Below are 61,452 nucleotides of genomic sequence, written 5' to 3'. Positions count from 1 at the left end.
CACTTCTACACTGTTGGTGGGAGTGTAAACTAGTATAGCCTCTGTGGAAAACAGTGTGATTTCTAAATGTTCTAAAAATCGACATTCCATACAACTCTGCAATCTCCCTAGTGGGAATATACTGGGTCTGGAAGGAACTCAAATCACTCTACAAAAATGATACCCGCACATGTATATTTATTGCAACATTGTTCACAATAACAAGAACATGAAACTAACTGTGCTGCCAGTTGAAAGAGGACTGGATAAAAGAATGTGTCACATATATACAATGGGATATCACACAGCCATAAAGACCGACAAAATCATGAACTTCACAGCAACCAAGATGAACTTAGAATCTATAATACTGGGTGATCTTTCACAGAAACAAAGAACTGAGTATCACATGTTCTCACTCAAGATTGGGCCTTGCATGATTTTCGTAATACCATAAGAGAAAGATTGGCTGTAGCGGGAAACTGACAGGAGGTTGGGGGAGGGGAATGAGGGATTGGCAGTAGTGGGAATCTGCTGGGGGAGGGGGGCACACCTCATCAACAAGGATATCTGCATAATGAACATTTGTATACCTAAGCCTGAATTGTACCCCACATCTTTAAAATAAAAAAATTAAAAGAAAAAAACAAGTGCTGGGATTATGGGCATGAACCAACATGCCCAGCTCCTGGTTAGATATTTCTAGGCCATCTGATGATTGAAAAGGAGAAACCATACCAGAGCCTGTCAGGATGGATAGAACAAACTCTGTGACACTGCTTCGGCTACAGGACCCAGAAGGGTTCCTGCTCCTGGGAGAATCTAATGTAATAGCTGATCTGGCAGCAGATGGAGCTCAGGCAGTAATGTGAGGCATCGGGAGTGGCTGTCAATACAGAACCTTTGCTCACTCGCCCACCATTCACCTCCTACTGTGTGGCCTGGTTCCTACTGTCCAGTACTGGTCCATGGTCTGGGTTGGGAACTTCTGTGGTAGAGCATTTGTAAGACATGCCTGGAAATAGGACTTGTAAAATGGAGCCCATGGAAGAAATCCAGTTCCCAATGTGCTTTGTTTGGCTGGCATAGGGTTAAAAAAAGTCTGGATGTGAATGCTTTTAGGTGAGGGTGTGCAATCTTTAGTTTGCTCCAGTCCCCACTATTCACATTGTCTTGTCCCCAGGCATTTCGCTTTTTTCATTGCTTATGACTGACGTGCACTCATGTTATCCTGCACACGGGCACATGGGATGTGCTGCCTTCAGAATAACTTCATGTCACATACAGAACATCAGTCTTCTCATGCTGTAGCCATGCTATGGTCACTTTTAAAAATGACAACCTCTATTTAAAACTTAAGTTGGAAGATTTGGGCAAAAATGACAATGTGTGTGAGTGTGCTAATAGTTTGGTTGGCATGCGATGCTGGGGGCTTGTCCCTTTAGCTCTCCCACAGGATGGACGTAGGCAGCATCACATTCATATGCTAACTGCCAAAGGTCCTCACTGCCAGCAAATCTCAACAAGACAATTCCGGGATGTTGAGCAAGCAGTTCCTCAGTAAAAATTATCTGAGAGGGGAAAATGGAACAACTGAATTTCCTTGTCTTCACAGTTTGTATTCTATCTAGTACAGTGACATAATATTAAATTCCATTTGCACCCTTCCTTAGGGAAGAACTTTGTTTATCTACTTTCTTAGTGTGGAATGTTGCAGAGGATGTGTCAAAATACTGGAATAAACCTATGAGTTTATTAATAATGATTTTTTTCATTTTAGAATGATATTCCTTAAAATTTTTTAAATGATATAACGTAAAAATAAATAAATATATAAAATGACAACCTCAAAGTGCACAGAATTTAGCCTTTGACCTGAAATTCACATTTAGAATCTTTGGACCATTGAATTTGAGAGAGAGACTGCAGACTCAGCAAGTGGTCTCTCCACGTGTAACAGAGGAAACGCTTCTTATCTATGCATTCTTTCTGGGAGAAGGATGAATCCTCCAGGGTTGGAGCTCCAATTGCTTGGTTCCACCCAAGTTACCATGGAGACTGTATACCACTAAGAACCCAGGGCTGGGCCACTGTTGAACCCAGTGCTGTTCAACAAAAATATAATGTGAGCCACAAATGTAAGTCATATATGTAATTTTGGGTTTTCTATTGGTCACATTAAAAAAGTTTTAAGTGGTAGCTCACACCTATAATCCCAGCACTTTGGGAGGCCAACAAGGGAGGATTGCTTGAGCCCAGGAGTTCAAGAGCAGCCTGGGCAACATAGTGAGATCTCATCTTTAAAAGAAAAAATTTTTTTTAAATTTAAAAACTAAAGTTTTTAAAAGGTGAAATTAATTTTAACAATATATGTTATTTAACTCAATACATCCAAACTATTGTCATTTCAAAATTTAATCAACATACAAGTGACTGAGATGTTTAACTTTCTTGGGATCTTAAGTGAAATCCAGTGTGAATTTTACACATAGAAGCCATCTCACCTTGGACTGGCTGCATGGAGAGTGCCACCTGTGGCTGGTGGCTACCCTGTTCCATAGTTGCAGATCTGGTCTCTCATTGAGAGACCGACTTGGAGGGTGTCAGGATGAAGAAAGGTCTCCTTGTGGGGTTGTCCAGCCCACTGCCTGCCTGCATGTACTTTTGCTGCCCCCAGATGCACTTGCACTTGGACCACTGACTCACGTCCTCGTTGCCATTGTTTCCCATGGTCCGAGGGATCAATTTTAGCCAGGTTTCCTGGCGCTGGACCAGCTTTCCTCTGTGCTTCATATCTCCCCCTCTGGTCCTTGCATGCCATCGCGCCGTAATTCAAAACTTTGTTGGGCTGGGATCCAGCAAACCCAACCCAAACAGGAAACTGGCTTCCTCGTTGTTTATTTGAAACCATGAACCAGAAAATGTTGGATACTTGTTTTCAGTACTTCATTGAGCTGTAGCTGATTGGAAACTCAACTCTTTCCAATGGGGCTTCTGACATGGAATGATTTAGAGGCTTCAACCGCGAGATGAAGAGAATGAATTAGGACATGAACTGATCCTAATTTCCCAACCTGGTCATGATCACGTCTCATCCTTTGCTTAGAATCCTGTTGGTCAGAGGCTACACAACCTTAAATGAGGCTGGGGTATCTTAAAGACTCCAGGAAGAGCTTGGTAAGCATTCCACTAAGCATTTCTGTGTAAAAGGTCTTGGCACTGTGTCTCTGTTCCAGACCCCTTTGTGAGTTCCACAATAGTCAGTCTTGTCTACCACTCCTGGCTCTCTCCACTGTGGGCACATAACTACTATATACTACATGGTGATACTATATACCACCATGGCAGACATGGCTGCCTGTCCAGTGGCCATTCCTCTTGCTTTGCTCTGATTCGGCAGAGTTCACCCGTACAATAGAAGCTGACAGTACCAGTGCATGCTTTCCCAGACTCCCTTGCATTCAGCAATGGCTGAATGACCCACGTCTACCAAAAAGACACAAATGAAAGTATTCTGGGGGGGGCTTTTGAGAAAGATTTATTGAAAGAAAGAAACAAGAGGGTGTGGCATGGTAACTCATGCCTGTAATCCCAGAGCTTTGGGAAGTTGACTGTGAGGGTCTCTTGTGGCCAGGAGTTTGAGACAAGTTTGGGCAACATAGATGACCTCTCTCTTCCACACACACACACACACACACAAAAATTAGCTGAGTGTGGTGGCAGGCACTTGTAGTCCTAGCTACTCAGGAGACTGAGGCGACAGGATCACTTGAGTCCAGGGGTTTGAGGCTGCAATGAACTGTGATCATGCCACTGCATTTCAGCTTGAGTGACAGACCAAGACCCGTCTCTAGAAACAAACAAAACCAAACAAAACAAAGAAATATGACAGAATGACTCTCTTGCAACTCTGGTTCTTCTTGACGTGGTTGTGATGTTTGCAACCCATTTTGTGACTCTGAGGCAACAGGCCTTGGGATGGAAGTGGAGCCTTCTGAGGATGTGGAGAATGATGAGGAGGATGGGAAGAAACTGCACCCTTGATGTCATCTTTGAGAAGCAGTGCCACACCTGGAGCTTCCTACTTTTAGGAATGAAATTCCTGCCGTTTTAACTACTTTTAGTCATGTATTCTGTTACTGGCAGCCCAAAGCATCCACACTGGTATGGACACCAGGAATTTAATGATAAATTCTTGTCTCTGTTTCTTAGAAGGAAGAGGTCCCTGGAAGACCCTTCCCTCATTCTCATCATCACTCCATTAAATCACTCACTGACTTGTCAGCTTACTTCCTAAGTTCTCATGAGGGCAGAGACCATGACTGGTTCCCAGCTGTAGTCCCAGCTCCTGCTAGGGAGTCAATAGTTATTCAATACATCATTTGTCAATTAATGAATGATGGGGTGGGATCTTCGGACGCTGACTATTTCCCAGAGGTGAGAGAATGACGCCGAGGATGGCATCCTGCTTCTGGCTTGTCTGTTTGGGTACCACCTTTCCCCATGGGTTTACACGGCGGGGGGAGAGCAGGACAGCTGAGGAGCTGAGTCTTGCTCTGGAGGAGCTGAATTTGAGGAGGTGCTTTAGAAGAGTCTCAGATGGCAGTTGAACATAAGGGCTGAATTGAAGCATGAGAGGGATGGGATTGGTCAGGTAGAGGAGAAGACGCTCTTCTGCGCTCCCTCAGTGGTGCCACCATTCCCCCTGTGGCCCGCACTGGAGATCAGGACGTCTTCCTGACATCTCCCCGTCCCTCAGGCCTGCATCTACCCTGGTCCTGATGGCTCCACTTCCTGGCCCTCACGTTCATCTCTGCCGGAGTCCAAGCCATCACCGCCTGTCTCCTACAGGCCTGCAGTGGCCTCCTGACAGGTCCCCGAGTTCATGCCAATGCCTTTTCACTCACCGTATCCAGCCGCATCCTGGAAGTGCCACCCTCCTTCCGGTCTCGAGGTCTTAACTCTCAAGTTTCCCTTCCCAAGAGTCCCACTCTGGTGGCTCACACCTGTAACCCCGGCACTTCTGGGAGCAGAGGCAAGAGGATTGCCTGAGCCCAGGGGTTCAAGACCAGCCTGGGCAACTTGGAGAGACCTTGTCTCTATAATAAATCAAAAAATTAGCCAGGCGTGGCGGTGCGCGCTTGTGGTTCCGGCTACCTGGAAGGCTGAGGTGGAAGGACCGCCTGAGCCCAGCAGGTCAAGGCTGCGGTGGCTGTGAGCACGGCACTGTCCTCCAACCTTGGCAAAAGCCTGAGTATAAAGAGTCCTGCCTCGTCATACTCCGTCTTCCTTCCCCTTTCCACCTCCCGCCTAGTCTTTAGATCTCCGCCTGAATGGCACTTCCTCCAGGAGGCCTTCCCTGACCACACCCCCCATCCATCTTTGGGGACTCAGAAATTTAACTTTGTTGGAGCACCAGGGAGGGTGTTTGGCTTTTGGTGACCTATATGGGTAAATACAACTTTTAAAATGTATGCATAAAAATGAGAATTATTAATCAGAACAAATGAATGTAATACTCAAGGATCAAAAACACATGTGTGTGGACAAATGTGCTTTTTTTCCTAAAAGGCAAGTTAATACAGGAAGCCAAAGGGCTCATGAGTACAGATCAGACAGGGCCTTGGTTGCTGATCTCAAGGGTTTGTTTTACTAAACCACGGCAGGTCCCAGCGCCATTTCCACCACAGAGATGGCCCTTGACACCTGTTTCTGCCCCCTGTCCTGTGCTAAATACCCCTGCCTACATTTGCCTTGGTCTCCTGAGATCAGGCGTTGACCCGTTACCCATCAGGGGACACAAGCTTGCTTTGGATATTTCCGCACCTACCAGGTTAGCACTAGAAAGCTCAGGGTGGGTCTGGAAGCAAATTTTATCTTTCAGGTGACTGCGCATGTCTATTCTGAGCCACTGTTATCTAAGTTATAGTTTAATTAAGAGTGATGAGAAACAGCCTATGCTTATTTTCAATTTTTGGGGGCCAGTCTCACTCTGTCGCCCAAACTAAAGAGCAGCGGCACACTCAAGGCTACAGCAGCCTTGACCTGCTGGGCTCAGGCCATCCTCCCACCTCAGCTTTCCAAGGTGTGTGAGCTAATTTTAAAAAATTTATTGTAGAGATGAGAACTTGCCAAGTTTCCCAGGCTGGTCTCAAACTCCTGAGCTCAGGTAATCTCCTTGCCTCGGTGTAGTATGCTATGATTACAGGTGTGAGCCACTGCACCTGGCCTCCTTTCTTTAAAATACTGTTATTTACTATATTCATTTATTAAACCTTAGATGCCTTTAGGATCTGCAAAGCTGATTGTTTTAGTTCATGGTACTCTGCAGTCTTAAGCTATGAGCCCTTCTGATGGTCTTGGGGGTTGTCAATGCAGTTCAAGAAGATGAAATTCTAAAGATTAAAGCTTTTTCCCCCTTTTGAGTTAGGGTCTCACTCTGTTGCCCAGGCTGCAGTGGAATGGCACGATCATGGTTCACTGCAGCCTCAACCTCCTGGGTTCAAGCGATCCTCCCTCCTCAGCCTCCCGAGTACTTGGGACTACAGGCATTCACCATCATGCCTGGCTAATATTTTTATTTTTTTGTAGAGACGAGGTCTTGCTCTGTTGCCCAGATTAAAGCCTATCCAAACTTGTTAGATAAAGGGGAAGGCTGCATTGTCATGCATAAAATCTTGTCTTATGTTTACTAACCACAATATTCTTGCAGGTTTGTTTGTAAGAAGACTCCTTGGAAATTCCTGATCTCCTGTAAAACTTAACATTCATTTGGACATAGTCCATGATAATCTGTATCATAGGTAACAGACAAATTGGCCCCCATAGCTCCTAAATGTATATACCGGGAGTGCCAAAACAATGTATACACATTGTAAGAGTTGTTATCTATGTATTACTTTTAGTTTACCATAATTATAAAGTGCCTAGATGCTGACGGTAACCACTTTGAGCACCTCTTGTAATTGTAGAAGTCAAATATGACTTGTATTCATCTTTTGTTATTGATATACAGTGAGGGTTACAATTTTAATATAGTTTTTCCTTTCTTAAAATGTATACTTTTTTTTTGGTAGCCCCATGGTGTCTGGAGTCTTTCGCATAGCAGCCTCAAAACCCTCTGTCTTTTCTCCTTCAGGCAAAAGAAGTTGTGTAGTGACCAGATCACTCTGGCAAATGTGTTACGTTGAAGTCATATGTAGGAGAGGTTTCGTAATGAAAGAGAGAACTTCTGGGGGCACTGCATTATGGCTCTTTTGAGATCCTGTTTGAACTGCTTTGAACCTTATCATTGAAACTTGTTGAAGTAAATTTCCATTCTTACCCTGTTTTTTTTCAGATGTGTTAGCTATGGTAAAGGGAGGTGGCAAAGGTAAGTGTGCATGGCCATGACTTTGTCCTCGGGAGATAGCATTCTGGCAAGTAGCTTGTCCTAGAGAGCTGACCCCTGGAACATGCCCAGGTCAGCCCCGATGCAGGTGCCCAGGACCTGCCTGGGGATGCATGGAAGTGGCTCCCAGGATATTGATCTCAACGCGCTCGGAGCATGTCCTGAACAGCTGTCATTGTCCTCAGTAAGCTAGGCCTGTCATTCTGAAATTGAATGGGGTTTGTTCAATTGCACATTTGGTGCTATTACCAAGCACAAGAGGGAACTCTGGGCTCTGGCACATTGCAACATAAGCAATACATATGTACACACGTGACTATCCATATGCATGGTGGTTATAGATAGCACATTGCACAAAACTGGGCTGTGAGGGTCATTTATTCATATACTTGCGTAGAAATTGGTTATGCAGACAACAGGGAAAAAATACAAGTGTTCCCTGTGAATACTCAATTTTAGGATAAAACAGTAACAAAAATAGCTTGAGAGTTAATACCATTTCAAATTAGACAAACACAAGACTTTCAAATGTTGCTGTTTACAAGTCTGTGTGAGCACAAGAAGAAGTTGCTGTCAAGAGTACATTTGAGCCCATTCTGAAGGTCGACTTGAGTCCATTCAGAGGCCCAGGTCCCTGATTCCTTCGGCCATAGCCTAGACTCTTCTCTGTTGTCAGTCTCTGGTCATGTTTGCCTTCTTTGTTTTCCTCAACTCTTATTTCACACATTGCCTACTGACAATGTAGCTTTTCCACAGGAATGTCCATCAACATACGGTAGTTGCAAATTCATAGTTTTGAAAGGTTTGAAGCAAAGGATTTCTTTTTTTTTTTTAATAAGGGAACAATGTTTGCTTGTTTGGTTTCCTGAGAAAAGGAAGAAATGAACTTCTCCCTAAGATATTTGTAGGTTCTCTATTTCCGTTTGGGTATTCAGCTGGTTGTATGTTGTACACTGAGCACTGCATACTCGCAGAGGGAAAAGTTTTCAGGACTTCAAGATTTCACTTGTCCAACCTCCAAAATACCACACCGGTGCACCCTGGATGGGCAGGTGCATGAGGTTCTATTGCTGTTTTCAGCACATTGGTCATGGAGCTTTCACAGAGCTGGGAACTTTCAAATAACAAGGAGAAACACAGGAGAACTCCTTATCTCTGTTTCTTTTGACTGGTTCAAATGCCATCAGCTTCTGAGAAAGAATATTATGAGTGTGTAGAGAGTAATGAGCTTTTTTTTTTTAAAATAGGAAATTCAACAACTTCTAAAAATAACACCCATGAGCAATTTGACCTTTACCTTTGGTCTTTATAAGACATCCTCATTCTGAATTTAAAATGTAACTTTAAGGGGTCCTTGGAGGTTGATGATGATTCTATGCATTTGTCACATTTACAAAATCAATTTAGGGATTAAGGTAAAAATAGCTAAGCTGAGTATTTCATAAATGCAGTCTGTTACTTCTCCTTAATGTCTAGGAAATGAGTAAGCCAGGAACTTCTATTATTTTATCTTTTTGAAAACAAATTCTTTTTCATAAGAAAAAAATACTCTCTATCTAAAAAAATCCTTAGCAATCTCCAAGAAAAGTGGCCACACAGAATAATTTTGACTGACAAAAATCCCTTTCTCCCTCCCACAGCTTGGCCAGTCTGAAAAACCACAACCACCATCTCCACACACACCAGGGACAGCATAGAGGTCGTTCTGTGAAGGAAGTGGGGACCTGGTCCAGCTGTCTGCCTGCACCTCTGCAATGCTGACCCCTGCTGCAATGTGTAACTTGCATTGATTTCAAACAGCCAAACTTCTTATCTGAAAATCCTGGGTGAACTTAGTTGGTTTGTGGAGTTTAATTTTTAATACCGTTCACATCCTCTAGCCAGCCAAATACCAAGAATATCAATAAATGTCAATAATTAGCTCTGATCTCATGTCCTCTTTTTGCTGGAGCATTTTGGCTTTGTATACAAGATCAGGCCTCCCACTGAGGTTTACATTCCAACCCGGAGCACACCCCCTGGACGTACACCTGAGCATATTCCTGGAGTTGAAAAGAAAAATACACAATGAGCCTCAGAGAGCTTGCTGATGACATAGTGAAAAAGCCGTTACTCATGAGGCCCTGGGAGTCCGCTGGAGCAGCCAGTCAGAAATGACTGTGGCCATGGTCGTGAGGGCACTGCCCTCACAAGGGGCTCTCGTCCATTCTTTTCTTGGCTTGCAGGTAGAAGATGCGGTTTTCTTCAGGATAAGTGACTTTGCTGGAGGGCATTCGGTAGATGTTGGGGTTTTTGGTGGTCAGCAAGAGGAACAGCAGTGTGGCCAAACAGAAGGGCCAGGTGCAAACTGGCAGGCCAACCTGGAGGGAGAGAGACCACATGCTCCTTTGAGACCCCATCTGAGATCACAAAGCACCCCCTTTACCCAGCTCAGTGTTGGGGTGCCAAGGGGGGGCACTGTCCTAAATTCCCTTCTGCTCATGGGGACCGAGTCTAATAGCTCCGGGCACATGGCCATGGGAATGTCTTCTTCATTCTATCTAAGGTGGCCCGTGATATCTTTAGCTCATGTTTTTCCTTCCATCTCCTACAGGCAGACTTCCTACACCAGTTGTGTGGAGACAATACTTGGCACACAGAGGTGGCACTTGCAAAGCGCCCATGGCCTCTAACCACTCCTCATGTCCACAAGGCCTGCTCCAATTAGTCCAGCCCATGGGACCTCCTTGACCTTGACTTCCACCCAGTGTAGCTTGCGTTGATTCTTTCCATTCTGTCTCCCAAGAGATTCCGAGTTGCCGGTGGGCAGGTCTGTGGCAACTCACATGGTTCTGAGCATAGCCCACTGGTTAGCTCTGGCCCTGCTGCATGAACTCCCTGGGTTGTGAAGGAGTGTGAGGGTACCCTGACCTGGCTGCACATCAGCACCATTGGAGGAGTCCGAAGACACACAAATGCTCTAGCATCAGAGAAGACCTTCTCCATCCAAAATGCCAAGGGGTGGGGCCCGAGGATCTGGTGTTTTCTAGTCTCCTAGCTGACTCTGGTGTGCAGTTTGCCCATTGTGCATGGATGGACCTGGGAGGCAGACATGAGGGGGCCACCATGCTCTGAGGCACTCCCCACCATGCCTGTAGTGGGATTTTGGCTTTCCATGAGAAAGACATTGTGTCTCCATAAGGACTCTCCCAGGTCAACTCTCTGTGTTGCTGTTGAGAGGGCTCAATACTGCTTTGACCCTTTGGTAGCTACAACCACGTCAACACAGACTGAGCTATCAGAGGCTGGCCAGGCATCACCTGCAATGGTGGTGAGGAAGATAAAAGACTCAGGCATTGGGAGGTGGGGATCCTGGCACAGTTAGGCACTTCTAGGCTTCTCAGGGGAGGGGAGGTCAAAGAGCAAGAGGACTGAGCTGAAAGAGAGGTAGATGGCACTTAATGGGTAGTGATTTTGCCTATTAAAAAATTCAGCCAGGATTTGGGTCTGAATAAGTCTTGTTGATGACTGAGAATTTTATTTTATTATTAGTCAATTAATTAATTAATTAATTTTAGCAACAAGGTCTCATTATGTTGCCCAGGCATGTCTTGAACTCCTAGCCTTAAGTGATCCTCCCCTCTTGGCCTCCCAAAGTGCTAGGATTAAAGGCATGAGCTCTACTTGGAAAGCTGAGGCAGAAGGGTCACCTAAGCCCAGCAGGTCGAGGTGGCAGTGGCCATAAGCATGCCACTGCACTCCAGCCTGGGTGACAAGAGAGAGACTATATCTCAAAAACAAAAAACAAAAAACAAAAAAGCATGAGCCACCACACCCAGCCTTGACTAAGGATTTTTTTTTAAAAGACAAGAGCTATGGAAAACTATTAACTAGATTTAAAACAACAACAACCACAACAACACCTGGGTCTTTACCCAGTCACCCTTTCCCTTCCTTTCCTGCTTTCTCAAGTACTGTAGAGTCCTGGCTTTCTGTTTAAGCAAACATATTCTAAAGTCAACTTCTTATCACTCAGAGTTAGACTATAAACTAGATAGTTTATTCTTCCTTAAACAAAGCAACCTGATACCTGTGACACGCCAGGTGATTGTAGTTTGGACTAAAGTTTGCTGTGATGCTGGAAGAGAGGTCAGAGAACCCCAGCAGAAGGGAGACGCGTGTCTCTCACAGCCATGGGTCCTGCTGCTGGAAAACTCCCGGGCAGACTTCAGGCGTGTTTTCTATGTCATTGAAAGCTGGCCACTTGTGCTAGTGATACAGTGAAATAAAAACAAACTCACCTTGGCCATCAGGTGTGCCATGCCGACTCCGAGGTAAGCAGTGAACAGGGCTGCGAAAAAGAAGGAAGCACAGAGCTTGGTAGATGCACTTTTAACCACGGGGAAGTGGCCTTGTAATGGAAGTTCCTTGGCCACGGCCACATTTTACCGGTTCGCCCAGCACCCTGGCTGCAAGCATGAGACTGGAGTTGGCAGCTCTGGGCTCAAATCCTATCCCTGCCACTTAGGCAGTGGACTCCATTCCCAGTCTCCATTTTCTCACCTGTACAGTGGAAGTCATAGGGATGTTGCTCTCATGGGGTTGGTGTGAGCATGCAAGGAAATGTTTGTGCTTAGTACACAGTGAGTGCTCAGTAATGGTAGTTGTTTTGTAGTTATTATTTTGTTGTTATCACTAATGCTCAAGGGAAAGGCCTTCCACGGCAAATAAACTTCCCTGTTATTTGATTCACATGCAGTTGAATTAAAGTAAAACTTATGAATGTTTCTGGAGAGAGCCTGGCATCTATATCACCTCACTGCCTTTAGGCTTCTTATGTCAATGGTTGAAATTCACAGCTACAAAAAAATTGGTATGTGGCTTGCATCAACAGTACACATCCTAAAAAACCCCCACAAAACCATGATGTACAAAAACAGAAAGGCAACAACTCAGAAGCAGCAGAAACTGAAGTGAAACTCAAGCATCCTCCTCACAATAACATTTTCCCTAATACCCTTCAGGTCAATGAATAAACATCTTACGTTTTTATTTACTTGGAGCAAAAAGAAGTTGTAGAGTGGGCAATTGAATGTATTTGTGACTTTTAATATAGAACAACAAAAAAAAGATCTCAACCAGCTAATTATCAATTCCTATTCTGACTGAAGAGGAGATTCCAGGAGGCTCAAGGAAGCCCTGAGGTCACACAGGGACAGCCTGAAGAATGACCTTCGTGTGACAGCCACCCAGCTCACTGCTAGACTTGCTCGCCATCTAGTCTTCGTGTTTGGAGAGGAGTTTCATCAGCTATCTCGGGGTGTGGGACATGGGGAGGACTCTGTGGTCCTCACCCACTTTAATTAAGACTTCTGTCCTTTCATCCATATTTTACCTTCTTACCCTAGTGTCTCTTGTTCAATAGTCATATCTGAGTTGTCTCATGCTAGTGGGAAGGGCTGGTGTTGGGAGACAGTCCTGGAATCCCAGCTCCACCATCTTACTTGCTGTATAACAAATTACTGAGTTTATTGGAATCCAGTATCATCACTATAAAAAGCTAACTTGAAGATCTACTTTGCAGGGAGGTGATACATCCCAAGTGAGAGCACACTGCCACAGAGGCAGCTGAACCTCACTCAGCCCTTTACTTGAAGGACTGAGATGCTGTTCTCAACAGAGGGGTGTGCATGGCTTGGGTTAGAAGGGTTCTCTCCTTGGTTGCATCCATTTCATTCATTTTGAACATGTAATCAATCAATTAACTCAACGACAATTCGCTGGTCCTCTGTGGAGATCAGAGACACCCTGTCCCTGCTCTCTTGAGTACCAAGTCTGGCACAACACTTTCCCTGAGCACATAAGACCTTATTGCCATCTCTCTTTTAAACACCTGTTATATTTCTGAGGCTTTCTTTTGGCAGGTTTTTGCCTCGTACTGTTATGCTGTTTTGAAGTGAGCTCCAGTTCTAAGTCACTTTTCTCTCCATAGCAAAAGTGGCAGACTATTTAATGGCAGGAAACCGTCGATGAACACTTGCTGAGGTAGGACAGGGAAAGTTTTGTATTAAAGGGGAAATTTTAAGTTAATGGTCTATTTGTAGATAATGACCCTGACAGTATTCTTGGTATCCAATAGAAAGAAAAGGCCCTTGAATACTGAAGGGGAGACTGGATTTCAGCTTTTCATAGACAGTGTCCCTTCCAGTAGGCTGCCAAATGTGAGTCCTGCCATGATGACCCAGCCGTTGAACAGAGATACAAAATGTGTTTACCACTTCTCCTGATAAAATAGCAACACCAAGACATTCCCTGGCCATGTGGTTTCTGGTTTAGAGACCAGGAAGGCGGCAGTGCCAAGTTCTGTCAGAGTTTCCCTAGTCCATTTCCTGATAATGACATTTGGAACTGATATAAAAGAACAGTTCTGCAATAAATATCTGTTATTTATTTACCTTGGCTGAAAGGTTGCCCTTTTGTTGGCAGTATCAGGATGATGTGTACAAGCTGAAACTTGCTGTGGCATGCCACAGGTGACATTTGCTTTACAAGAGGGGTTGGAGGGCTGTCTCAAAAATTCACACGCAGGGATGAAAAAGTCTGACAGTACCTGTGGGGCCCAGGAGCATGCTCACATGCTGCTGGCAGCAGTGGAAATGAATGCGGCCCTCTTGGGGATGGATTTGGCCTCCATTGAAATTAAAATTGGCATTCCCTTTGACCCATTGATTGGCTTCTAGAAATACATCCTTTGGTACATGGTCATTTGTTACAAAGATAATCTTTGTAGCACTGCGTGTGATGGTTCCAAACTAGATGCCTCCGGACTCCCCCAGTAAGGGGCACTTGTCATATAAAGTGTCTACACAGTGGCCACCTCCACTGTCTTGCACAGTGGGGGTGCTAGACCCTGGGACAGAGCCCCCTCTCCTTCCTCCTTAGACGCACCTGATGCCTCTTAGCTCTGGACGCCCACTCCCACCCGGAGGTTCACTCAAACTGCTGGTACCCCTAGGAGAAATAAGCTCTTGGGACAAAGAGTGGGGACCCTGGGAGAGAAAACACTGTGAAAGGAGGATGATACATTGAGCAACCTACAGTTCACAGAGCTGAGTTAATGAACCAGGAATGAGGACCTTGAGGGATGATGTGGTCAGCACAGCAGAGGGAGTAGGGTGGAGTATTTCTACTTTCTGTTCCATACCTTTCTATTCTTACTGAATATTTGGTGTTTTTTTTCTACACTAACCTGTACTGCTTCTATAAAGAAAAAAATAGTAAAGACATTACTACTTTGGGAAACACATCTACAGATATCTTTGGCTTCATCTCTCCCCACGTTCTGTCAAAACCTCACCACCATCTCTAGTGCCCAGAATTGTTGCTGCTTGATTTCGAAGGATGTGCTCAGGCTGTCCCCATGCTGGCCTGTTCTACCCTTTCCACCAAACATTATGGCTCACGTCCATAATCCCAGCGCTTTGAGAGGCCGAGGCAGGAGGATCACTGGAGGCCAGGAGTTCGAGGGTAGCCTGGGCAACTTAGGGAGACCTCATCTCTACAAAAAAAAAATTAAAAAATTAGCTTGGCCTAGTGGTACACGCCTGTAGTCCCAGTTACTTGAGAGGCTGAGGTGAGAGGACTGCTTTAGCCCAGGAATTTGAGACTGCAGTGAGCGATGATTATGCCACTGCACTCCAGCCTGGGTGACAGACACTGTCTTCAAAAAAAAAAAATTATTATTGTCATTTTTTAGGATTTATGGAAAAGCCACCTTCACCAGGGGTCCCTCTTGGTGATCTGGACTGGAATGTTCCCCCCTGACAATCCCATACTGTATATTTCTCCTTGTTCCGCTAGCTGCGTGGCTTCCCTTGGGCTCCCTCCTTTACCTGGCTACTACCTCCACTGTAATGCTCTGCATGTGGGAGTCGCACAGGACTTAAAGCTTCTAAAACCCTCACTTTTCTTATTTCCACTGTCTCCACTGTATCATGAGTGTTGAATGGGTGTCTGCTGCTACTGCCTACAGAAAAAATATAGGCGTGTGCCCCAAATAAAGGTTTGAAATCCCATGCCCATCTCAGAATAAAGCCAGGAGGTTGTAGAAGATTCTATCCCAGCTGAGCTCAGGTGGCTGCAGCATCTCCCCACAGCCCTCTCCTCTGCCCCAAACTTCTGGATGAATATGGAGAATCAGCAGTGGGGCCATCAAAACTCACTGCAGCTTCCACCTCCTGAGCTCAAGGGATCATCCTGCCTCAGCCTCTTGAGTAACTGGAACCACAGGCATGTGCCACCACACTCAGCTAATTGTTATTACGATTATTTTTTGTAGAGCTGGGGTCTCACTACATTGCCTGGACTGGTCTTGATCTCCTGGGTTCAAGCGACCCTCCCACCTTGACCTTCCAAAGTGCTGGAATTTCAGGCAGGAGTTACCATGCCTGGCTGAGCAAAAAGTTTTAACAGAACTATTAGGGGAAATCACTGAGTAACTATAAAGAAATTGACAAAATGACATCAAAATGGCAATGCCACAGCAGCCTGAGCTTTGTTAACCTACGACTTCAAATCAAAACTGAGTGAGGTCTTGGAAACCCTTGGTCCCACCCTATTTCCTGCCAGTGCAGGAATCCATTCTAAATCCCGTCTGTCACCTGCTCCACCATCTTCATTGTTGCTTAGACACCTTGGTTTGATTAATCTGGTGATAAACTGTCTCTAGACACGTATTTCCACTAAATCAGGAGCAATTTCTCCACATTCCACTGTCCTTCCACCCTCTGATCATCACCAAGGGAATGCCATCGCCCCATTCTAGAACATCCCCTTAAGTGCTTTCACTTGTGCTGTGTTCGGGATGCTGGAGTCTGGGAATGAATACACTTCCCCTTAGAATCAGCTTGGGACATCAGGCTGGCTAACTTTTTTATTTTTTGTAGAGACCAGGTCTTGCCATGTTGCCCAGGCTGATCTCAAACTCCTGGACTCAAGCAATCCTCCTGTTTCCACCTCCCGAAGTGTTGGAATCACTAGCTTTTCAGATCCAGAGCACACAAGGTCTGTTTCAACTCGTGGGCCTGAACACTACAAAAAGGATAGCAGAGTCATGCAGTGGGAGCAGCCCTGGAGGTTGTGGGCCAGTGTGGACTGCCCAGGTGCCGTTTGGCACACTCCCATCCTCTCTGGCCTCAGGACCTGACAGCAAAACGAAAGATGAAGTGAATGTCTCCAGATTGCCTTCTAGTGCTGATAGGTTGAGTCTGGCTAGAACACGGGGTTGGAGAGGATTCATACAGCAGCTGTTTGTGTGTGGACCCCGGGCATCATCAGCACTGTCCAGGAACCTGTCAGAAAGGCAGATTCTCCCCCACCTTGATTGCTGAATCAGACACAGAGGAGGGGATTCAGCAATTTGTTTTTAGTTGTTGTTGTTGGTGGTGGTGTCTCATTCTATTGTCCAGGCTGGAGTGCAGTGGCATGATCATGGCTCACCGCAGCTTCAACCTCCTAGGTTCAGGTGATCCTTCCAGCTCAGCCTCCTGAGTAGCTGGGACTACAGCTGTGTGCCATCACGCTAGGCTAACTTTTTGATTTTATGTAGTTAGAGCATCTTGCTATGTTGCCCAGGCTGATCTTGAACTCCTGGGCTCAAGAGATCCTCCTGCCTCAGCCTCACCAAGTGCTGAGATCACACTGTGCCTGGACTCCAATTTGTGTTTTAATATGCCTTTCAGGTGATTCTGATCTGATTCTGATTCTGAGATTTCCCAGGGCCATGTGTAATTCTCTGATTCCCCAGGGCATGCGACTCTGTATTTAGCTTATTTCCTATTAATTTCTTGGGTCAGACAGTTAGTATGAAGAATACAGAAGTCAAGTTTCCAGCCCTCCAAAGCATCCATACTTTAGTGTTCATACAACTCAACAGGCTCCTGTCTTTGCCATCACCAGAAAGGTAGGCGGAGGCGACTTTGATCCTCTCAGAGATGAGATATCACTTTTCCTGGTCACACCCTTAGCCAGCAAGTGGACCCACACTAGAACCCCAGCCCTGATTTCTCACACAGTCCTTTCCTACTGCTTGCCCTTGACTTTGATACTGTAGTCATGGGCAGCGCTCCCCACAGACATGCGGGGTACTCACCGCAGCTAAGAGCCAGGATGTGGGTTTGCCAGGTGAGTGCCATGAACATTCCTCCCATTGCAATGCAGGCCAGGGAGCTGTTGAAACCCCAGAGTCCAAAGTAGATGTCCTCAAATGGGGCTGAAAGACTGAGTCCTGTTGGGCAGGACAAGAAGAGTCAGGACTAAGGGCAGGAGGCTCTGGAAAAAGTTCAGGGGTGGGACCAGGGGGCAGTGGGAAGCAGCTCGAGCACTCCTGCTGGTTTCTAGGAGGCAGAGGCCCAAGAGAGATTTGGGATCCAGAGGGTGCCCTGAACAGCACGTGGGTGGGAGCACATGCTCACATCTCTCTGCTTACCTGCTGCTATGCCCAGTAGGGACCCAATGACAGCGTGCAGGCACATGAGTGGGGAGGAGAGTAGGATGGCGCCCACGAAAATGCCCCCTGTCCATGGGTTGTCACAGCCATATATCTGCCCAACCCCCACTGGCACGGACTTCAGCAACTGCAGAAGAAACATGAAAGGTAAAACCACTAACACAAGTGAACAGAAGCCCACAAACTCAGTCGATGGGATTTGAGATCTGACACTCATCTTTCCAGGTCAGTGCTACCACCTTTTAGAATTCTCTCTCTGTATGATGATAGGAAAATTCCAGCCATTCTTTAGCTTTCGAGAGAGAGAGAGAGAGAGAGAGAGAGAGAGAGAGAGAAAGAGAGAGAGAGAGAGAGACAACCCTTCTCTGGTGCACCCTGAGCATGCCTTCTCAAAACTCCTGGTGCTCACAGGCTCTCCGGCCTGCGGGACACTCAACTGGTAAGATCCCAGTGTGATGCCACTGGCTGTGTGGGCCTGTACGCCTCTCATGGAGGTGGTAGGGACCACAGCAGACACTTTTGCTTTCAATCGTCCCTCTATGCTGAGGACAATCTATCCACACATCCCAGTGTTCACAGAAACAGGAAACAGAAGCACGCAACTTGACTGCTTGCGCTGAGGCCTGCGATCCAAACTTGGGTTATCTTATCCACAATTTAGAAACAATTCTTGCTGAGTTTGTGGATTTACCCTCTTGTTGTTAAGTGGAACATGTATTCATTTAAACCAAGATATCTTGAGCTTATTCCGGTTATCATCAACTGTCAACCGGGCCTCAAAACACAAAGATACAGGCAAATTCCATGATTCTACTTTCTGGCTGAGGCCCAAATTTAGCTCATGTGTTCACAGAATGGAGGTTCTCGGGAGTGTTCTGGGTCTGACTCAAGCTCGCAAGTGATCATGGTTGTGAGGAATCTTCTGGTAGGGACAAGACAGGCATAACTACCCACTACAGTTCCCTTCTGGGCAAGGCTCTGCCCCAAAAGACAGCTTCCTTAGCTTTCCAGCCTACCCCCTCACCGTCCCTAGGTCATATGTACCTCTTGGCAGGGTCCTCCTGGAGGCAGTGACTGATAGAGGGCATCCCAGCTGTGGCATGAGACAAGTGGCCTCTTTCCTCTTGTATTCTGTCTAATGTTGGCCAAGTGCACCTGCTATTGTGAGAGTTTGACTCCATCCTAAGTTGGTCTCCGAATTCTTCCAGCCCATGCTGGGGCCTCACGTCTGAACAAGATCATTGTCTGTTTCTAGACCAGGGAACTTGGCAAAGACAGCATAGGCCTTAAGCTCAGAACTCAATGGCAGAACTGCTCCTCAGGGAGCCGTGGGATAGCTTTGAGCGAGATGGCAAGTGAGTGTGCTGGTGATGAGCTGGTTCCATCAGGAGAGGGACAAGCCACCTTTGCCCCAGGTCAGACTGTCCAGCAGGACTTTCCGAGATGATGGTCTAGTCTATACAGCAGGGACTGGTCACAGGTGGCTACCGGGCACTTGAAATGTAGCTGGTGAGGCTGAGGAACTTAATGTTTAACTATTTTACATCTAAATGTGTACATTTAAATAGCTACACAGGGATAATGTGATAGACAGTACAGTTCTAGATAGATTAATGCTACTTTATAATATTATTTTTCACAGGTCATTCTAATGAATCTTTGATTTTCCTTCTGAGTTATTTCCAGATGCTTCCATTCACTTTCTGGGCAAGAAGCTCAAGAAAGGGTGACTTGAGCTTCTCTCATGTCTAAAAAAAATTTTTTTTAGAGACCATGGTCTTGCTTTGTCACCCAGGCTGGAGTGCAGTGGTGCCCCCATAACTCAGCACAGCCTCGAATTCCTGGGCTCAAGCAATCCTCCTGCCTCAGCCTCCTGAGTACTGGGGACTACAGACACATGTCACCATGCCCAGCTGCTTCATGTGTTTTGATCACTGAGCAAAGAAGACAGCAAAGGGTGTTTTATAACTTGGTAGTGGGAGAACCAGTCTTTTGCACATTAAAAAAGGTAAAGTTTATTTGGTTTTCTTCTAATATCAAATGTCCTCTTGTTCTTTTTTATATTAGAAAATATAGTTTATTTAGAAAATAAATTAGAGAGTAAGAAAGAGAGAGAGAGAGAGAGAGAAAGAGAGAGAGAGAGAGAGAGAGAGAGAGAGAGAGAGAGAGAGAGAGAGAGAGAGAGATATTATTCACCTTCCCAGGGGAGGGGAGGGGGCCAAAGCCAAGAAACAGTGACCAAAGCTCAAAGAGGACATGGCCACACCACAGCTTAGCAAGGCAATGGCTTCTCTTGTTATTAATAATCAAGAAACTTTAAGCAGGTTTATTAAATGAAGAGATGGAATTTGATTTGGGTTAAACAGGTTTTAAAAAATAGGTGATCTCTCTCTGCCCATCTGTAAAGAGAGATATAGTATGCATTCTGTGAGACAGTGGTTCTCAAATTCTAACCTACATCACATTTTGGACAGTTGTTAAAACAGCTCCCACCCCAGAGATGATGATTTGGAGAGTCTGAGATGAAGTCTGTTTTGGTATTTAAAAAACTCCCCAGGTGATCCTGCTGCCCACCAAAGCTCGCAACCCCTACATTCTTATATGTGTTCTGTGAGATGTACCATAAGAAAAACCAAAATGGAGAAGTTCTCTAATGAGCCCTGAGAGTAAGCATCTGCTTTTTGATTGGAGGAAGCAGATCATGGAAGATTTAAAACCAGGTGGAAGGCTGCCTGCCTCAGGGGTTGGCTGCATCACACCCACCCAAACAAAGGTCAAGCTTGCAAAAGAGCATCTGACACCCAGTGGAGTCATACTCTACAGAAAAAGAGGGGAAATTTGCTTTGACCAAAGAGTCATTTAAGACATTCCTTAGATCCTAACGCTCTGGAGCGGAACAAATGCATTAGATGGCAAGCCGATGGCAGAAAGGCCACCATCGTGCTGAGCATCTAGGAGACTCCGGTACTCAGAGACAATAACAAGGAGGCCATCGGGTATCTCACAGAGGCAGGGGTAAATGAGAAGACAACCTATCTTACCTCCAGGGCATTGAGGTCAGACCAGGAGATATTCGGAACCGAGGTTACAGGTGTGACCAATTTGCCTGGAAAGAACGGATTGTAATGTCCTGTGGCTGAAAGGTACATTGACAACGCCATGTTGAAAGGGAGGGTGAAGACAGGGAGGTCCCATTTGCTGAACACGGAATTCAACGCGCTTGTGAAAACTGGGCTAAAAGAATAGCAGAGAAGATGCATGTGACAAACCAGGCTGACAAACTGAGTCTCTGTCCCACTGACAGGCTTGTTTCACCTGCCAATATGTCCCAAAAGTGTCATGTTGGCAGATCGTCCACAGAGAGAAAACCTGTGATAAATCCTTTTACAGAAACAATAATTCTTACATAAACTATAATAATAATAATACTAATAATACTAATAATAATAATCTCAGCTTATTTGGCTTTGAAAAATTATACTCTGGGGTTAAGTGAGTTACATATCAAGATTTTGAAAATACTGTTGAAGTACTTCAGACATACCAAATAAAATATTATCTACACAGTTAAAGTTCCCTTTGTAATTCCACTCAGTTTTAGGCCCTCTCCTTCCCACCAGAGGCCACCATGATCCTGAATGTGGCATACAGTATGACATTTCCCTTGTCTTCAGTGTATCTATTTTTGGAAAAGAGAAACAATTGTTTAGGGAAGAATACAGGTGGTGTGGGCTGGAGGAAAAAGATCTTATAGGCAAGGTGGCAGGGTATGTGCCCTGGAGCTGCTGATAAACTATGACTTTAGGTAAGGTGCATCTCCTCAGTTTCCTTGTCTGTAAACTGGGTGTTTGGATTACATTGTCCCTGGGCCCCTGCAGGACTCTCATCGTTGACCCAATCAAGGAACCATCACTTTAAGATCAGAACTCCCATTTTCTTGGATTGTGGGAGGGGTGTGGTGAGTCCTTGAATCTATTCTTCAGAGAGGGTTCCAAGTTACCTCCTGGGGAGGTGGGCTCCACACATAGGTCCTCCTCCACACACCTGAGAGTGGGGGTCCTTCTGCAAATGCTTCTCATTTGAGTGCACATTCGTATTTTACATTAAAAACACAATATAGAAAGAATGAACTCTTTGCTTCCAGAAGAAGGATTTAAGACAATGTCAACATAGAAACTAGTTTGAAGGATTTAAGTTTAAAAAGAAAGCAATTGAATTTAGTGAAAAAACTTTTTTTTTAAACGAGACCCCAGCTGGTGGGTTCGTGGAGGCACAGTGGTTCTCAAAGGGGGGGTGGGGTGGTGTTCCTGGACCAGCCACAGCAGCATCACCTGGGAACTCATTAGAAATTCATGTTCTTAGGCCCCACTCTAGAGAGGCTGCATTGGAAGCCCTGGTGTTGAAGGAGCAGGCATTCCTGTTTTAACTCGCCCTCCAGGTGATTCTGATAGTGTTCAAGTTTGAGAACCACGGGTGGGGGAAGTGGGTTTTGACTTTGTATTTTAGAAACACTGTGAGTTTTTAAAATTCCCAACGCCCAGGCACCACCATGGGCCAATGACATCAGAATCCTCGGGTGGGGATGGGGGTGAGATGTGTGGGGGCAGGGCTGCTTGCATCAGTATTCTCTCCTGCTCCCCGGGAGGCATCAATGTGCAGCCAGGGTTGAGAGGCTCTGGATGAGGCAATGATGTTGGTGGATATGAAAGAAGATCAGACAGAAGGTCAAATAATTGGCTGTAACCAGTAGACATAACCTGAATCCATTTTTTTTAGTTTAAAAAAAAGTGGTAAAATATACATAACATGAAACTTACCATTTTAACCATTTTTATTAATAAACGTGCAGTTCAGTGGCACTCACATTGTGTAACCATCACCACCATCCATTCCCAGAACATTTCTCATCTTGCAAAACTGAGACTCTGTAGCTATTTAACAATTTCCATTCCCTCCTCCTATCATAAAAAGGCATTTTGAAAACCAGGTACAACTTACCAAGACATGGACATAGCACCTACAGGGAATAACAGCAACCAGAAATAGTTTCCTTTGTCTGAAAAGACAGCCATGAGTATTCCCACCAGGGTGGCATTGTAGCCCTGGAGCCCAGATGCTATTGCTGACCTGCGGGCAAGAGGCACAGGACAGACATTTCCTGGGTGCTTAGAAATCACACTTGTAACTTCCAGATCGTATTCACATTAGGAAATGAGATTATATTTGGAAATAGATTTCAGTGTCTATGTAACCATCATACAAATATGAATACAATCATGAAGTGACTTATACACAGGTAAACATACAGATGTGCATATAGAATGACTCCCTTCACAGGTTTCCCAGCTGAAGACCTGTCCATAGTGTCTGGGGGAGAAAAGGGAGTCAGCAAGGTGACCTGCTTTGCTTCCTTTTAGCCTTTACATCACTACGGGTCTCTGACTTGAATGAAGCTTTAAGTGTACGAAACTGTTTCCTACATCTGATTTCCTGGTGAGAGATAAAAGATTCCAGAAACGTAATTTCCCTTTCATAGTGTTTTTTATCTCATAAATATTAATCTTCCAACTTAGCATACATTTTTGCATCTCTTTTGTTGTCTCCAAGCATACATTTCCAAGTTTAAAAAAAATTGTTTTCTTTCACTTGGCAAAGTACCTCATTTAATTATGTGTGTGTTTATCACCCCATTCTTTCCAAGGTTGCTTTTGCTTACTATTCAATCTCACTTCTAAAGGTTTTGCTATGGGTAAGTTTCTACTCTGGCCAAAATGGTCCCCATCTCATAATTGGGACCTCGAGAGAGAAATGGAACAACTTCTGTAGAATAAGTTCCAAGGTTGACGAGCCAGGCTCCCAGTGCTATGGGGGTTGGCAATATCCGGCACTATGAAGGGCATAGAATCCAAGGCCCTAGTCCTCAAGGGCAATGGGAGAACTGAGGAGTGAAGATGGTGAAGTGGGGGGTGAGAGCTAGTGCAGGGCTTAGTGGAGGAGCTGAAGCCAGGGAGCCACCCTAAAGAGGCTAGCACAGGACAGCGTGGGAGCTGCTTCTTGGCTTGTTGCTACCTGGGCTGGAAGGCACCATTGCAACAGGTAAGATGATGTCACGTACATTCATCTGGATGAGAACATTAAAGGTGGGACTCCCTGTTCAAAAGTTCTTTGTCTCCCTTAAATAATCCTTGAGGGCAGGTATGTGGGAGGTAATGCAATTTGTCTTGGTATAACCCAGAAATTGGGACTACACGTAACTGCATCAGACAAAATTGGGTCAACTTTTCTGTAACGAAGTTGCGAGTTGATTTTCAGTTGCCATAGACCCCCAGTTTGAAGGTCACAGAACCTGAGCATGCCAGGATGAATCAGCTTGCAACCAGTGTCATGGGTTGGGGGAGGACCTAAATGCTCCCACTGAGAATACAAGAGCTGGAATTGGATTAAGACAGGTACACCACCTGGCAGGATCACCCCATGGAAGGAGCCAATCAGATCGTGTTTCATTACCTTATGCTTATAAAACCCCACACCCCAGCTCCCCCAGCTCAGGGGGACAGATTTGAGCACTTCCTTTGTCATCTCTGTTACTAGACTTGCAATCAACACTTTTCATTGCAAAAACCCAGTGCTTCGGCTAAAACTGGTGCTTGGGCGTTTGACTTTCCGTTGTGCACAGGCAAAGGGACCCAGCTTTGTTCGGTGACACTATGTGAACACAAGGGCTGAAGACAAAGCCCATTCTGGACGGTTTTTTGGCCTGCGGCTCAAGGCCCCATGTTGTGCTGAACATGGAGCCCGCAGGAGGTCTGAGCCACTGTGGGGGGTTCTGCCAGGTGATTCGCCCGGATCCTGCGTCCCAGGAGGCCCGACCTTCTCTTTCATTCACTTTCTCTTTCACTGCAAAGAAAGGTTTTGGGTTTTCGGAACCATCTTTTGGGTGAGTCACCTCACACCAGTGACCCGACCTCAACTCCTTTCTTTATCTACCCATGGAGACCCTGGTAGGGGATCTCCCTCCCCACCCTTGTGTGGCAGGAAGAGAAGGAACAACCCCCTAGGAGCTTGCACACATGGGTGGGGACCTGTTGAGTGTCCTGTCTAGGTACCAAAACTGCCCTGGCACGCTCTAGGGTGCTGCTAGGGGCCACACTGCCTGGCCTGGCCGACCCAGCCAGCTACCCTGGGGGCTACATCAATGTGCAAGGGGCCGCTAGCAGTGGGAGTGTGCCAACCATCCCCCTGAGCTGGAGGAAGTAGTGGCTTCTGGTTCATCCCCCCCAGATGGCCACAGTTTGCCCACTGTGATCAGAAATGATGGCCTTGCACCCTTGTAATCTGTTACTTAGGAAGCTGAGGCTGTGGTGAGCCATGATTGTGCCACTGCACTCCAGCCTGGGTGACAGAGTGAGACCCTGACTCAAAAAACAAAAACCAAACAAACAGAAAAAGAAATGAAGGGGCCCGGGCTTGTCCACTTTCTAGGAATTCGGGTATCAATTTCTGTGGGAAAGAGACTCAAGAGCTTCCTCACTGACCCTGAAGATAACCTCTCCTACCAGCCCCTCTTCAGTTGCTTTGCCTGTCTCCTTGGCTACCCTGTTCCCTCTAAAATTGGTGAAGGGCTTCAGTCATGTGGGGCAGATACATTTCAGTGAACATTGGCCACTGGCGAAGAGGCAGTTTGAATCTAACTGTCCTCCTTTTAGCTAGTGAGTTTTACCTGATCCATGGCTAAAGCTTTAAGAATTAAAGCTACAAGACCATTCTTTGCATCTTGCAGTAAGTACAAGTGTGGATGTATTTGTTGCTGGTACCAAATTGGCTTTTGTAGAACTGAGTACTCATAAGTAAAGTGAATAAAGATCAGATACTTTTCAGTTCATGTGACTTGATAACCGTTTGGTGAATGGGACTGTTCTGAAGTTGCTGCTTTGATGGGAATGGCTTTGTCTTCTGGAATTTAAGGTTCTTACATTTATGATATTTGCCGACATGCAGTTATGTAAAGCAGCAGTCTCCAACCTTTTTGGCATGAGAAACTGGTTTCATAGAAGATAATTTTTCCATGGAGGAGGGGGGATGGTTTTGGAATGATTCAAGCACATAACATTTATTGTGCTTTTTATTTCTATTATTACTACATTGTAGTATATAATGAAATAATTATACAACTCACCGTAAAAAAAAGAGGTACGGATGGAAGTGGTAAGTGGGCGGGCTATGTGTGGACTAAAATAAGTGTTGGATTCTGACTTAAAGCCTGCCACCAGATGCAGCTGGACAAGTGAAGTATATCAACTCACTTGCCACTCACGGATAAAGTTTTGATATGTCTGCAAGCAATTGATTTATTAGGGTCTCTGTGCCGTCAAACCTTACTGCTCATGTTAATCAGTATAGGCAGCCACACCCCAGCACTAGCATCACCTCTTTGGCTCCATCTCAGATCATCAGGCATTAGATCCTCATAAGGAGCCACAACCTAGATCCCTCGCATGCACAGTTCACAGTAGGGTCTGGGCTCTTATGAGAATCTAATGCTGCTGCTGATCTGACAGGAGACAGAGTTCAGGCAGTAATGTGAGCGATGGGGAGTGTCTATAAGTACAGATAAAGCTTCATTCACTCCTTGGCATTCACTTCCTGCTGTGTGGCCTGGTTCCTAACAGGCTATGGACCTATACAGTCTGAGGTCCAGGGGTTGAGGACCCCTGATGTAAAGTAATTAATAGATAAATAACTGGGAATGATTACTGGCTTTGTCTAATACCTCAGTTCTATATGGAATCTCAGTAAACTGTTAAAAATAAATTAGGTAAAGGTCAATGGGATAAATATTTATAAATGCATTTTTATGTAATTTGAAATTCTATTTAAACAATGGATACTTATTAAATACATGTGTCATTTCCAAATAAGACAAAAACTAGAACAAATTGCTGATCATAAATTTGTCCTTTGCTTCTTATACTTAATGTAAAGACTAAATATGCTTGGGTCTGTGAATATGCATAACAATTATGCTATAGGAAAACATGGTTCTTATATATAAAATACTACGTGACAGGCAATTCAAGATTTTGCACTTCCTATGTTTTTAATAAAATTTAACATTATTAAGAGTTAAAAATTCTAATTAATATGTAATTCTGTATATGAACTGTGCCAAAAGTAAGGTGTGTGTGTGTTTTTTTTTTTTTTTTTTTTTTGAGTTGGAGTCTCACTCTCACCCAGACTGGAGTGCAGTGGCCGAGAGCGGCCACTGCAACCTCAACCTGCTGGGCTCCGGTGATCCTTCTACCTCAGCTTTCCGAGTAGCGGGAATTACAGGCATGTGCTACCATGTCTGGCTGATTTTTTTTTTTTTTATTATTGTAGAGATGAGGTCTCGCCAAATTGCCCAGGTGGGTCTTGAACCCGCGGGCTCAGGCAATCCACTCACCTCAGCCTCCCAAAGCGCGGGATTACAGGTTGAGCCACCGAGCCCGGCTTAGGTGGGTGTGTTTAATAAGAAAAAAATATTTAAAAAGACATAAGATATATTCTATAGTAAGAAAAGAATAATTTTGTCTAATTTGGAGGTTATTCAAAGTGAGGCTTAAAATGTGGATTTAGGAAGGAAGCAAGATGGAAAGGAATCAGTAAGTAGGAGAGAGAGAGAGAGATGTAAAAAAAAAGAAAGAGATGTGAAAAAAAATTTTTTGGTATAAGAAAAAATTCTTGTGAAGTAAGGAAATATTTGTCATAGAGTAAAATGACCGGTTATTTAAGAAAGAGAAAGTACAGGGCAAGACAAAAAGTCCAAGCATATTATAGATGGTCTGAGTGACTCATGATAAGGTTTATAAAAAGAAGGTTTATGAAAGAAGTTTTTCATAAAACAGAACTTAAAATTTTGACCCCCTATGTTAAAATAACAAGGGTCTCTTAAGCCATTACTTTGCTGTTAGTAAGACTGAAAGGGGTTTTGATTTTTAATTCTGAAATCTTTTCTTTAACAACCATTCTCTGAATGACAAGTTTCTATTTCTGCCACATTTCTTCCTGAGAACTGGCTAGTTTCTTTGGTTTCAGATTTATCTTGAAGGTCTAGAAAAGCAATGTTTTACTCCCGTGTAAATGAATTCTTAATGTATCTGAATTGTTTCATGTAACCAGGACTTCCTGTGCGTTACTAGATGTATCTCCTGTTCAAGATAACTGGCTTAGGAAACAAAGATTGCATAGGAAAACTGAGCTTTAAAAGGTTAAGGTTAAGGTTAAGGTACATCAGAGTAACTTTCTGTATTGCTTTTGAGGTCTTTTGATTATTTCTCTGGTTAAATGAATAACTGTTATTTATCAGTGACCTATGATTCTGTCAAAGAAAGTACTTTGAATTTCTTGACATTTTTGGCAGATTTCCCCAGGATCCAAATCCTAAATTGTGCCTTTTGGCCTAAAATTAATTTTGAGATTTTTTTTTTAACAGGTGAGCCTTCTGGAGAGCCTCAAAGGGCATCTCTCTCTGCTTGTTAGAGACATTAAGTGATTAGGTTTATTTGGTAACTATATGGGAAGCATTGCCAAATAAGAAATGGTGTTTAATTTTCTTTGTCATGTTTGTGTATGTTAGTAAAATGTGTAAGAGTGTATGAGATTCTTAAAATACTGATATGCCGAGATATGTGTCATAATTGTAGTTATTGTGTTGGATGATTGAATGCTCCAGAAATACCTAAATTTTCTTGTCAATTGTAAACTCGCATCAGATCTTTGACTATTGCTGTCCTGGGTTTTGTCATCCACAGTTATTGCTTTAAATTCTTTGAAAGTGTTTGCAGTCAGCTATAGTTCAAAATTGCTAATCAAGATCAAGCAAAACATGTAGCAAAACTAATTACATGAAATTAAGTAATTGATAAGTCTACTTTTTTATGACTTAAATGTTTTGTTTTCCAGATTCAAGGAAATTTCTGTCATAGCTATCTGTAATTTGCAATAATTTAGTAAAGTATCCTTTGTGAACAAGGATGGAAGCATTTGCTTTTTCTCACTACTTGATTCCTCCAAAATTGAGAAACTATTTGTGAGTATTCTTATAGAAGTTCATTAAAAATTTGCTCTCTCTTTATAAGCAGGACACAATTGGAAACATCGGTTACATTACCAAAGTTTGGGCTGAATATGCATGAAAGGCCTGGCTTCAAGAGTTCCCAGCTTTACAGTGAGTAAATGATAACTTGCACTTCCTGGCAGGTCCAAGAACTTTAAGAATGCAAGTAAGCCAGGCTTGGTGGCTCAGCCTGTAATCCCGCGCCTTTGGGAGGCTGAGGTGAGTGGATTGCCTGAGCCCGCAGGTTCAAGACCCGCCTGGGCAGCGAGACCTCATCTCTACAATAAATCAAAAAAACAGCCGGGCGTGGTAGTGCATGCCTGTAATTCAGGCTACTTGGAAGGCTGAGGCGGAAGGATTGCCGGAGTCCAGCAGGTCAAGGCTGCGGTGGCCGGGAGTGGCCACTGCACTCCAGTCTGGGTGACAGAGTGAGACTCCAACTCAAAAAAAAAAAAAAGAATGCAAGTAAAATCTAAAGCCTGCCTTGGTTTGGCTTCCTAACTGCAAGAGGTTCATATTTCCTACATATTGCATGTGGAGAAAAAAGCTATGCTTTGGAGGAAAGCACAAGTACCCTTGTTACAAGACAGTAACCCTGGGCATTGTCTTCATGTCCTTGTTATCTGCCTGCGGACTGAACTAGATTCTGAATTCTCCTAAATTCCTCAAATATTTGGTTATCACTAAATCCTGGTGGAGGCCCTGGCCCTCTTCCCCCGGTTCAGACTTAGGGATGCTCTGGGACAATCAGGGACTTTTTCCTTCTTAAATCTAACCAACGAGGGGAGTTAGATACCAGAATTGGAACAAACTAGAACAGTGGTCCCCTTGTCTCAACTCAGTTGATTCTGTCTCTTCCTTTGTAAAAGCCACAGAGAAGATAGCTGTGGGGCCACCTGTCACTGCCTGTGTTCCGTTCTCTGTTGATCTCTTCTCAGTTCACATCACATGCACCGGCAAATGATGGGGTTCTCTCTCTAGCCCCACCCACCTTACCATCACTCAAGTAACTTGCTTAATCCTGCCACTTTACTTACCTTTCCTAATGCCACATCTGCCCAACAAGCAGAATTACATGCTCTTGCTAGGACATGTCTTTTAGCCAAGGGTAAAACGGCCAATATTTACATAGCAGGTATATCTTCAGACCCTTCATGACCTTGGTACCTGTGTAAAATCTGTCTAAGTGCAATACTGGAGAACTATCTCATGCCTCCATGGGCCATTCCTCATCATTGGACAGTCCCTCTGAGGCACAGCAGCAAGGAAACCAGTATGTATTAGTTATGACTTTGGGCTTTAGTGTTGGGTTGACCTTGCCTTGCAGAGGTCACATCTTGACTGTGCTGCAGTCATGTTAGTAGCTAAGGCCCTGTAGGAAAAATTACACCAACCTGGGGAGTCTCTCAAATGTTTCATAGCAACCAGGGAACTCATTTTCCAGGGCAAATTATTGAAAGTGTTTGCAAAATTTCGCCTATTTATCTCCATTGTACTTACCACACCCAGTCCTGGGGTCTGGTGGGACAGACTAACAGAATAATACAAGCCCAATGGACAGATCTATACAGCACTTTGCCTGTCACGGCCCAACGACCTTTCTTCAGTCTTTCTTAACCTGGCATTCATTCAACACTTCCTCCTTGGAGTCCTGAACTCATTCAGAAGGTTGTGTAGTGACATTTTGTTTCTTGTCCTGTCAGCCCCCCACCCACCTTCTGGAAAGGGACTTCCTAGAAACCTGCTGAGTCCACATTTTCTTCCCCTCAAAAGAGGGAAATAATGCTTGAATTTCCTCACCAGGAGATTTGGTCACAGAAACAGCTCTTACCCAAATCCCTATCTATTCAGGGAGCCTTGCCGATGCTACCCACCCTGCTCTCTAAGAGCTGAGAGTCTTGGAGCACAATCCAATGTGACAATAACCTGTGGGCTACAGTCGAGGTTATCAAGGATGTGATTAACTCAGAGGGATTCACTCTAGTGAAGGAGTTGCATCTGGAAGACTTCTGGAGTCCTGATTTGGGCTAGGTTGTTTTTGCAGTGGATGTGTGGTTAGAAAGCTTTCCTGCCTTAAGAGAGTTGCCCTCTTCACCACCCAAGCCATCAGGGCACAACAGAGGTTCCTAGACCTCTTATTCACATTGTCCTAGACGAGCACACTGCTTTAGACTAACACCTTACTGCACAGGGTGGTGTTTGTGTTGTTGCTACCATGTGCTATACCTGGGTAAATACTTCTAGTCAGTTTGAATTTGGAACATCCAAGGTTTTAAAGCTAGCCAAATCTCTGAAGGAGACCTTCAAAGGTCTCCCAGCTGGACTTACTGAACTAAATTCTTAATGTCCAGATATTATCAGAGGATTTCTGCATTCCACCCAACAAGTCTTAATGATTCTCCTCATATTTGGGTTAAGCATTTGGCGCCTCCTTAAAATTGTTCTGGCCTGTTTTAACAGATGTCTGCAAGAAACTCCACCTGGATCATGCTGACCCAATCTTTGAGACTTTAAACTCACTACAGCTGGAAACTGGAACCAACTTAACCCAAGAGATGTTGGCTCAAATTTAACAGGTGTCTGAGTGTTCCTCACAAGTAAATGGCACAGTTGCTCAACTGGCCACTGCCCTGCCCCTGGAATCCCTGGGTGGGACCAGGTGGAATGGAGCAGGCAGCCAACCACTCCTGCACTGTGATGGAACATGATGCTGTCTGCCAGAGCTTTGAGCCAGTTCTTAAACCTGAAGCAGTGGCTGACTGAGTCTAAATTTTAAATAAGACTATGTGGCCATTTGCTGACCAGGGGTCACACATGTACTCTGAGGGTCCCCCAAAAGCTATACCTTTTTATCTATGGGACTTTTGGGGATCACCTGAATCAGTAAATCAGAACTAAACAAGTTTCAAGTTTCATTTCTTCATTTGCATAAAAAGATCTGATTGAGAAACTGGGTGGGAAGTATCATTTATGTCGTTAGCTCTATGCTTTTTTTCTAGAACCAGGTAGAAATAACTCCTTGAAACATAAAGAGGATTTGGCTAGCTTTAAACATAATCCTGAGCACTGAACAGCTTCCTTCTACCCTAATCAGCAGGAAGAAACTAAAGTGGCTATCACTCTTCCTCCCTAAAGAAAGGGATGGCGGTAAGAAGGGAGGGGGATTTGTAACTGCATCAGACCAATCTGGTTCAGCTTTCATGTAACAAAGTTGCAAATTGGTTCTCAGTTGCCATGGGCTCCCAGGTTGAAGGTCAGTAGCCTGAGCAGTCCCAGATGAACCAAGTGTGCAACCCAAGTGCTCCTACCAAGAAGTGGGCACCGCATGGCAGAATATAGGGTCCGATCAGATGGATCCCAACCACGACCCGTGGCAGGATCCAATCAGGTCAGCCTTATTACCCTGTGCTTATAAAACCCACCCCGGCTCCTCAGCTTAAGGGGACAGATTTGGGCATTTCCTCCTGTCTCCTTGTTGGTCAAGTCAAAATAAACCTTTCTTACTGCAAAAACCTGGTGCTTTGGTGTATGGCTTTCTGTTGCAGGTAGACAAATGGACCCAGTTTGGTTCAATGATACACTTGCTGGACAGTGGAGAGCTATGAACTTGTCTTCTCAACAACTGACTTGGAGATTGAATGCTTGAGTTTGATCAGTGGCAAATTGATGGCAACAGCTACAAGTTTTGGAATGCCATATTTAAAGCAACAAAAAGACATGCATTCCCTTAAAACAGAGGATTGCCATTTTAATGCATCCCTTTTTTTCTGTAGTTCTGTAGTTTTTCTATGCCAAATCCTCTTTATGTTTCAAAGAGTTATTTCTACCTGGTTCTAGAAAAAAGGCATAGAGCTAGCAACGTAAATGATATTTCCCACCCAGCTTCTCAATCAGATCTTTTTATGCAAATGAAGAAATGAAACTTGAAACTTGTTTAGTTCTGATTTACTGATTCAGGTTATCCCCAAAAGTCCCATAGATAAAAAGGTGTAGCTTTTGGGGGACCCTCAGAGTACATGTGTGACCCCTAGTCAGCAAATGACCACATAGTCTTATTTAAAATTTAGACTCAGTTGGATTATAAATAAAGTAGGATTTATTAAGAAGATAGGAAAGCTTCCATAGTGGGAGGGGACCTGAAAGAGGTTGCCCTTAATGCATTCATTTTAGACTAAGGAAAGTAAAAGATTTGACTAACATATAAATGTGATTTGTCTTCTAAATAATACCTGGCAAGGAAAATGAAATTGGTTTTGTTGGAGCAAAACAATGAAGGAATATCCAATGTGGGACAGTCCTAGACCTCGTTCCCAAACTGGGAAGACCGTTTCTTGGTCTGTACTGGAATAGCGTTTAACCTAAGATACAAAATCACCGTCTACAGGGAGCACACAAAATCCTTGGACTTGATGGAAAAGTGGAGCATTTGTTAATTCTCCCCACAGACCTCCTTAGGTAGTTTTTAGTTTGTGTTACAAGACCTAAGTCTGTAATGACCTTCCCCTGGGCATCATTCACTGGTCTGGACACTTAGAAAACTGGCTCTCTTCCCGAAGGAACTGGCTAGTGAGGAACCTTCTGCTCCCCTGGTGGGAATCAATGTATCACTTCTTCAATGATAGATCAGTTTATAGAGTACGTGCTATTTTTAACCTAACACATATATCAGAAGAGTCACTGACGCTTCTTAAGTCAGAATCTACTTGGAATTTATGGTTATTCATTTCTCCAGGAGCTGAGCTGACCTTTGCACTGTCTATGAAGAATAAGGTTGCTAAACTCATCATGAAAACAAGATATAACAGGGGGTTATTAAACTACTGAGAGCTTGCGTGAACTCATATGTACTTTGGCCCAAAACAGATGACAAATAATTTCATCAATCATTAAAGAAGATCACTTTTGAACCATTTCTGGGAATTACTTGCAGCTTAGTTCTGGTTACCATGTAATGCCACAAGAATGTGGCATCATTCAGACTAGCCACTTATTCAGAGACCAAGAATAAGAGACTGTAACTGATTCCCTGACCTCCGACTAAAGGCAAATATGAAGAGTTCTATGGACAAAAGGTTGTTTCTCCTGGGACGGATGCTCATGCTTACTGGTCAGCCCCTGGGTCTCACAGGGGGCCGGGCAGGCTTGGGAGGATGTGCCTACCTGTCCTGGCTGAGCAAGAGGGCCGTCAGTGTAGAGACCACTGTTCCCACAGTGCCAGTGAGAGCCCACCAGGGGTTCTGGACCAGGAGTCCGACCAGAATCAGGATTCCGCTGATGGGGTTGCTGACGAACACCACTTGGGATATACCCCGAAGGATCCAGTCCACAAACTGGAGCACCACAGGTCTGTCTGGAAAGGTGAAACAAGCAGAGCTAAGGATGCAACCGGATTGCACTCCTGTCCAACCCAGAGCCTACCTGACAAGCCATCCAAGCCCCCTGGAGGCAAAATGGGCTCTGGGCTTCCCTTTAGCTTTTTCTCTCTAGACTCTTTGTCCCTTGAGTGGCACCCAGATCCCTGAAAGCATCGATCTGGTTTCTTTTTGCTCAACCCACACTGCCCCTACTAGAATCTAAGCTCCAGAAAGCATCTAATGCACAGAGGTAAGCAAAAGGAAGATTTATCCAATAGTAAAAGTTGTAAATACTAAAATTACAGGATGGAGCCAGGTGCCTCCTCTGATACGAGCAGGAGTCTATCCCTGACCATGATCTCCATTAAAACAAATTTGAGAGGTTTGCTGGTTAGAAGAGAAAAAAGTAGAAAAATAGAGAGTAAAGAGATCAGTAAATAGCTGGGAAATACAACTAAAGATCTAAGTAGGAGTTCCAGCAAGCCATTTCCCCCAAAGCCACTTCTCTTATCTTTCCAAAGGACAGAAGCATAAATACCTTTAAGCCAATTGGCAAATTCTTTCATATCGCCGGTGATATAGCCAAGTACCTTGGGGACGCACCTTCTCCCTCGGCTTGCCGAACCCTGGTTTTCACCCCTGTCCACTCTAACCATAGTGGGGCTGTCTTCCATGGCAATTTCTTGCTCCAGCTCCTTGGGGAAAGGACAGAACTCATGAACATCCCTAGTGCAGAACACTCACGTTAGCCAGCTTTAGGCCTGGTCCTAGCAGTCACAGAAGATCTGGACCACAGTGTTCCATGGAACTAAGAAAGTACCATTTTCCTCCTGTAATACCATCATGGAGATTATTACCCAAACCCAAATCCCACAGCACCTTCGTCATTAGTGTCTAATGCTACCATGAGAAGGTCCTGGTCTTTAATTTCATGAGGTTCAGTGTTTAGTCCAACAAACACTTATGGAGCATATACTTCCTGCACTGAAGGAGCCCAGTCTAGTTGAGAAGACTGAACACAATTAATGTCAACATAACAAGTCAAATAATATAGACAGAGCTAAAAGTATGTGCTTAAGCTTCATATTGTCAATTGAGCAAGAAATCAGGTTACAAAGTGGCCCGCTCGCTAATGAGCTGGTGAGCTACTTTCCAAGACAGGCACCCTTTTAAAATTAAATTTTTATTTTATAAAAAAATATATTTTTAAAAGTTCAAATGGGAAGACTTTTTAAAAAGAGTTTGTGTGTGTTGACATAGCCTCCCAAATCCTGGTTTCCAAGTCCAGGATTACTTGTATTTGTCCTTATATCATGACACTGCTGCACATACTCTTTTGGAATTTATTATTCAAATGTGTAAAAACAGACAAGAATGATACTCCACAGAGGTATAGAAACTGGGAAAGATGGAAGTGGACAAAACTGTTGAAAACCAAAGAGCAATGATCTGAGGATTATACGATAGAAAAATGTACAGGGCGTAGTTATAGTAAATCTGCCAGGAAAATGTGAACAATAGAACCATGACTTGTGTTCACTATGGGACCATTCACTTCTCATGATAAGTATGTAACTGGAAAGCACCACCATCACCAGAATATGGTACCTTGAAGACAAAAATGAAGATTTCATGGTGCCGATGGTAGATAAAAAAGACTACCACTGACATAATCCCAGAGGCAGGCAGAAGGAGGAAGCCAATGGCAAAACCACCTTGAGTGCAAAAACAGCAGACAGCACAGCCAGGTCAGTGTGAAGCAGGGAAACGCCAAAATCATCAGATCCTGGAAGGCATAATTGTGGAGGTTGAAGCCACAGCCACGTGAGACATGACCAAAGAAACGCCAAAGCCCTCTCAGAGAAACCAGCCTGTCTCCCCACTGTGGCCAGGCTGGATCAAATGGTCCTCATGTCTGTTCCCAACCCCATCATGTTCCAATTACCATATCCAACAAATAGCGATGAGCAGATAATAAAATTATGTCTTTAAAAAATATTCCTGACTCTAGTTTTTGTGTCTATTAATCTCAGTTCAGAAATCAACATGGCTAACTGGTTTATTGCTAACAATTACATTTTAGTTGTATTACTTCACTGCCCAACTAACCCTTCTGTTTTTAAACAATGGCAAACCATTAATCGTTGCACAAAGCAGAAGCTATTTATACAATGCATTCCAAATCAAGGTCATTTTGTCTTGGCAAAACAGTGTTGGACACCAACATCTGTCAGTGGATCCTGGAGATCCAGAACCAAAGCTGGGTCTATACAGAGCTCAGCAGACTCCAGGATCAAAGAAAAAAGACTATTAGAATAATTAGATATTTATGGAAAATTGCCTTTTATTTCATAATCTTAGTGATGGCTACCATTTATTTTCAGATTTCTCTCCTTCCGATCTCATCATTGAAAATATTGCTTGGTAAGCCCTGACTCAGCAACAGTGACCCATTTTCAAAGCCACTAATTTATGAGGGGTATCAGGCTTCAGCCTAGGCTGTGGCAAGAATCCCAAAGACACACCTGCCTCTAGGGTCTCTAACTGAATGTATCAAGCCCTGAAGAGGCAGCACCGTAGTGGCATTTTCCATCAGCTACAAGAGCAGGTACATGCGCTGTTTCAGAATAAACAAGTTCATGTGCTCAAAACTTCCAGCATACATTTATTTATTTTAGAGTGTTTAAAATACCCCATCACCTCAGAGATTTTGGAGATACAGATTCGAAACCTGATAATAAACTGGCCAAACGTGATTGAGAACCAGAATGGCCTGAGTCCCCTGTTAAGCCACTCAAAGTTAAGTAAAGATTAAACCAACTTTTTCCAAATCTACAGTTCAACATGAAGACTTATTGAGATGTGAGTCTCCAATCTCTGCATATTGGGATGGGTTGTAGGGCTAGGATGTCCCAGAGAAGAGTCTTCTCATGACCTGAGCAGACAGTTACTGTTATTTGAGTCCCTGGGAACCATTTATTCTGAATTGCTGGACCCTTCTGGAACCCCTAAGAGTCCTGACTACTTGCTCCAGAACTCAGGCATGAGAACTGCTTAGAAAAAATTCACAAACTGAAACTGTAATGCACCCTAGAATTTTATCCTGCTGGAATATTTGTGTATCTTTAGGGAAGTTTAAGAATGAATCCACACAGCCTAACTGGATGTGTGGCAGTGCCAGGCTATGCAGCCAGGACCTTCCACTGAGGCTCAAACGTCTCAGCCCTTACGAAGCAGGCCATTACCTTTCAGCTAAGAAGAGGGGACCACAGCAAGAAAGGAACTCAAAGCAGGGCAAACGTGAAGCCCCAGAAGACTTTTTTCTTAGCCTTTCCATGGCTGTCAAGTTCCCCAGCTCAATAGTCTAGCCTCTAAACTGGCGTGAGTGCCATGAGACTTTTTGGACCAGGATCCCTGTGCCTCTGGTTCAGCCCACAGCCACAACCCTTAGCAGAATTGCTGGCCCCCACATCCCAGGTTCTGCTCAGAAAAGACACCAGAGCTTGGAGCAGGCACCCAGGTTCCCCAAGACAGAGGCTGCATGAGGGAAGCATACCTGTTCTTGTGCCCCATCTGCCAGGGCCGAGCTTAGCTGGGCGATGCCTCTGCGTGCTGCCTCACCAGCTTTATTTCCAAAAGGGTCCCTCCAAATTGGACCATGACGGGCGTGACCTGTGCCGCCAATCAAAGACCGTCCATTCATCCTTCCTTTTTCTCAATACATGACAAAGGGCAAAGATATGTGAATCAAAATGCGCGTCCTCACTCTGAAGCTCACGTGAAAGGCGAGTTGAGGGTGCTGGGAGCTGCCCATAGGCTCCTGGGGGAAAGGCTGTGACTCCCACAGAGACGTCTAATGGAGGAGGACTTCCCCATCCGCAAAGTGCTTGCAGGGGCGGAGAGGCAGTGAGCTGACTGCACAAGTTAAGTGCTCATTTATTTTGCTTTAAAAAAAAAAAAAGTCCAGCCATGCTGTGCAGAGAGACCAATGCACAGATTTTTGTGCTGCTGTGTTTCCCCACCGGCGGGAGGCCGGCGCCGCCAGCCTGTTCCAGAGAGGGTGTACGGGCTTCAGGCTCTGAAACGCCTGGGGCGGACTGTGCAGGCTTTGTCTTGGGGACCCACATCAAAGCAACAGTTTGCCCCGGGCTTGTTCCTTTTCAAATGTGAGGAGGAGGTGGTGGTGTGGCTCTGTTTTCTATAATAAGATACCAGTCACTCTTTCTATGCACAGCATAAGCCCTGTTTAAGAGACTGCTAAATGGAGTTTTGCAAGTGCTACCATGCCTGGCTAATTTTTTTTTTTTTTTGGTAGAGATGGGGATCTTACTATGTTGCCCAGGCTAGTCTTGAACTCCTGGCCTTACGAAATCCTCCCACCTCAGCCTCCCAAAGAGCTGGGATTACAGATGTGAGCCACCGTACCTGGCCAAGAATTCTGAAATATTGAACATCACTTTGTTAATAATAAACAGTTCTCAGTTGAATTCAACATGTGTGGCAGCTTTTCATAAATTTTCCCTTTTTAAACTTCCATTGCATCCAAAGATAGCACTTTTCCTTCAGAAGTTCCAAAAAAGTTGTGATTTCTCTTTTCTCTCCTTTATTTTATTTTTACTTTTATTTTTATTTTATTTCTACTGACTTGGCCTGGAACCTGAAAACCTACATTCTACCAGACTGACTCAGAAGAACCCACAATTTTGGAAAATATTTCTAATGTATGTTAGGAAAAAATTGTGTGTTTATCCACGGCTAGCTGTGTACCAAACTGGTGTGTCTGAGGGTTGCATTTGAATATTTTTGTTTGATAAAGAACAACTTTAAGAAACCCAGTGTTAGGGCTCTCATTTTATAAAAGTTTAAAAGCAAAGAAATTGACGAATAAAAGAAAAAGTCAAGCAGGGCTGTCATATTATCTAGTGCATTCCCCCCCCACTCCCTGCCCTGCCCACCTTTCCCCACCTGAAAAATCAAACACACTTCGGAGAACCATGGTCATGAGCTCAACATCAATATTTTCGTTGAGCCAGCAGACAGAAAAATCTGAGAACCAGGTAGGATTTTAAAGACCACATAGTTCAAAGCCTTCATTTTATAGAAAAGAAAACTGAGGTTCAGAGTGGGAACCACCCGAGTTCCCTCAGCAAGCAGCAGAGTGTGCCTCATGGTATAGGTCAGCTCTGGTAGCCCTCTGTCTTCAAAGCTGGAGCCAGGCAATGCCACTCAGGATTCTGTCCAAGTGAACACACAGCGAAGGAGCAGCTTCTGTGTGCCAGGGTCTGCAGCGGGGGCTGGGAGTAGGGCTACGGTGGACACAGCCTGTCTTCACAGCCACTTTGAAGTAATCTTGGGGTGGTGGTTGAACCACAGCAAAGAGAGGGTTCTTCCAGCCCCCATTTCCCATTTCCCTCTGCCCTTGCCAGAAGCAGCTACGCTCTGACAAATGTCCCCCCAAGCCTCAGCGTGAACCTCACTCTCCCGCATTGCTGACACGTCCACAGTGAGGCCTGTGTGTTTTGGGGTTAACATCCCAGGAATGTTTTGGAGGCAGCACTGAGGAGCTTTTTGGCAGGAGTCAAAAAGAACTTTTCATAGCCCAGATCACTGGTAAAAGGAGGCAGGTTTCAGCATTTTAATAAGCGGCAGTATCAAGGTTTCAATTCAATGAATATTCCCTGTTTTATTATACAAAATAAAATGCCTTTTAGTGTCAGCATATATTAGAAATCTGAGCAATATAAGAGGCCTGAAAGGCTTCGATTGTCTATGCCTCAAACTTTAAAAAAGAACATAGAGTTTTGAATGTGGATATAGAAGAAAGCACTTAAACATTCATGCTCTATCATAATAAAGAGATTTTCAGTACTGATCTTTGTTGGTACTTACTATAATCTTTATTTTAGGTCATTTTTTGTTTTAAGTGGCAGAGGTGCTTCAGTTTTCTTTAAAACTGTAATCAGAAACAAGGGACATGCTGTCAGGTATTCCCCTCTCCCGAGGAAAGCCCTTCTCCTCGGAAGGCCCTGCTCACAGAAGTCTTGACTCCAGATGCCAGAAAGTGCAGTGGCATAGAAGCAGCATTTGTGGCTTCAGCTGTGACTGCTTCTCCCAATGGCTGCATGGGCACACTGCCCTCAGCATGACAGCACACGCAGGAGATCCATAAATCCGTAATTGGAAAGGGCCATATCCAGGAGCCCACTTTCCCCTTCTGAGTCATGTAGATACTTGTCTCCAACTTTATTGATTTCAGGAACACAGCTCGAACTCCTGAGAGTGTTGATTAACTGAATCAGTAAGCACACTGGGTGGACACCCAGCTGCAAACCCTCTTCCACATCAGCTCCGGTGCTGTTCCCACCTTGCTTCCGAAATCACGGCTTTTAAGTGTCCAGAAAGAAGCCCGTGCCTTTTGTAAATTGCTTTCTGGTCTACCAGAACTCTGACTTTGCTGCTTCTAATCAGTTGTGACACATTTTCTCCATTTGCAAAAGAAAAGAGAAAAAGAGCAGAGAGGACTAAGAAGTCAAACCCCCAACAATGAACAGTTGGATACATATAGACAGAGGTGGGCACTTACCCTCCAGCAGCTCCGGTGCAGAAGGTGGTGGGAGGTAGACGCCGGCTCGCGAGAGGGAGGGTGACCTGGGAGACAGAGCTGGGGGCGGCACCCAGCTTTATACCCAGAGCCCAACCGCTTATTCATGGGCTCGGCTTTCTCCTCCCACTCCAGGCCCCGGTGCCAAGGCAGGACTGAGGATCTGGTCCCCTGGCTTCGTACCTGGTACCCGATTCTCTCTCTGTGTGTGCTTGGCATGGTGCCCTCCGCGTTGCCATCACATCCACAGTGGTCCAAGATCTTTGCCCAGCAGCAGTCCCACAGACATACATCTTTTTCTTTTCTGTGCTGTGCCCTCTAGCCCCTTCCCACATTTTTGGAAAGACTTAACTGGACAGGATCAGCATGGTGTCACAAGCCAATACCCATGGGGCAGGTGGCTGCAGCGTGGACGCAGGAGATGCTCTTGGCATGGTATTTTCTTAGACTCGACACAACTCGGGCCCAGGTGTCAGAACCACGCGAGGCCTGAGGCATGGTGGGAGGGTAGGAGACAGGTGTGTGCAGTTTGTTTTCTATAAGCCAACTGCCCCTTTCCCCAGCAAGGAGTAAACAAAAACACCAGCATTCCTCCGAGATGTCCTTCTTTCTAGGTGAGAACCCCAGGCCAAACTCTGCTGCCATTTAAAAGTCAGGAGGCAAACATCCACGGCAGGGGATTCTAAAATTGAATGTAAAAACCTCTTCCTTCCTTCTTGTCTTCAATTTCAGTTTGTGGCCTGTTCTGTCAGGGCAGAAACCTCACTCACTGGGATGCACTTCTGTGAGCACAGAATTAAGACAAAAAAAGCTCCCCAGAGAGTCGTGCAGCTGTCCTGCGTCTCCCCTCCCTTAGCCTCTGCCTGCCTGGATGTGTAGATAGTCGCTATCGGCTGTGGCGAGGTGGCTGGGGGCTCTCTGGCTCCACCCCCTGGACACTTGCCAGACCGCAGGGCTCCTTGTCCGCTTGGGACATCCGTGCTCCCAGTGCCTCCTGGGCTCAGGCCACATGTGTCTGTTCGACAAAATCTCCCTCCAACACTTTTCCTGATAAAATAGAGAGAAAACAAGCCCCCAGGGTTACTCTGAGGGAGAAAAGAGAGCCACAATGGGCAGCGTGAGAGTCCTGTTTGGGAAGGGAAGGATCACAGCAATGTTTCCCTGGGCTCCTTATGCAAATGGACAACTGTCCCTCGTAGAAAGGATCGTGACAATGAAAGGAATGAGAATGGTAAGAACTGCTATACATGGTTGAACATTCACAAAATCCTATGATGTCCAAACCGTATCATTATCCCTATTTTGCCCAAACTTGCCCAAAGTCTCACACCAAAGTCAAAGTTTGCACTGTTAACCACCTTCCCACTGTTCAGTGTGTCAGCCTCTGCCCACGTGATCACTTTTCATTAACTTATTAGTTCCTGCAATGAGCTCAGCCATCACATGTGGATAGACCCTACTCCAAAATCACCGCCACACGGCACTGGGGCAGCCTTTGCCTTCTGCGAGTCCTCCTGCACCTGCCTCCCTCCCTGGCCTTTTCCTGGTCCCTGTAAAATCCCACCTTGAGTGTGGGTCATACAATATAGCCTTGCTGTGTGGTATGCATGCACAACGTAGTGCAAGGCTTGTGGGATCCCAAGGCGGATCAACTGAGTCTGAGTCCTGGCTTTGTCCCTGACAGGTGGTGTGACCTTAGGCATGTTCTCACCTGGAAGCCCTCCCTGAACCACAGATTCCTCACTGTTAAGTGGGGTGAGTTTGCTTCCTTTCAGGTCGTGATGAGGGATGACATCGGGAAAACGCTGTGTGGGACATCTCATATAGTGTTGCCACCATTCCCACATCCTTCCTTCTCCGCCAACCCTGGTTGGTTCTTGGGGATTCCCGAATGGGACCCTGCTCCTGGCTTCTCCCTGGCCGTGACACCCTAAGCGTGTGATTATGAGTTCAGAGGAAACCATTTGCTTCATTCTAGAACCCTGGACCAGTGGGTTTCTGCTACAGGGCTCAGTGAATTTCTGTGCTACAGGGTTCGGAGATGCTGGCTTGGTTACGCGGTTGCTGGGGCCCTGGAGAGGACCCCTGGGCGGGGTCTCACTCTGTCACCCAGGCTGGAGTACAGAACCATGAACATGGCTCACCAGAGTCTTGACCTCCTGGGTTCAGGTGATCCTTCTGCCGGTGCACACAACCACGCCTAGCTAATTTTTTTTTCATTTTTTTTGTGAAGATGATGACTTGCTATGTTGCCCAGGCTGATATTGAACTCTTGGGCTTGAGCGATCCTCTACTTTGGCCTCCCAAAGTGCTGGCCTGATAGGTGTGAACCACTGTGCCTTGCTGGTTCTTGGTATTTTTAAGCAGCCCTGGTTGCATGGTTCCTTGACTTTCCCTCAGCTCTTCCCACAGGACTCCTGGCATCATTCCTCCATATCCCTGAGAGTGTTTATGCCCCGACTTTGTCTTCCTCGCCTCCTCTCCTCAGCCTCTTCCCTGTATCTCCTCTTCAGACGCCCCTGTGTCCCTGTTGCCAGCAAATCCCTCCTCCGCCTCTCTGGAGCAATCTCAACGTAGTACGCATGAGCTTCTCTCCTCTCTGAACTTCTCTGCCCCTGGGAGGTTTCCCTGTCCCCATGCTCCAACCAGCTCTGCTGGGATTTTCCAGTGGACTCCTGTCTTAGGGCAGTTGGCATCCCCATTTCTCACAGGACATGCGATTACGCACCCAACCTCGCAGCAGCTCTGGTATCATTCTTTATGTTTCAAGAACTCTTGTATGCTACACAGTCCTGCCTGGCCTGGAAGGTCCCAGCGACAAGGCCAGGAGCCTGTAGTTCTCTCTGCTCACAACGGGCCTCCTTCCAGACAGAGGTCGAGGCAGTTCATTAGAAATATGCCAGAAACCAAACACCACGCGTTCTCACTTGTAAAAGGGAGTTAGACTAAGGATCGGCAAAGGTGTAGAGATGGTGTCATGAACACTGGAGATGCGGAAGTGGGTGGGAGATGGGATAGAGAAATGAAAATCACCTGTCAGAGACAGTGGTGGGTACACTTAAAGCCCAGACCAAAAACTGTATCTCCCAAAGGTATTTAAAAAAAAAAAAAATATATATATATATAGAGAGAGAGAGAGACAGAAATGTAAGAGGACATAAGGACAAGATGACGAAACGGGGAAGAAGGGCCAAAAGATGGACAGTGACACCATTGTAATGTTTTACTACCATATCTTGCATTTGTGGGCGTTTCTAAATACGTGCTGTTTGGCTCAGAAGTTCTTCCACTACTCCCCTTTGGTAGCTGCTTGATACTGATCTCTCTGTGGCGGTTTAACGTGGCACACAACTTGCGCCCCAAGTATGTGGGATTGGGTCGAGTCCACACCAGGCATCCTATGAGGCGAGAGCACTGTGGGGACTCATCTGCACCCAGGCAGGGCCTGAGGAGGATATACTGTCCCCTGCTCCACCCATGGAGAGCAGCAAAGCCGTGTCTGGGACGGGTGTCCTTTTGCAGTGTGTTCTGAGCCCACGGACAATGATGTGGTATGGGAAACAGGCAGACCAAAGGGCTCTGGACAAGAGCCCAGACTGCCCGACCCAGAGCATGTGCTGGGCTGCCTTGTGGGAGGCCTTCCCTAGACCTGGAGCCCAGGGGTGAAAGGTGAGGAGGGTGGATGTTTCGCCCAGACCCCCACCAGTTGCACGCACTGGGCCACACGGGGGTGGGTGATGGCAGGGGGCACTGAGGTCCTGTAGTGTTTCACTCCTAGGTGCAGTTCTGCAGGTACTGAGCGCCATTTAAGTAGTGAAAGGGGTCAATAACTGGAAGCTCCCAAAGAGACGTTGTTCTTCTACCCAAAGTGGGAGGGTCGGGGAGTCTCTGTCCCCATCCACAGTGTTCATCAGATGCCCACACCATCACCTTTCCAGTTGGTAAGGTAAGCCCGGCCCGTGGAAGGCTCACAGTGTAGGTCCCTGGTGTCCCTGGCCAGTGCTCACGGGTGTGCAGGTTGTATACTGCACAAAGTCACTATTTATTTATTTATTTATTAAATGTGGAATTTAAAAACTTATTTTAGGGTTGTGGGGTACATGTGAGGATTTGCTCCATAAGTACTTTGTGGGCAGGTAAGGTCTGGGCTTCCAGCAAGCCCCCTTTTCCCTGATACTGAACCAGTGGGTGGTTGTGCAAAGGCTCTAATTCTAAGGGTCCTCCAATAACATCCTAGACATTTATGGATCTATCCCAACACGATTCCTGATTGAGAGAAGTGCTGGGGCCCCTTGCACAAAGGGGCCACATTGGGTGGCAGGACCCTGCTGGTGCTTTTCTTTCTTTAAGATTAAAAAGAATTATTTCCCAATGAGGAACAGTGGGGAAAGGGGGAAGGGGAGAATCTTTCCAGTTTCTGTAGGCTGAGGAAGGGAGTCACGTGCTGGGAAATGAGGGATGGGGCCTGGCATGGCCACGTAGCCCTGGGCCCCCTCCCGAGGGTAACCCTCACTCAGTACATTGTTTTCATATTGTGATAGATATGGTGGCCGGGTGCCGTGACTCATGACTGTAATCCCAGTACTTTGGGGGGCTGAGATGGGAGGATCATTTAAGGCCAGGAGTTCGAGACCAGCCTGGGCTAAAAAGCAAGATCCCATTTCTAAAACAATAAAAAAAAAGCTGGGTGTGATTGTGCACGCCTGTAATACTAGCTACTCAGGAAGCTGAAGTGGGAGGATTGCTTGAGCCCAGGAGTTTGAGGCTGTAGTGAGCTATATGATCCCACCACTGCACTCCAGCCTGAGTGACAGCACAAGATCTTGTCTCAAAAGAGAAGAAAAGAAAAAAGCTATGGTGATATTGGCCCCAAGCTTAGGAAGCCAAGCTTTATGATTGGGCTGGGAAGAGGAGGGGCATGGCCCGGCATCTCCTTTGCAAATAGATCTCTGTGGGCACCTGGGGCCCAGGTGACTGGGCAGTGTGTTCAGGTGCGCTGCTCTCTGGAGCTGGGAGGTGGCAGGGCTCAGGCTCCACCAGGTGTCCCAGCTGGAGGCCACTGTCAGGATATCAGGAAAGCTTCCTGTAATGTCCTGCTGCCTGACACCAATTGACACCCAAGAGCTAGGGAGGGTTCAGAGCCCCGGGCCTCATCCTCCTCCCATCCTGGCCTCCTCTTTCCTTACTGTTGGCCGAGTCTGGGATGGGAGCCAAAGACAGAAGAGACTCCAGGCAAAAGATTCAGCTACCTGTTCCTTCAGCCGGCTTGAAACCGGACCACACTGCATCCTTGGCTTCCTGAGCTTAAACTGAGGTATTATGAGTGAGCAGACTGCAGGTCATGCCAGAGCCATGGCCACCCTCACTGTCCTAGCATCAGTCTGTGGGGAGCTACAGCAGAAACAGAGGGGCATTCCCGTGCTCCTCTGATATGGTCTCTTGTTGAAGAATAAACCTGACTCCATGTTTTATTCAAAGGCAAAATCAAATCCAGTGGGGAAAGCTTTATTTATTCATTATGAAAGCAATGTTTCTTATTAGACTTTAAAAAAAATCATCTACACAGGCTGGGCACTTTGGGAGGCCAAAGCGAGAGGATTGCCTGAGTTCAGGGGTTCGAGACCAGGCTGGGCCACTTGGTGAGACCTCGTCTCTACAATAAATAAAAAAATTAACTGGGCATGGTGGCATGCGCTTGTAATTCCAGCTATCTGGAAGGCTGAGGCAGTAGGATGGCCTGATCCCAGGAGGTGGAGGCTGCGGTGGTCTTGAGCATGCCACTGCACTCCAGCCTGGGTGACAGAGTGAGACTTCAACTCAAAAAACAAAAAAATCAGTTACATGTTATAGCACCATTATCATTTCTATATAGCATTGCAAAGCACAGAATGTTCCATTTCTTATCTAAAGTGAAGATGTAGCCATGGGAGCAGACCTAGAAGAAGCAGCCTAATTAGCAACAAGCCCCTGCTTCTCCATGAAAGATGGCTGCTCTCCACACTGCTGTCAGTCTCACTTGGGGAAGGGCTCGCATGGACTATGTTTCTGGAAATGAGAGAGATTGGATTTTCTCTTGGGACCTTGTCCCAGTGGAGGTGCCAGTGCTTGGTCTTGGAGGAATAGAAGTGTGGGAAGAAGTAGGGAGTGGACAGGGAAGGACAGGTTCCTGTTGTCCTATCCATCTCCCCACCTACTCTCCTTTCTCACTCCTGACATCTGGGCCGTGGATGTATTTGAATCCAGGCTTCATGCTCAACTTTGTACCATGGCCATGGGAGTGGGGATGTGCTGGTGTGAGTGGAGCCAAGCAGGTTATTCCCTGTGGGTCCTTGGATCTCCAGCTGCATGACACACTGACACCAGCCAGCCATTCCCACAGTGTCAGCTGAGATCAGAAAGTTGCCCAGGGAGTGTGGCGGGTGAGGAAAGGACTTGATCTAGCAGAGTACCCGAGACATACTCAGGAAGTGATGTCTATGAAGACAGGGCTGTGGTCTCCTAATTAAATCCACACAGACAAGGACGATGAAGTCAATGTTGAGTGTGAGGGAAAAAAGCCAGCCAGAAATTTAAGCGTACAACACACCTACTGATACGATGAGCATAATATCCCTGGTAGACTTTTATTTTTATTTTTGTTTATTTTTATTTATTTTTTAGAGACAGGGTTTCACTCTATTCCTAGGCTGGAGTGCAGTGGTGTGATCATAGCTCACTGCAGCCTCGAGTTCCTGGGCTCAAGCCATCCTCCCACCTCAACTTCCTGAGTAGCTGGAACAACAGGCATGCACCACCAAGCCCAGGTAATGTTTTTAGTTTTTGTAGAGACAGTCTCACATTTTTGCCCAGGCTAGTCTGGAAATCCTGGCCTTAAACGATCCGCCCGCCTCTGCCTTCCGAAGCTCTGGGATGATAGGCATGAGCAACTGTGCCCGGCCACCTATGGACTTTTAATGCCCAACATCCTCCAGCGTCTTGGCTCCTTCTGGCTCACATTCTGCAGAATCCGAAGGCTACAGAATCCCTGAGACTTGGCTGCCATGGAAATCTGACCACTAGTTGCTCATTAGCGTCTTGTCTTATCCTTGACATTTAAGGAGAGGCTAGCTTTAAATTCACGAGCATGGCATCCTTGAAGGGTGAAGAAAAGCACGGCTCAGCCTGTAACCCCATCATTTTGGGAGGCCTAGGCAAGTGGATTGCCTAAGCCCGCAGGTTTGAAACCAGTCCGGGCAACTTGGTGTCCCTACACTAAATAAAAAGAATTAGCCAGGTGTGGTAGTGCATGCCTGTAGTTCTAGCTACTCGGAAGGCTGAGGTGAATGGATTCCTGGAATCCAGCAGGTCGATGCTGGGATGGCCGTGAGTGTGCCACTGCACTCTAGCCTGGGTGATGGAGTAAGACTCCAACTCAAAAAAAAAAAAGAAAAAGCTGCCTGAGGGCAGCTGTAGTGGTGGGTGGGGTTCCTAGAGGCTTGCTTGGTTTCTAACCAGGGACTCTTTGAGGGAACAGTGGACAGGGCCAGCCTTTCTCCTGCATCATGGAAGGAGATGGGGTCAGAGATCCCAGGAGGGGCCTCAAGCTTCTTTTGCTTCAAACAAATTGCTCTACCGGGCTTATTGCATCCTATTATTTAAAAAGAATCCCGGTCCTAGAAATAAAATCCCACTACTTGGCTTCCTCTGGGAGACCGTTCACTTCTGGGTTCCCTCCCTTGGTAGATCCACAATGAAGTCTTCTCTCTGTTGTCACCCCTTTTCCCAACCCCGATGCGACCCCATCGCTCTACTCAACTTGGCTTCTAAGTTTTCTCATCCATGAGCTATCTTTTGTCTTTGGCTCCCCCACCCATCCATCATCTGCTGGATTCCAGCTTAGGAGGGCTCGTGGTGTTCTTTCCGATTGAAGAACTTTTCTGTCTCTCTGGATCTTCTCCACTCTTAATCGTGTGGTGCCTCTGAGCTGGCCTGGATTCTCAGCTCTTCCCTGGATTTTCCTGTGGCAAACTTCTTTCTTTCTTTCTTTCTTTTTTTGAGTTGGAGTCTCACTCTGTTACCCAGACTGGAGTGCAGTGGCCACTCCCGGCCACCGCAGCCTCGACCTGCTGGGCTCCGGCGATCCTTCCGCCTCAGCCTTGCGAGTAGCCGGAATTACAGGCATGCGCTACCACGCCCGGCTGATTTTTTGATTTACTGTAGAGATGAGGTCTCGCTGCCCAGGCGGGTCTCGAACCCGCAGGCTCAGGCAATCCACTCACCTCAGCCTCCCAAAGGTGCAGGATTACAGGCTGAGCCACCGAGCAAACTTCTTTCTACTTCTGACAGCAGGGGTTGCTGAGCGGGTTTGCTGGAAGGTGTCCTGGAGTGGAATGAGTGAGGCTGGTTCTGACCAATTCCACTTCCATCAGTTTCTCCATCGCTCACTTGCTGGGAAAGGATTGGTTCCTGGGCTTGTCTGCACACGGGAATTACTTGGAGAGCTTTAAAAATACGCTGATGTAAAGTCCCTCCCCTGGAGAGTCTGTTGAAAAGAGCTGTGGGGGTGGGGGGCATTTCCAAAGTCTTCTCAGCAATTCTAGTGTCTAGGTAAGGTGGGGAACCACAGGGCTGGGCCTACCTGACCCCTGTTCCTCACTCTTCAAAGCAAGGAACTGCATCGAAGTGGTCAGAGGGGTTTGAAGTTTGATGGATCAGGTTCCAATTCCCGTCAGCAACAACGCCCCAGGAAAAATCACTCCATTTTCCTGAGCCTAATCCCGCTATGAAATTAAGGGAGATTGATAGTTACTTACCGCAGATAAAGATGAACTGACATTACAGCATGGGCTGGGCACTCAGGCGAAGGCAATCATGTTATTACCTCCCAAGCACTTCCTGTCTCTGCCTTCATCATTTCTGCCAATGGTGCCACCATTGCCCTTGTCCTTAGATTCAACGAGCGCCCCCTGAGTGGGGACCGATGGTGGGGCAATTGTCCTCCCTTGTGAAGGGGAGGTGAAGGGCTAAGTTCACCCACCCTGGTTGAGGCTTTCAAGTCTTGCTACTCAGACAGTGGTCCACAGACCAGCAGCATCGATGTTCCCTGGAACTTGTGGAGTAAGGAGGACGTTCAGTGCCACTCAGATCTTCTGAGTGCGTCTGTTCTAACTAGGTCCCTGGGGAATTTGTGTGCACATCACAGCGTGGGGCACTCTGCTCTAAACACCCCTGTCCTTGTGATGAGTCCAGATCCCTGGAGTGGCAACAGTGTAAGCATTCCAGTATCTTGGTTGGAGATGCCATGGTGAGCCTAAGCTAGTCATGGTTGTGTTCCAGCGGGCAGCCTAGAGCATGCTGTCACATGCCTGCCAAGCTCCAGGCCAAGCCTCGTCATCCCATTAGACTCTGTCAAGTCACCTCATCAGGTTCCACCCTCTGCCTGGTGGTGGCTGCCTCCCGGCCACCAGTCATGGCGAGAACATCCTTTGTCACGGAAGGGTGATGCTCGCACGCACAGGGCAGGTGTCCTCCACCCCAGGGAACCGGCAGCATCTCCTGTGGTCCAGCCAGAGGTCCTGCATCCCGCCCCTGCAGTACTGACATCCCCATGCTCAGGAGAGATCCCTGGATCTTGGGAATTTCCTGAAGCATTTTCCTGGGGCCCTGCCCCTTGTTCTCCACCTTGGTTTCCTTGACCTTTGTAAATCTGGGGCCCTGCGATGGTTCCCTCCCACCACACTGCAGTGGATATCTCCTTTGTGGAACTGTGCTTTCTGTAGCCTACATGACAGCAGACACGTTGAAAACACCAGTCATCCCACTGCCTGTCCCTCCAACCCCAGCATAGGATGTCTGCCACTAACCTCACTGGGGAAGGCAAAACCTTCAGGCTGGAGTGTGACCACTGGCACCTCTCTTCTCTCACGGTGTTCATCATTACTCGTGATGACATGATTTGGAGAGTCTTGGTTTTATTGAGCTTTCCCATGAGCCTTTGGACTTCTCATAGGTCAGAATCTAGACTGCTCTCGTGCCTTGTGGTTGCCCTGACTCCAGGCTTGGTGTCTGACTTACAGAGGTCTCCATAGTTATGTGTTGAGTACATGGATGAAGAAATGCATGAGGGACTCTGACTCTTGAGAGGGGATTCTTACGTGGTCTGAGCTGGGGCGGAGGTGTCTTTGGGGTGGCAAGGGAGTGGGGGCAGATTTCCCCCAAACTCGGCCCTTGCAGCAGGCTCTGGCCCCATGACTGTGACACATAGCTGGGGTAAGACCTTCCCGTCAGGGGACATGCGGATGGCCCTTTCTCACAGTTTCTGTGGCAGGTCAGTCGGGTAGCCACAGACACCAAGCACCCAGCATGCCGCAAGCCTCCAGGTCCACCTGAGGTCAGAGGGTTTGGCTTTCTCCCAGTACTGTCCGGAAACAGGATGGCTGAGCTCTGACTCCAGGTGCGTCAAGGGGGTGGATTTGGGCTCACCTGGGCTGTTCAGCAGATGACAAGCAGAAAGGAAGACTGCATCACCAGGGCCTCCTTGGTGGAGATCACTGTAGGTGACACAGGATGGTCCTCATCCCAGCCCGGGAGGCCTGAAGGCCCCAGGGTTGGTTGCGGGGTGAGGCCACTCCTCCTCCGTATGTCCTGGCCAGGGGCTGTGACTCACAATGCCTCAGCCTTTCTCGCCTTCCTGCTTCCCAGCCTCAGCACCGTCTCAGGCTGTGGGCCACATCGAGGTTCCCTTCTAATCAGCTGCCATTGGTCACGTCATTTCCCATCCTACTGAGCATCTGGGCCATCTGGGGATGGATGAGTGGGAGGTAGTTCTTGCACTTGGTGCAGCAATGAGACGTGGAGCGCTGGCGTCCAAGTCAAGGTTCCTGTGACCAACGGTTATGCTGTGGGCAGGATGGTGCTTTGTCCTTAGCACAGAAGGTCTTGGCCCTCTCCTTAGCTAAGAGGGACTCCTTCTCATAGTCACCCAGGGAGGGCACGATATCTGCCAAGTTCACTAGAGAACTGTGGGATTCTGAGGGACCCTTGAATGTTACTGGGTGGTCTGCCATGAAGTGCAAAGCTCTGAACAGATACAGTTTGAGGGGAAAGAGAGTTCGGGTCACAGCAGCCTTGTCTTGAGCAGGCAGAGGGGACTTTATGAAGCTACTGGACTCGTAAGGCCCCTGATGTGGGAGCAGCAGTTAGTAAAGGCAGGGCTGACGGATCTGCCTTCTGGAAAGAGCCTGGAGTGCCCCCGGGGAAAAACTGGCATGTTTTGGGGGTCGCAGACAGCCTGTGCCCGGGCTGGAGGGTGTGAGTCATGGCCTCGACTCCAGCCCTGCTCGTGGCCACAGGAAGGCGTGGCCTTTATGTTTGCACAGGACATCAGAGTCAACAGCGCGTTCTCCATTCCTTCCTCTTGGGACATGATGTGGTGGCCAGGCACCAAACCCCCTACCCCTGCCAAGGACTTAGCACCAAATCCAGTGTAGGTAAGAGGAACACTACATCGTAAAAGAGAAGGGCAGCTGTGAACCCTATGGCCACCTAGACGGCAAGCTGAAGGCCAGTCTTCATGACGTGGGCACTGGGAACTAGACTGTAGGAGTCTCTTGCAGAAAGAGGTCATTCAAGCAAGAATCAAAATAGTCTGTAGCTGGCATTGAACACACAGCGGCTTGATTTGCCTTCTTAGAATTTTGGAGGAAGAAGCAGAATTTGCCTGCTCTCTGTTCCATGCATTTCTGTGGGCGATTTCAGAAATTTTCTGCAGACGAAGACCCTCCTTCCATGTGGCTGGTGCTTGATAAGGATGATTTTCTTGCTGAGGAGCAGTTTTAAAAGCAGGGCTGTCTTGAAATTTCTCTATCATCCACTTTTTCTCTGTCCAGTTAATACCCAGAGTCTGCCTGCTTTTGGATCAAATAAAGGCGACCCACAAGAAGAAGTGGTTGTCACTTTTAAAAGGCCAGGAAAACCTGCCAAGTCATCAGGATTCTTTTTAAAAAGTTCTTTACAACTTGGGGCTTCTCTGAAAAGAAGGGTGTTGGAAGGAGCTCTCCAAGGCTCTGTTGCCAGAAACCCTGTCCAACCGCAGGGGAAGGGCAACTCATACAGAATTGCCAACATAGAAGACTGCTGTCCTGCCAAGCAGGCCAATGCCAGAGACTTGTCGGAAGAGATGATGGCACTGGGACATGACACGTGGGAATTGCCAAGCCCGAAACGGGGGATGAGGCCTTTCCCATCTTTGCCAGATTCACAGTGTCAGAAACCAGGTAAATAAATAAACAGATACGCCCTAAAATACCTGGGGACTTGGAATGATGGAAGTTCTGTGACCAGGGCAGTGTGAGGGCAATAGCGACGTTTAGGGAGATTGTCTGGGAGCAGTCCTCGGGCTAGGAAGACTTGCTGGGAGCTCTCAGTCCCTGCAGCAGGGCAGCATGGAAGGGACTGAAAGCACGAGATAATTCAGGAGGAAAAAGAACCACTGACAGGCCAAGGGTGAAGGGAGGAGGGCCAGAAGGGTACTGAGTGTCAGGAGGAGGTGGGCAGCAGTCCCACATGCCCTGCTGGTGGAAACACACACTGATACGGCCTCGTCAGGCATAGTTGTGTGAGAGGTGGCCACGTGAGAAACAGCCACGTGAGATGTGGCCACGTGAGAAACAGTCATGTGAGATGTGGCCACGTGAGAAACAGCCATGTGAGATGTGGCCATGTCAGATATGGCCATATTAGATGTGGCCAAGTGAGAAACAGCCACAGCATCTAGGTGAGCAGGGGCCTGCTCACCCTGTGGCTTAGCTGTCCCTTCCCTCCTGGGATTGTTCACAAAGGAAAGGCATGCGGATATCACAACACGAGACACACACAAGCCAGGAGGACATGCGGAGCCTGTCATAGTGCCAAATGGGAAACTACCCAAGTGCCCATCACCAGCCGGTGAGTGAATGATGACACAGATACACCCATCCAGCGTGAGAATGGGTGACCCGCAGCTCCTTGCCACAGTGTGTTAAGTCTCACAGCAGTGAGCAGAAGATGCCAGGCACCAGAGGAGGAGACTGTATGATCTCATTTACGCAAAGTTCAAAACAGGCTGCACAGGAGAGAAGTCAGGCTGTCGGTTGCCAGGGGGGTTTGTGGCTGGCGGGGATGTGGGAGACTTCTGTGTCTTGATCTGGTGCTGGGTGCCTGGCTGTGTCTGCGTGTGACGTGTGCACTTTCATGCCAACCTATTATGCTTTAATGAACTTGGCAACGGGAAATCAGAAAGCAGAGCAAAGGCAACAGGACCCGTTCCATGACCGAGTCCAAGGTGGTGGGCAGATGGGCGGAAATGCCCAGGATACAGCTGGTCATGTGGGCTCTCATGGGGTGAGGACTCACAGCTGGAGACATTGACTTTGTGGGTCATTCACAGGGAAGTGACGGGGAAGATGACAGCATGGGCATGTCCTCTGAGGTCATAGGGAGCAACTAGTATCTGCTAGAAGCAGCTAGAAGGCAGGAGGAGCATGATAGGTGAGCAGAGCCTCTCATCAGAGGCATATTCAGTGCCTTCTCACATGAGGCCGCCCACATGGCTCTGTCAGCTGTGACTGTCCTCCTGGACTTTTATTTTAGTGGGTGGACAGAGGCTTCTTTAGCCCTTCCTATGGCATCATCTTTCTTTAACAAGCTGGGGAAACAGAGGGTTGGCGACATGAGCTGTGCAGGGCTAGTAGAAGGTGGAGGGAGGACAGCCTCCCCCCAGCCCAGCCTCCACCTCCAGCCCACACGGTACCTCTGGGTGGTGAGGGTTGCCCCAGAGGGCGGAGAGCAACGTGCCGCCTAGCGCTCCCTGGGGTCCAGGCCCTCCCGAGGTAAAGGGGAATGTGCTGGAGTCCATGTGTGCACACACAGCTGTGATGCAGCCTCGCTGTCCGGCTTCCCTGCGTGATCTGCTGGGCTTGTGCTTTTCCCGTAAGCACTACAGGTCAGGAGGTCAGGGCCCAGCACCTGTGTGGCCGGGACATTTCTTTTCACGGGAAAGACCAGGCACCACACACGCCCACAGGAAGCATCAAGGCGTCAGCAGAAATGCAAAAGAACAGCCGGGCTCGGTGGCTCAGCCTGTAATCTCGTGCTTTGGGAGGCTGAGGTGAGTGGAAGCAGCTAGAAGGCAGGAGGAGCATGATAGGTGTCTTCCGGCCACTGCACTCCAGCTGGGTGACAGAGTGAGACTCCAACTCAAAAAGCAAACAAACAACAAAACAACAACAACAACAACAAAAAGAAATGCAAAAGAACAAATCACACACATAGCCGGCACACAGAGAAGGCAGGAGGGGCTGGGCAGCAGGCAGGGGTGGGTGGGTGAGGCCCCTCGTTAAGCCCCTCTGCCTGTTTTCAGGACCCTCCCTCTGTATTGGGCTGCTCCCCTGCTCCATTGTAACTCTCATTTCGCCTCAATGGGGCATTGCATGGGGGTCAGTTCCCCAGGGTAGAAGTGTCCCAGACAATGTGCCTCACTCCCACCCCAGCACCTCTGCCTGTGCCCTCTCTTCTAGAAGATGCGCTGGGGAGCCAGATGACTCGAGATCCATTCTGGGACTTCTGGGCATCCAAATATGTAGATTTGAGACAAGCTCTGCCCCTTCTTCTTAGCTTCCCTGTCTTTAAAATGGGGATGGTCCTGTCTGTGGCATCTGTGAGATGGTGTATGTGATGTCCTCAGTGACAGACCAGTATGGAGTTGGCTGGCCACAAGTCGTGGTGCCTCCTCCCGCCTCCCGCAACCCCTGCCCGGAATGTCCTCATGTCAACGTGAGCTTGCTCTCTAAATGTCACCGGCTGTTTCCCTCACTTAGATAATGTGCCTGCCTCCCTGACTCTGGCTCAGCTCCAAGGTCTGGGCATGCCCATGGTGGGGCCCAGGGGAGCCAGGCTTGGGTTTTGCTTTGGCAAGGAACACTGTGTCCCCAGATCCTCAGAGTGACTTTCTCGGGGGCATTGTGGCATCTGTGACTTCTAAGATGTCTTGGAAAAGCTAGTAACTACTCATGCATTTGAAATTTGATAGCTTATAGCTTATGTTCTTTTATTTATTTTATCTTATTTTTTATTTATTTATCTTTTTTGAGTTGGAGTCTCACTGTTGCCCAGGCTGGAGTGCAGTGACCATTCCTGGCCACCGCAGCCTCGACCTGCTGGGCTGAGGCGATCCTTCCGCCTCAGCTTTCCATGTAGCTGGAACTACAGACGCGCACTTCCACGCCCGGCTAATTTTTGATTTATTGTAGAGATGAGGTCTCGCCAAGTTGCCCGGGCTGGTCTTGAACCTGGCCTCCCAAAGTGCTGTGATTATAGGTGTGATCCACTATGCCTGGCTATTTTTTTTAACTAACAAATTTAAATAGTAAAAATTCATTTTAAAATGCAATTGTTGAGAGTCTTCTGGATGCTGGTAATAATCTGTTTCTCGACCTGTGTGCTGGTTCCGTGATGTGTTCATTTATAGGATATTCATTGATTAAGTGGTACTTAGGATTTACTCACTGTTCCAGATAGATGTATGTTATACTTTACACACTTTACATTTAATGAAACATAATAAAACAAGAACAACAATGCATTACAGACTGTGTGAGCCCAGATCTCACTCTGCCTGCTGTTCCACCTCACAGTAGGTGTGTGACTCTGTAATGGAGTGACTGCTGGCTCAACCTAAGGGTGGCTGGCCAGAGTTCTGGGGTCATTCTAGAGGGTTCCATAGAAGGGTCAAGTGAAAGGTCCTCTCTGGTGGGCAGAGAGACCCCCACTAACCTCTTAAAAGCCAGATCAGAAACATTAGGGTTGAGGTGTACTCAAAATATCATGGGAGTGTTGAGGAAGGAAACTTAACTTTGCCTTGAGAATCAGAAAAGGCTTCACAAAAGATGCCTGTGACATTGGACTGGGAACTGAAGACTGAATGAGAGTGTTCCTGAATGATGGTGGAAGAAAGGGATGGTGATGACAGCCTGGGCAGACTGGAATTAGGAGCACTGGGTCTGAGGCTCCAAGTGTCCTCGTGTGGAAGAACTTGGTGAGCGTGTGTGTGTGTGTGTGTGTGTGTGTGTGTGTGCGCGTGTGAGGGAGGGCAAAGTGAGACTGAGGAGGTGACATCTGTGGGGTCACAGCATGCTGACTCTGTCGGGCTCTGGATCTGGGCTTATCCTTCAGGCCTCTGAAGGATGCTACATAAGAGAGGTCACTCCAGCTCCACCCCACCACCTCCACCACTGACTTCACCGTCGTCATCTGGCGTCACCACCGCCTCCACCAGCGCCACCACTGACTTCGCCATCAAGCCCAACATCCCCATCAACTCCGCCACCTCCACCAACACCGCCACTGACTTCTCCAGCATCATCTAGCGTTACCATCAACTCTCTGCCACCATCACCAGTTTCGCCAATGCCACCATCAGCTCACCACCAACCCCACCATCACCATCAACTCCACCACCACCACCAGCGCCACTGCCTCTAACACGAACTTCACCACCACTGTCAACTCAGCCACCACCAACGCCACCACCAATTCACCACCATTCTCTACCATCCACCCGTTTCAACAACACCACCACCAATTCCCCACCCCCCTACCCTCACCATCAACCCCACCGCCACCTCCACCACTACCATGACCTCCGCCACCTCCACTAACGCCACCACCGACTTCACCACCGACTCTAACTTCCCCCTCAACTCCACCAGTGCCACCACTGGCTTCACCATCATCAGCTAGCATCACCACCAACTCTACCACCGCCTTCACGGCCTCCACCAGGGCCACCTCCTCTAACACCAACTTCACCACCCCCACCTCCGACACCTGAGTACCTATGACAATTATTGTCTCCACAGCATGAACGCTCACAGTGCTAAGTGTCGCCCAGTTCATTAGGGAACAGAACTTAAATCAGACCTCCTTTTTAGACAACTGGCCTCATACAGACAGAGAGAGCCAGTGGAGTGGGTTGGGAGTCTTGTGTGAGCCTTGGGCTCTCTGCTAGAGGGAGGTCCCGTGCTTGTTGCTTTGCCCCCTGTGTTGTCCACTGGGCTGAGAGGAAAACCACAAGGCCAAGAGCGGACACCACGAGGCAGTGGGCAGATTTCTGAATCTGTGGGCAAGAGAGAGCTATGACCACGCTTCGATTTGTTGACGGCGAATCTTAAGAAGTCATTTTTGCATTTCAAGGTTTCCGGTTTTGGCGATGCACACCCTGCTTTGTGGTGGAACAGCAGCCGTGAGCCCACCAAGGAGCCTGGCCTCAACCATCTCATGTCACCGCTGAGCAAACCACAGTTGCAGGTCTGTATTGAATCCCAACAGGATGATGAGGAACTTGGGCTCCCAGGCACCAGCATGAGCCCAGGGGCTCGCAGTGAGTGCTTCATATTTTTGATTTTTGGATTTTAAAAAATTTTGAGTCGGAGTCTCAGTGCCACCCAGGCTGGAGTGCAGTGGCATGCTCATGGTCACTGCAGCCTTGACATGCTGGGCTCAGGTGATCTTTCCGCCTCGGCCTTCCAAGTAGCTGGAATTACAGCATGCACCACCACATCCAGCTAATTTTTTTATTTATTGTAGAGAGGAGGTCTCACCAAGTTGTCCAGGCTGGTCTCGAACCCCTGGGCTTAGGCAATCCTCTTGTCTCCGCCTGCCAAAGTTCTGGGCTTACAAGCGTGAGCCACTACGCCTGGCACAGTAAATGCTGTAGCAGCTGTGCACTGTCACGTGTCCCAGTGTCCTTTAGAGAATGGGTGAGATGGGGGTGGCGGGGCGGGAGATGCCTCAGGAGACTAGACACCCCAAGAACAGTCTGTTACGCAAAGGCGGCACAGGGAACAGGCGCCGTTGAGGCTTTTGGAGATGCTCTGGCGCCCTCTGGTGGCAACTTGAAGGTGTCGCATGCCACGGAGCTCTCTGAGTGGTGGAGGTGGGAGATCCTAAGGGAGGTCACCCAGGATGAGTCCACCTGCAAAAGACACGGAAGAGGGCCGTGGGGAAGGTGGAGGAAAGGGAAGCAGGTACAGAAAGAGTCATCGTGGTCTTGGGTGCCCGTCAGCCTCTGCGATTCTCTCTCTAGGGTAAATGTCTCTGAACTCAAGGAAGAGCATGGTCCTCCAACTTTGGTGTGCACAGGAGTCTCCAGGAGAGGGTTCCAGCCCCAGAGTTTCTGATGATTAGGTCTGGAGGGGCCTAGGAGCATTTAAAAACATCAAGTGATTCTCATGCAGGTGGTTCTTGGACTCCATTTTAGAAGACAAAACAAGACAAAACAGCAGCACACTCTTAAAAAATTTGATACTTTGGGTCAGGTGCATTAGCTCCTGCCTGTAATCCCAGCAATCTGGGAGGGTGAGGTGGGAAGATTGCTTGGAGCTAGGAGTTTGAGACCAGCCTGGGCAACACAGTGCGACTTCATCTCTGTAATTTAAACAAAAAAAAAATTGCTGGGCTTGGCGGCAATTTTTTCAGGATCACCTGAGCCCAGGAGGTTGAGGCTGTGATAAGCCGTGATTGTGCCACTGCAGTGGGCAACTGAAAGAGACACTGACTCCAAAAAAAAAAAAAAAAAAAAAAAAGATTCTTCAGAAATAAACTAAAAATGTGGCTTCTACATCCAGTTGCTAGAAGAAACCCAGAGGAGTTCACAGGCTATTGTCTTATTTCTGCTCTGACCTGGTTAAAGATAAAAGATACACCTCTATATAAAACACATAAACCCAAGCTACCCTGTTGGCGTAATTCTCAAAGGTCAGATCAAAACAATCCATTAGCATTCAGGTCAAGAAGTCCACCCTTGCAGAAGAATGACCCCAAGACTTGAGTTCTTTGGAAATGTGCTCCTGGAGATATTAATAACCAAAAAAGCCATCTCTGACCAGGTAAGGACAAGGGATCCATTAAACACACGCCGACATTAAAGTCTCTGAGAAGCTGTGTTCCAGAAGGATATTTATTTATTTTTTGTTTTTTCCACCTTTAAATTTTTTATTTTAGAATTGTGGGGTACAATTCGGGGTTAGGTATACAAATATTCATTGTGCAGGTACCCTTGTTGATGAGGTGTGCCCCCCCTTCCCTAGGCAGTTTCCCACTACTGCGTATCCCACCTCCCCACCACCCCACGCTCCTGCAGTTTCCTGCTATTGGAAAGACACAAACTTTGGTTCTTACTTTTTTAACCTGAAGGTTAATAAACATTTGCTTATCCACCTTTTTTTTTTTTTTTTTTTGAGTTGGAGTCTCACTCTGTCGCCCAGACTGGAGTGCAGTGGCCGCTCCTGGCCACTGCAGCCTCTACCTGCTGGGCTCCGGCGATCCTTCCGCCTCAGCCTTCCGAGTAGCCGGAATTACAGGCGCGCGCTACCACGCCCGGCTGATTTTTTGATTTATTGTAGAGATGAGGTCTCGCTGCCCAGGCGGGTCTCGAACCCGCAGGCTCAGGCAATCCACTCACCTCAGCCTCCCAAAGGCACGGGATTACAGGCTGAGCCACCAAGCCCAGCACTTATCCACCTTTTTAACCAAGATACCCAGAGCCCTTAACAGGCAATTCTCATATCTAGCTATAATTCACCTGCATTGTCTTTTTAATTAGGGCTACTTTCTATACATGACAAAAGATACTGCTCTTTCCATTTGCTTTAACGAGCTATTCAGAAGGATATTTAACTTTATTTAGCTGTGTACCTGGGTCTTGTTGGACCATGCGACTTTTTTTCCTATTTTTTCTTTTGAATACATAGTTCGGACATTTATTTTTTTTCTTTTTACTCATTCTTATTTTTTCTTTTGGATACATTATTGAGATCCAGGACTGGCTAGTTTTGGAAATACCACCTTAGAGTAACAGGAATGTAAACTAAAGCCTTTTCTGGATTCTGAAAAAAAAAAAAAAAAAAGAATAGTCGTGTCAATAAATAGTGCTGGGGCCACCAGGTTATCCACTTGCAAAAGATTGAGGACCCTACCTCATACCATATGCAAACATTAACTCAAAATGGATCCAAGATCTAAACCTAAGAGTTAAAACCATGAAACGTGTAGGAGAGCTTTTGTGACTTCCTCAGCCTGGACCTTTGACACTCAGACTCAGTTTCTCCGCCTCGGTGGAACCCTACCCAGTACACTCTTCTTCCCTCAGATAACAGCCCCAGAAGCAGGAGTTCAAACACTCACTGAATCACACAGCAAGGACAGCCTGTGCTCAACGATGCATGTAGGCCTCAAAGTATGTAAGTATAAGATGAGGTCTTTGACCTCAGAATTCCTCCCCCATTGAGCAAATAAGGCCCACCCAGATGACACGTGATATCAGACAATACAAAAGTAAGTGTCACAGTATACGGTCAATATTACATTTTATGTGAAAGCTGGAATTCCCTTAAAGAATACTAAGCTACTAAGACATACATGCGGAAGCGTTCTGTGGGGAGAAAGGCACATACCATGTATATAAGAAGGACCTCCCCAAAACCCGGAATTACCTTTTGGAGGTTGGCCTCCTTGGAGTGCAGGTTTTCCCTG

At 46.7% G+C, this 61,452-nt stretch overlaps 1 protein-coding gene and 1 long non-coding RNA gene across 4 annotated transcripts; one reads left to right on the top strand and one right to left on the bottom strand.

Moving 5' to 3' along the window:
- The first annotated feature begins 7,310 nt into the window (after positions 1-7,310).
- LOC103265694 lies at positions 7,311-9,296 on the top strand. Its single transcript, XR_504654.1, has 2 exons — positions 7,311-7,351; positions 9,010-9,296. It is a non-coding gene; the product is annotated as an uncharacterized LOC103265694 (long non-coding RNA).
- Positions 9,297-9,463: 167 nt separating this feature from the next.
- Positions 9,464-40,256, bottom strand: LOC103265693 (urea transporter 1). 3 transcript variants are annotated; one of them, XM_008063341.2, is made up of 10 exons: positions 40,194-40,256; positions 37,861-38,018; positions 34,843-34,999; positions 34,111-34,300; positions 22,854-22,982; positions 20,897-21,089; positions 17,835-17,982; positions 17,499-17,633; positions 11,650-11,699; positions 9,464-9,729 (listed from the first exon to the last, which is right to left on the bottom strand). In XM_008063341.2, exons 2-10 carry the CDS (start codon positions 38,005-38,007, stop codon positions 9,556-9,558), a joined length of 1,323 nt encoding a protein of 440 aa, XP_008061532.1. In that variant the 5' UTR covers positions 38,008-38,018; positions 40,194-40,256; the 3' UTR covers positions 9,464-9,555. The 3 variants fall into 3 exon arrangements, with proteins under 3 accessions (XP_008061532.1, XP_021570835.1, XP_008061533.1); XM_008063342.1 differs by lacking the exon at positions 40,194-40,256 and having other exon boundaries at positions 9,495-9,729; positions 34,843-34,996; positions 37,861-38,007; XM_021715160.1 differs by lacking the exons at positions 34,111-34,300; positions 34,843-34,999; positions 37,861-38,018.
- Positions 40,257-61,452: the final 21,196 nt, after the last annotated feature.

The sequence above is a fragment of the Carlito syrichta genome, unplaced genomic scaffold (assembly GCF_000164805.1).
Source record: "Carlito syrichta isolate Samal-C Ts95f unplaced genomic scaffold, Tarsius_syrichta-2.0.1 Scaffold306762, whole genome shotgun sequence".
NCBI classification, from domain to species: Eukaryota; Metazoa; Chordata; class Mammalia; order Primates; family Tarsiidae; genus Carlito; species Carlito syrichta.
Note: the sequence above shows the minus strand (reverse complement) of the source record. Positions and strands in the feature narration are given on the sequence as shown.

What these genes read in the sequence shown, in the direction of transcription:
- LOC103265693 (XM_008063341.2), bottom strand. Translation starts at nt 38,007, where the DNA reads ATGAATGGACGGTCTTTGATTGGCGGCACAGGTCACGCCCGTCATGGT. An exon ending in ATTTGCCAATTGGCTTAAAG is followed by an intron (nt 34,301 to 34,842) that starts GTATTTATGCTT and finishes TCACCTTTCCAG; the next exon opens with ACAGACCTGTGGTGCTCCAG. An exon ending in TGGCACACCTGATGGCCAAG is followed by an intron (nt 9,730 to 11,649) that starts GTGAGTTTGTTT and finishes CTCTCCCTCCAG; the next exon opens with GTTGGCCTGCCAGTTTGCAC.